This window comes from Mustelus asterias, chromosome 3 (assembly GCF_964213995.1).
Source record: "Mustelus asterias chromosome 3, sMusAst1.hap1.1, whole genome shotgun sequence".
In the NCBI taxonomy this organism is placed as follows: Eukaryota; Metazoa; Chordata; class Chondrichthyes; order Carcharhiniformes; family Triakidae; genus Mustelus; species Mustelus asterias.
In genome coordinates this window covers 28,788,950-28,861,038 of record NC_135803.1, presented here as the reverse complement: position 1 = coordinate 28,861,038, position 72,089 = coordinate 28,788,950, and the positions used below count along the sequence as shown (strand labels likewise).

General features: G+C 46.5%; 1 long non-coding RNA gene across 1 annotated transcript; it reads left to right on the top strand.

Annotated features, from left to right (window-relative positions):
• The first annotated feature begins 50,379 nt into the window (after positions 1-50,379).
• On the top strand, positions 50,380-55,344 carry LOC144483260 (uncharacterized). Its single transcript, XR_013495985.1, has 3 exons — positions 50,380-50,425; positions 53,977-54,072; positions 55,274-55,344. It is a non-coding gene; the product is annotated as an uncharacterized LOC144483260 (long non-coding RNA).
• Positions 55,345-72,089: the final 16,745 nt, after the last annotated feature.

Genomic DNA, 72,089 nt, shown 5'->3' with positions numbered 1-72,089 from the left:
AAATGGTGGTACCCTCCAACCTTGCCAAGTGACCATTCACAAGGCTTACTTATAGTGAGTTTTGACCATTTCGGCATCATGCGTATCAATTGCCAGTTCAATGGGGGTGGCATGGTGGCACAGTAGTTAGCACTGCTTTCTCAAAGCACCAGGAACTCAAGTTCAATTCCAACGTTGGGGGACTGTCTGTGTGGAGTTTGCATGTTCTCCCCGTGTCTGCGTGGATTTCCTCCAGGTGTTCTGATTTCCTCCCACAGTCCAAAGATGTGCAGGTTAGGTGGATTGGCCATGCTAAATTGCCCCTTCATGTCCAAAAGATTTGTAGATTACGGGGATTAGCAGGGTAAGTGCTTCGGGTTACAGGAGTTACCAGGAATGCTCTGTCGGAGAATCGGTGCAGACTCAATGGGCTGAATGGCCTCCTTCTGCATCGCTGGGATTCTATGATGCCCACATTTAGCATCCACCAACTTTCTAGCAAGGGTCATAGGATAAATATTAAGAGTTCAAATGCTGGCTGACTTCACCCTCTTTAATTTCGGAGAATAACGGAGGTCAATTGTTGCCCTGGTTGCCATCAGCTAAAACAATCAATGTGGGCATTCAAAACATGGATCTTCCATTTCTGTTGCATAGTAACCACACATTTACAAATAAACAGCAATATGACATCATTTACGGTACACCTAATCTACAAGTTCTATAATACGTCCGGGGTTAATTAAAAGAGAGTTTTGGATAACATTTATGGTTACGTTCATGAATGTTTCACATTCTATTTATCAGTCTGCATTTGTTATTGTATGTGACAATTACATTAGTTGTATGTCTTTTGGGTTTGAGCCAGTAACTCACCCAGTACATGTCTTCATTTTTTTCATGGTTGTGCAATACAATTTATCACTCAAATCTACATTTAAAGTAGCATTTAAAAAACATTTTATTGACCTTTAGGGAACGGTGGAGATCTATTTAGCTGGCTATTTCTAACCATTTGATCCAGTGGTTTACTGTGGAATTTTGAAAAGGAGAGGCGAGGAGATGGGGGTGGCATTTCCAGATGGAGAAGGAAGGAGCATGCAATAAACCATGTTGAGGTAAAAGTAGAAAAAAGTACTTTTTCCCCTATTGAGTATTGAGATGAATCCGGGAGTGAACTCTACTGCTGTGTAACATATTTGGCCCATCAAGTCTGCTTGGACTCTGACAGGCTCTCTCCCCCGCCCTATCCCTGTAACCCCACAAATGTTACCATTCTTCTAACCTATACATCTTGGAACAATAAGGGCAAAATTTTCGCATCCCGCCTGCCACGGGAATCATGGTGGGTGGGACACGGACCATGCAAAGGTCCGTTGATCTCGGGCAGGATTTTCTGGTCTTGGGGCCAGCATGTCTGGAAAATCCCACCCTAAGGATCAATTTATCATGGTCAATCCACTTAACCTGAACATCCTTGGACTGTGGGATGAAACCAGAGCACCTGGAGGAAACCCATCACTCAAGGCTGGAACTGAACCCAGGTTCACCTCAGGGACAGCAGTGGTTCAAGTGACAACTGACTATCACATTCTCGAGGACAATTAGGGATGGGCAATAAATTTTGGCGTGGCCAGCAATGCCTATAATCCCAGGAATTTATTAGAAAAAACACAGCATGAATATCCATAATGGCTCAAAATTATTTTTGCTGCTGGCTTGTTTGAGGTGTTTGTTGAACATCTCTTCAGCATTTCATAAGCTGGGTGGGCACCTTCTGGCTGTTTTCTAATTGCCTGTAGCCTCATTGACCCACTTGTCTGGGCCAGCTCCCTTGCATTGTGCACCCTCTTGTCCTGCAAATGCAACGTACAGAATTATGTTAACCCATTATATAGTACCACCAGGGAACAATCTTTTAAACTAGCAGTGTATCAGTGTGCACTCTTATTTCCCATATCTGCGTGGGTTTCCTCCGGGTGCTCTGCTTTCTTCCCATAGTACAAAGATGTGCAGGTTAGGTGGATTGACCGTGCTAAATTACATCTTACTGTGCCAAGATCTGTGGGTTAGGCCAGATTAGTGAGGTAATGAGGTAATCGGGTTACAGGAATAGGGTGGGGTGTGGACCTGGATAAGATGCTCTGTCAGAGAGTCAGTGCAGACTTGATGGGCCAAATTGTAGGGATTCTATGATATTTCATCTTTTGCTGCTTCTTGACTCTTGCTTCCTTGAGACACTCTGGCAAGACAAGTTTTTAAAAATCATGGACAAATGATGTTTCCAGCTTTAATTGGCCTGATATAGAACATATGTCAGCTGACATGTTCTCTAGCTCAGCAGCATCTGATGTTGGAAGGGGGGGGGGTGCGGAAAGTGGTGAATGAGGCTGTAGGGTAAACTGGCATCTGCTTCTGTCATCCGCAGAAGGCATGTTGTGCTCCTGAACAAAAGCTATCCTGCTGAACTGCTCCTGCTGAACTGCACTGTTCTGCAATGACAGAGTGCAGCTGTGCGGGTCCTGGGCAAGGTTCAATTGCAGGACCAAACTCTTGAGAGATGGATGAAAAGGGGGAGGTGAAAGGGCAAAGGTTCCTGGTAAATGTGACATCTATCCGTCACCACACGCAGAGGTCCAGATTCTCCCATCCAAGGAAACTGCAAGTGCAAAATTAAGATCCATTGTGATGTGAAAGATGACATTATAGAAGCTGCAAACCCGCTGTCTGAAAGTTGCAATGCCTCCAACCATTTCTGATGGGAATTGTATCGTGTCCAATGTTACGAAAGATGCTCCACTGGACATGTCAGTGTGAACTAAATGCCCCTTGCAACTTCTTGGGGGCAATTCTCCCAAAAAATTATGTGTCAAATTCGCAAATCCCACTGGTTTTTTGAGCGGGACTTTCAAAAAGGATCTCCCACACTCTATTCACTGCAGACAGCACTAGCATGGATCACTCCAAAAAGCTGTGGGTGGGGTCTATTCCTACTGGAGAATCTGGCAGCACTGCACTGAGTGGGATGCTGCACATGCACCAATCTATCAGCGCCGAGTTCACCACATGCGTAATGGCCCCGCACTGCCGGCCTCCCGATCACTTGGCAGCTCGATCGCTGGCCAGCTCCACAACCCTGGCTGCATCTCTGGACCCCAGAACATGTCCAGGCCAGCCTTGATGCCCCCCTGCGCCCATCTTGATGCCCCCTGCAGTCCAATCTCCCAATCACCCCCCCCCCAACCAGCAGCCCTGGCTCCCCCCAACAGTCCCGACTGCTCCCCCCCGGCAGCCCTGACCCTCCCAGCAGGCTGCCCCCCTTCACTCCAGCGAGGTCAGGCCACCAGCTTCCCGCAAGTGAGGAGCTATAGAAATCCCCGCCAGAATGAACCACTCCTGGCAGGAGGGAGATCTAGTGGGCCCGGAGTTTTCAGTGTCGGACCCGCTAATGATATTTAAAATATATTAAAATTACAATTTGTATAATTTATCAGCATGGAGCTGACAGAGACTCGCAGAGGCCATGCTGCCCAGTGGGGAGCCTATGAAATGGCCTGCTCAAAAGCAGCACAGCAGGATGGGAGAATCACCCCCCTTTGTATTGTATATTTAAGTGATTGTATGATTGCTTTAAGAGCCAGTCATATGATTTGATGGTGATGTCTTTGTGGTATTTCACAGGCCCCTACCTTAGTTTCATTTTCTACTCTGTACAGTCAACAGTTCCTACAATAAACCTGCTGATGTTATATTGAATCTACGTGTGCAAACCACATATTATTATTGTTTAAAACCCACAACCCCTAACATAGTTAGGACATTACAAAAAGAAAATTGGTGACAAGTCGGGATTTTGTTTCATCGAGGGCATCGTGAGGAGACCCTAAATTGAAAAAAATAACATTGTGGGTCCTCACACTTCAAATATTAAAAGGCTGGGGAAAATCAATAACAGGATTAAAGATTGGAGCGCCAGTAAATGAAGACCAAGTAAAAAAAAAAAATTGTGTTTCTTACCAGAAAATAATTGGATTGATGCCTCAAATCTACAGGGTCTGCACACGGTTTGCAATGTATAGCTGCAGAGCGGGAGATTCACTATGCAGTTGAAAAAGGGTGGAAGCTCTCTGTGTGCTTTTAAAAGAGGGGGGTTTTCCGATCAAAGAAGGGTGAATTCCAAGCTGTATCTGGCATATTTGAAAGAAGGGATGCTCTGCTGTATGGCTGGGGCCTTTTGAAAAAAAAATTAAGTCAATGGTCTCCAGGGTAAAAAGGGAGTACTGACATGACTATACAAATGCACTGAGTGGCTTCGAGTCACTAATGCCTGCATGAGAAATGGTGGGTCAACTAGGCACCATGGGTCCTTTCAATGAAGCAAATGCATCATGGAGTTCCTATGCAGAACATTTTCAGTACTTTGTACCAGCGAATAAAATTCCAAATGATTTGTTCGTACCAGCTATTCTCAGTACAATAGAATGTAAAACCTTCAAATTGTTCCCAAGGTTGGTTTATCTAGAAAAGTCAGGAACCAAAACTTATGATGACTTGACAAAGATCCTTAAGGGTATTACTCACCAAAGCCACTGATCATTGTCGAAAGATTCAGGTTCCATTGAAAGAATCAAGTGGAAGACAAAAGCATTGTACTGTTTGTGGCATCCTTAAAATGGCTGGCACAACATTGTGATGCTGGTAAGTCATAAGAAGATACTATTTGAGATCGTCTATCTTGTGGACTCCAAAATGATTCTATCCAAAGAAGATTGATTACTGAACATGTTTTGACTTTAAAGACTGCAGTAGAAATTACAGTGTTGTTGACATTGGCTGCTAAAGGAGCTTCACAAGTTGATGCAGGAATGAAAATTAACAAGTTGGTAACTGCCCATAAGATGTCAAAATGGCAACAAGCATGTCACAGATGTGCCAAAATGGGCCATTCAGCAAGTGAATGCAGGAGCAAGGATAGTCAATGCAAGGATTGTGGCAAAATCGGTCATATTGCAAAAGCTTGTTGGGCTAGACCATCTTCCCCTGAGGCAAATATTCAGAAGACAAATCAGGAAAAAAGCTGCATTCTACAAAAACAATTTACATCTTGGAAGAAAAGAATTATGACCGGGAAGAAGAGAATGTTCAGAAATATGATGAAGAGCTCCAACCGAATGTGATCCACCCTGTATGGATAAGACATAGATTCTGGGTGATTCCAAAGTTAAGTGGACAACATATTAGGATGGAGGTTGATACTATTGCTGAGAATATTAATCCCTGAAAATACGTACCAACAAAAGTTGAAGCATCTTCCTTTAAAACCAGCTGATGTGATTTTAAGGACATATATGGAAGAGATTGTGCTCCAGGAGGACGCAGACCAAGGGGGGCTGATGGAAATGTGGCCTGGGAGGAAGATGCCACCTCAGTCAGTGCCAGGGCACTGGCCCCTCGAACCAGGAAGCAGTGCTGGAAAAAGGTCAATGACCTCAGACATTCAGCAAGGGTGAGTGCTGAACCTTATCTTTCATCTTCCCCCAGATCCTCCCATCCCCAGCACCCTGCATGCTTCCAGCTCCTGACCCGCAAACACCTCCTTCCGTTCCCCCCAATGAGCCTCACTGTGCTTGCGCTCTAAGGGCAACCACCTGATACTCTGCAGGAGTCACGCTAGCATTTCTTTTGTGGCTCCTTCTGTCTCCACAGGAGAAGACGACCACAACACCCGTGAGAGGGCGAAGACAGGGGATGGTGAGCCAGACCTCCGGGTCCTCACCCCCTTTGAGGAGTGAGCGCTGGAGCTTTCAAGGGAAGGGGAGATGCGGGCTGTCAGCGACAGCATGGTCGGGCTGCCATCAAGACATGAGCATCTGTCATTCCTTCAATCACTTTGAGGCAACTTCTCGGGAGCAAGGGGCGAGGGGCAAGGTTTAAAGGAGATGTACGAGGCATGTTTATTTGCACAGAGAGGGTAATGGATGCCTGGAACTCGCTGCTGGGGGAGGTTGTGGATGCAGATACGATAGTGACCTTTAAGGGGCATCTCTACAACTATGTGAGTAGGATGGGAATAGAGGCACATGGTCCCCGGAAGGGTAGGGGGTTACAAATCAGATGGGCAGCCTGGTTGCTACAGACTTGGAGGTCCGAAGGGCCTGTTCCTATGATGTAATTTTGTTGGTTCTTTGTTCTATGTTCAATGGAGACATGTGAATCATGTGTTTGGCATCCCAGATTCCTGTCCCTCCCTCGCACTTAACCTTGTCTCCTGTGTTGCAGGGACAGATCCGGACGCCCCGGGGCCTTCTGGACTACAGGCTCCTGATGCAGCTCCCGTCCCTCCTGGTCAAGACAGCTCGGACGAGTCCTCGGAGGATATGGGTGAAAGGACCTCCGAGAGTGGCACCGTTTTGGCGGCAGCTGCCACCTCACAACTCACCATCCCAGATACTGACATGTCGATGGGTCCAGTTAGTGGTGAGGCTTCTGGGTCACTCTCTGGTGAGCATGACACATCTGCTGATGTACATCAGGTGGAGGAGGGAATGTCAGAGGCCTCAGGCACGTGGGGGCCTGCCAGAGGCGAGGACTCAGTTGGTCCCAGGCTGGTCCTCTGAGATTACTTCTCCCTCAGCTGTTGGAGATCCAGCAACAGAGCTAGGGAATGCAGGAGGGGCTGAAGGCCACACTGGACCAACTGCGAGGCTGTTGGGAGGAGCCCCAAAGCTTTCAGGTGGACCAGCTATTGCCTGTCTTGTGTGCTTCCCAGGCCAAGACTGCAAGGGTGGCGTCTGCAGTGGAAAGCCTGGGGCAGGGGATCCTCACCATGAGTGGCAGGCTCCAAGCAATGGCTGAGTCACAGCAGGCCACAGCTGAGGGACTGAACAGGTTTCTCGAGATTCTGCAGCCCATGGCTGAGAGGCTCGAGAGCTTGCAGGAGACTCAGCGGGATAGCGCTAACACATAGCGGGCTATGGCAGTAGCCCTTGAGAACGTGGCCCAGTCTCAGAGGGTCATGGCTGAGGGCTTGCAGAGCGCGGCCCAGTCTCAGAGGATCACGGCTGGGGAGTTGCAGAGTATGACCCAGTTTCAGAGGGCATTTGTTGCGGCCATTGAGAGGTGGTCCCTAACTCAAGTGGCCACTCAAGTGGCTCGACCACCATGGGTAGGACGCAGGTAGTCCTCCAGGACTAGCAGTGCCAGGTGACGCTGGAGCTTCTGGAGCTCACTGCAGAACCACTGTCCCATGGAGTGACCCAGGGGCCCACAGGAACCCCAAAGGAGGAGGGAGGGCTCGAGTCCATGCAGGGGCCTTCCAACCAGGAGACTGTGGCTGTGGCTACACCTTTTGACACTCTTCCTGACACCGGGGCATCGCAGGGGCAGCGGGATGAAGAGGGTGTCATGGAAACATGCCAGACACGTGGAAGCAGGCCAGGGCCCTCAAGGTCCAAGGCCTCCAGAGGACACCTGCCACCTGCGAAGTAGGCAGTTGGCTCCCTCTATTTCCAATGTACATTCTGGGGAGTCACTGAGGCGTCAGTGGTTGGCCACATAAGGTTAGGAAGTTGTAGTTGCACTGAGATGGCACGGTGAAGGGCTGCACTAGTTAGAAAGATATTTAAGCATGTTAACGTTTTCTGTTCACAGGTTTTTATGCTAGAACATCTTATTTAAACACCTTTATCGTAAATAAATGTTTTTTCACCACCCACTGATCTAATTTGTCTCAATTATGAATCCACTTCCATTGATGATTGCCGGAGGGATGTTTCATGTTGATGTCAGTTAGGGAGGCCCCTCAATGCTGTGTCACTGAGGAAAGGAAGGCATTGATTCCCCAGACCCCACAAGCGATTCCCTCCCATCCCCCACCCCACCCACCCCAGGGCCCCAGATCCCTTTACCCATTACACAGACATAGGCCCCGGTGCCAGCGTGCATGCGAAACTCAGGTAGGAGTCAACTAGTTTGCATCAGGGCATCATCATAATGATGCTTAGTGAGTCGTCATCACCCTCCTGCCTGCCAAAAAATTCGCTAACACAGAGTACCCAGGCCCATCACTCTGGTGTGACAATGTTGCAGGATTTAGAAGGAATTTGGGGGCGATGGAACCCACAGACACAAACCCCTAGCAAGTGAACTGCCTGGTGATCAGGACCTCCCTTGTTGCCCTCGCATGCCTCATTTGTGCTGCCAGCCCTTGAGCGCCTGGTTGGTGCTCCTCAGCATGCTCTTCCTCATCTTCCTCCTCCTCCTCTTCCTCCTGCTCCTGCTGGTCATCCTCCCCAGCGACACCTGGCCGATCAGCCTCCACATCCTCCTCCTCCTCCTCCAATAGGTCACCTCTCTGTACAGCCAGATTGGGCAAGGCACAGCAAACGACAACTATGCAGGAACAGATCACTGGGTTGTATTAAGGGGCCTGCCAGATCGGTGCAGGCACTGGAGTTGCATTTTGAGGAGCCCAATGCACTTTTCCACTATCGATCGGGTGGCTACATGGGCCTCATTATAATGGGTCTCTGCCTCAGACACAGGTCTCCGCACAGCGTCGTCTGCCATGTCCGAAGCGGGTAACCCATATCACCCACAAACCACCCCCACAGCCTGGGCTCCTCCTCAAATGCCTCCGGGATGTCCGAGCTCCTGACAATGAAACTGCCATGCACACTACCTGGATGTCTTGCGCAGACATGCATAATGTTCATGTTATGGTCGCACACGAGTTGAACATTCAGGGAGTGGAACCCCTTTCTGTTGAATCTCTGTGAATCCTGTAGGGGGCCTTGAGGGTGACGTGTGTGCAGTCGATGGCCCCCTGAATGTTAGGCATCCCCGCAATGACTGCGAACCCTGCAGCCCGGGCTTCCTGGTTCAGGTTAAATTTGATGTACTGCCCAGCCTGGGCATACAGGGCTTCTGTGACCTGCTTGACACAGGTGTGCACGGCTGATTGGGAGATGCCGCAGACATCTCTCGCAGGGGTCTGGAAGGAGCCAGTCGCATAAAAGTTCAGAGCGGCCATCAATTTGACAGCCACCGGAGTAGGTGCCCCCCACTTCCTCTAGGTGCCAGGTCCTACAACAGGTTGCACAGGTGTTGCACTGTCTCCTTTTGGAGGCGGAGGCGTCAGTGGCGCATAGTGTCCGACATCTGTTCAAATGACACTCATGCATGGAACTGCCGGGGTCTCTGCTCCCTCCTCCTCCTGCACAGCTCCCCCCCCCCCCCCCCCTTCCCGGGTGAATGGCGCCAACATCCTGCCTCTGGTGGTCGTCTTCCTCTGCTCCTGAAAGTGGTAAGGCCCGGGCCTCCAGTGCCCGCAATTCTTTCTCCAGCTCCTCCTCCTCAGCTCCAGCAGCAACCAAAAGAACAGCAAGATCGATTGGTTGCATCGCAAAAGCCATCTCGTCACTTTGAAGGGGGGGTGGGGGAGATTGAGAGGAACACATGTAGTGGTTAAGGAACGCTGCTTGCCCCTGGCACATCAACAGTCACAGCCCCACCCCCACTTCTCCCAGCCACATGCTCCCCACAATCACAGCCCCCCCAATTGCCCCAGCCACATGCTCCCCACAATCACAGCTCCTTGCAAAGTTGAGAGGCTGCAGCAGTGCAATTTGCAAGGGTTTTGAGCACATCTTTCAGCTGGAAATGAGCTGAGTGCACTGGGTCCCAGCAGCACCACAAGACCCGAGGTCAGTGCTGAGACCCGGGTCCGTGCTGCAAGTCGGACATCGGAGACCCTGCAGAGCAAAGCCCCCCACTCCCCCACACATTCGCAGAGCTGCCACCGACCCGAGACAGAAAATGGCTGCAACAACAGGACACCCATGAGTAGCAGAGCGCTGTCAGATGCTATGCACTTACCTCCTCACAACCCTCACTGATGGAGCACCCGAATCGGACTTTATTGAACATGTCTGATTTGCGTCGATTCCTGATTGGCGAACGCAGTGGTAAAGGGGAAAGTGCTGGTAAAGTTGAGCGTCCAGTCCATTAATTCAATTTAAATGCATTCAAATGCATTTAAATTGCCTTCGCACCTGTTTCAGATGTGGTCTCGATCGTGGCCATTTTCAGCCATTGGTAATGGGAGAACAGCCACGGAGGCAGTCACGGATCGCGCTACTCGCCTCACGCTCGACTTTAACAAGTTTTCGCGCCCAAAAATGCGCACAACTTGATGGTAAAATCGGGCCCATCGTTTCAGGTCAATAATTTTTCATCAGAATTGAAAATGTTTGAAATGGAATAATTGTTAAGCAAGTAGAGAGATTGGGCAATTGGAGAAGGCTGGGGAGGAAAGATGCGTAGTGATTGAAAGGCAAAGGGGACAAGACAAAAGGGGTGGTAATGGGACAAGTAAAGAAAGAAAATATGGGTCTAGAAGAGGTGTAAATAGCAACATAACCATGACCTGTCTGAAAATTTGGGAGAAGCAATTTTGATCTGAAATTGTTGAAGTTAGTGTTAAGTCTGGCTTTCTTTCACCAATGCCAATATGGAACTGATTGTGACTTATCCAAATTCAATAATACAGCAGTGATACAGGTGAAAAAGGAGTGATATTGTGCCATGATCACAATCGTAAGGGCAAGGTGGTTATTAGGCAGAGGCTAAAAGGACTCAGGGAGCAGTGGAGAAATGAATTTGAAGTTTTGTAATGCCATTCTGTATTAGGACATTTGAGCAAAAATGTTGATAAAAATGGCATTAATTAGCAGGGCATCATGATTGATTAATGGACAGGAAACAAAGAGTAGGTCATTTTCAAGTTGGCAAGCTTTGACCTGTGGCATGCCGCAGGGATCAGTGCTGGAACCTCAGCTCTTTATAATCTATATTAAACACTTGAATGAAGTGACTGAAAAATATATTTAGGTTTGCTAATGATACAGTGCAAGCTGCGAGGAGGAGACAAAGCGGCTGCAAAGAGATATGGACAGGTTAGGTGAGTGGGTAACTGTGGCAATGGAATAAAATTTGGGAAAATGTGAGGTTATTCAGTTTGGTCAAAAGAATGGAAAAGAAAACTTTTTAAAATGGTTATGGTTTCCTTCACTATGAAAGGTATGCTTTGTTTATATAGCATGCAGGAAACAATACTTTTCATGTATACTAATACATGTGACAATAATAATTCAAATCAAATCACAATGTTCAAAGGGACATAGATGTACTTACAGAAGGAACAGAAAAAGCTGTGTGTAGGTGTAGAAAGCAATTAGGAAGGAAAATGTCATGTTGACCTTTATTGCAACGAATTGGCATTCAAGAATAAATAGGTCTTGCTGTAATTGTACAAAGGTTTGGTGTGACCACACATGGATTACTGTGTGCAGTTTTGGTTTTGGTATTTAAAAATAGATATATTTGCATCTGAGGCAAAGTTCATTAGCTTGATTCATGAAATGAGAGGAATGTCTTACGATAATGAGCATAGAGAGCAGATCTCTGGGGGTGAGCCGAGTGAGAAAGCTCAGGTGGTTAGGGGCTGTAAAAGACTGGGCCTTGTGATTGGGGACTCCACAATTAAGGGGACAGATAGGAGGGTCGGAACTAAAGGTAGGGACTCAGGGTTGGTGTGTTGCCTACCAGGGGCTGGGGTCCGGGATGTGTCTGACAGGGTATTCAGGACTCTTAGGGGGGAGGGAGATAAACCACAAGTTATTGTACATGTGGGGACACACGACATAGGGAGGATAGGGGAAGGGGATATTAGGCAGGGATTTATGGAGTTGGGGTGGAAACTAAAGGCCAAGACTGACAGAGTGGTTATCTCTGGACTCTTGCCTGTACCACGGGATAGTTTAGAGAGGAATAGGGAGAGGGAAGGTTTGAATTCATGGCTGAGGGGATGGTGCAGGAGGGAGGGGTTCAGGTACTTAAGCAATTGGGGCTCGTACTGGGGAAGGTGTGACCTCTATGAGAAGGATGGTCTACACCTTAATCAGAAGGGGACCAATATCCTGGGGGGTAAATTTGCTAAGGCCATGCAGGGAGGTTTAAACTGATTCGGGGGGGGGGAGGGATCCTGAGTAGTGGGGCTGAAAGTGAGGGATGCATGGATGGGGACTGCAATGCACGGCATTGCAGAGGTGGGGTGGAGCAGGGTTTGAAATGTGTATACTTCAATGCCAGGAGTATTCGCAATAAAGTGGGTGAACTTGCAGCGTGGATCAGTACCTGGGACTTCGATGTTGTGGCTATTTCAGAGACATGGATAGAGCAGGGGCAGGAATGGATGCTGCAGGTCCCGGGGTTCAAATGTTTTAGTCGAAGTAGGGAAGGAGGTAGAAGAGGGGGAGGGGTAGCATTATTGGTCAGAGATTGTATCACAGTGTCAGAGAGGAGGTTTGATGAGGACTTATCTGTTGAGGTAGTATGGGCGGAGATTAGAAATAGGAGAGGAGAGGTCACCCTGTTGGGAGTCTTTTATAGACCTCCTAAAAGTTCTAGAGAGGTTGAGGAAAGGATTGCGGAGTCAATCCTGCTTAGGAGTGATAGTAATAGGGCAATTGTTATGGGGGATTTTAACTTGACTAATATTGACTGGAATTGTTATAGCTCTAGCTCGTTAGAGGGGTCAGTTTTTGTTCAAAGCGTGCAGGAAGGTTTTTTGACTCAGTATGTAGACAGGCCAACTAGAGGTGAGGCTATATTGGATCTGGTGCTGGGAAATGAGCCAGACCAGGTGCTAGACTTGGAAGTTGGTGTGCATTTTGGTGATAGTGACCACAATTCGGTTACGTTCACCTTAGTGATGGAAAGGGATAGGCATGAACCTCGGGCCAGTGGTTTTAGCTGGGGGAAGGGTAATTATGAGGCTATTAGGAGAGAATTAGGAAACATAGGTTGGACTAGGAGATTACAGGGACTGGGAACGTCCGACATGTGGAGTTTTTTCAAGGAGCAGCTACTGCGAGTCTGTGATAGGTATGTCCCTGTCAGGCAAGGAGGAATTGGTAGGGCTAGGGAACCGTGGTGCACCAAAAAAGTTTCTTTGTTGGTTAAAAAGAAAAAGGAGGCTTATGTTCGGATGAGACGTGAGCACTCGGGTAGTGCACTAGAAAGCTTTAGATTGGCTAAGAGGGAGTTGAAGAGCGAGCTTAGAAGGGCTAAAAGGGGACATGAGAAGACTTTGGCGGATAGGGTTAAAGAGAATCCTAAGGCGTTCTATAGGTATGTCAAGAACAGAAGGTTGGTTAGGGCAAGTTTAGGGCCAGTTATAGATGGCAGAGGGAAGTTATGTGTGGAACCGGAGGAGATTGGTGAAGCATTGAACCAATATTTCTCTTCGGTGTTCACGCAAGGGGACATGAATATAGCTGAGGAGGACACTGGGTTGCAAGGGAGTAGAATAGACAGTATTACAGTTGATAAGGAGGATGTGCAGGATATTCTGGAGGGTCTGAAAATAGATAAATCCCCTGGTCCGGATGGGATTTATCCAAGGATTCTCTGGGAGGCAAGAGAAGTGATTGCAGAGCCTCTGGCTCTGATCTTCAGGTCGTCGTTGGCCTCTGGTATAGTACCAGAAGATTGGAGGTTAGCGAATGTTGTCCCATTGTTTAAGAAGGGGAACAGAGACTTCCCCGGGAATTATAGACCGGTGAGTCTCACTTCTGTTGTCGGCAAGATGTTGGAAAAAATTATAAGGGATAGGATTTATAGTTATTTGGAGAGTAATGAATTGATAGGTGATAGTCAGCATGGTTTTGTGGCAGGTAGGTCGTGCCTTACTAACCTTATTGAGTTTTTTGAGAAAGTGACCAAGGAGGTGGATGGGGGCAGGGCAGTGGACGTGGTATATATGGATTTTAGTAAGGCATTTGATAAGGTTCACCATGGTAGGCTTCTGCAGAAAATGCAGATGTATGGGATTGGGGGTGATCTAGGAAATTGGATCAGGAATTGGCTAGCGGATAGGAAACAGAGGGTGGTGGTTGATAGTAAATATTCATCATGGAGTGCGGTTACAAGTGGTGTACCTCAGGGATCTGTTTTGGGGCCACTGCTGTTTGTAATATTTATTAATGATCTGGATGAGGGTATAGTTGGGTGGATTAGCAAATTTGCTGATGACACCAAAGTCGGTGGTGTGGTAGACAGTGAGGAAGGGTGTCGTAGTTTGCAGGAAGACTTAGACAGGTTGCAAAGTTGGGCCGAGAGGTGGCGGATGGAGTTTAATGCGGAGAAGTGTGAGGTAATTCACTTTGGTAGGAATAACAGATGTGTTGAGTATAGGGCTAACGGGAGGACTTTGAATAGTGTGGAGGAGCAGAGGGATCTAGGTATATGTGTGCATAGATCCCTGAAAGTTGGGAATCAAGTAGATAAGGTTGTTAAGAAGGCATATGGTGTCTTGGCGTTTATTGGTAGGGGGATTGAATTTAGGAGTCGTAGCGTTATGTTGCAACTGTACACAACTCTGGTGCGGCCGCACTTGGAGTACTGTGTGCAGTTCTGGTCCCCACATTACAGGAAGGATGTGGAGGCTTTGGAGAGGGTGCAGAGGAGGTTTACCAGGATGTTGCCTGGTATGGAGGGGAGATCCTATGAGGAGAGGCTGAGGGATTTGGGATTGTTTTCGCTGGAAAGGCGGCGGCTAAGAGGGGATCTTATTGAAACATATAAGATGATTAGAGGTTTAGATAGGGTGGATAGTGATAGCCTTTTTCCTCTGATGGAGAAATCCAGCACGAGGGGGCATGGCTTTAAATTGAGGGGGGGTAGTTATAGAACCGATGTCAGGGGTAGGTTCTTTACCCAGAGGGTGGTGAGGGATTGGAATGCCCTGCCAGCATCAGTAGTAAATGCGCCTAGTTTGGGGGCGTTTAAGAGATCCGTAGATAGGTTCATGGACGAAAAGAAATTGGTTTAGGTTGGAGGGTCACAGTTTTTTTTAACTGGTCGGTGCAACATCGTGGGCCGAAGGGCCTGTTCTGCGCTGTAATGTTCTATGTTCTATGTTCTATAAGAGGCTGAGTAAATTGTGTTCATCTTCCCTGGGCTTTAGAAGGATGGGAGATGATTTAACTGAAGCATACAAGATTCTGAAGCATACAAGACACTGGTTAAGTTATTTCCCTTGGTCGGGGAATCAAGAACACATGGGCACAATCTGAGGATAAGGGCACAATCATTTAGGAATGAGATGAAGAGAAATTTCTTTACTCAATGTGTTGTGAACTTTGGGCATTCTTCATCCCAGAGTGGGTTTTCTAATGTTGATTTTATTTCAGGCTGAGACAGACAGATTTTTCATCTCTCAGGGAGTTAAGGGATATGGGGAGCAGGAAAGTAGGATCTGAAAGCCGAAGGTCAGCCAAAATTGTATTGAATGGCAGAGAAGACTTCATGGTCTATATTGTCTTCTCTTGCTCCTATTCCTTATGTGTCCACGTACCAGGCAGCATTATTTAAAGGGCCTATTCACTCTATGCACACTAGTTGCTTAATTGTTCTTTTAGGTTACTGTTTAACTACTGGTTTTGGCACTATATCGCCATTCTTTCACAGTCGTCAGATCAAAAATAGCGTTTTGGGTGTACCTACACCACATTGACTTCACCTACAAGAAGACAGATCAGCACCACATTTTCAAGGGTAATTATGAATAAGGAACATATGTTGGCCTAGCTTGCAATGTCCACATCTCATGGAATAATAAATAGAGAACTTCATTGCATGCATGTGTGTTTTTTTTGTCTGTTTCTGCCTAACTGAGTTGTGACTTCTACTAGCAAGCTTTTGGTGCTGCTGTGCTGCTTCTGTGCCTTAAAAAAGGAGTTTACTGCCATAGTGTACGATCTGAAAAACTGCCTTTTGGGCTGCAGGGTGAACAGAAACAGTAAAGAAGGAGAGGAAAGAAATGGGGTGGAGCTTTCTCATATTTTTGCAGCATGTGGCAGCAGGTGGAGAAAACAACATGAGAGTTGTTGGTTCCAACAGCACCTTCATCAGCCATGCTGTTACGCACTTTGCATAAAAAATTCCAAGGAGCAGGTCCTACAATGTCATGCTGCGGTCCACCTCAGCAGCAGCTTCGGTTCTAAAAGAACATTTTTGAAGGCGCTGCTACAAAAATTAATAGAATTCTGCTCCCTCCCCCTCAAACACCACCCCCTATGGAATCCTGCATCATGGAACACACCCTCACAACAAATGCCAAATGGCAGTGCACAGGCAGTCAGTCGGCAGTGCCAGGGGAGTGCCTGGGCATGACCCTCTCCCCCAAGCGATGCACTCACCTGAACTCTGTCAGGTTCTACTTGCCAGGTGCACACCATTGTCATGATTCACATTTACAGGTCCTCATGCCAAAGTGAATGGACAATATAACAGGAGGATGGAAATTATCAGGTGTAAAGGCCTGATAATAACATTTCAATCTATTCAAATGAAGATCACGATATTCAATATTGAGATTCCCATTACGTTATTGGCGAAAGGGAAGGACAATCGTTATGAGAAATCCTGCTGGTCCAAACTGCGTTTTGGCACTTCTGCGGGATTTCCCACTCTCGCCACTGATCTCATCCCCCAAAAACAGAAGCGAAAAATTCCCCCAAGGAGTTAGGTAAAGTGGGGAGAAGGAAACAATGCAAGAGGGCCATACACTTACTTGGTATTCAAGGAACATTTCAGCAAGCAACAATATGTGTGATATCTTACTTCACTGAGAAACAAGCACCAAGATCTACCTTGATGGTGAGAAGGGGACTCCCTGTTAGATCCTTCATACACACTCAAAGTCTAAGCGCCACCGCAAGTTGCCCTCAAAGCGGCTGCGGGGCGATGAGATGGTCACACACCTCCTTGTGGAATGTGCCTTTGCAAAGAAGATCTGGAGAGAGATGCAGTGGTATTTGTTGAGGTTCATCCCAAGCAGCTCTGTGGCGCAGGACTCTGTTCCCAGGGAAAAACACAGACGCAAACATCAACTGCTGCTGGAAGGTCATCAACTTGATGAAAGAAGCTCTTTGGTCTGCCCGAAACCTGTTGATCTTCCAGTACAAAGAATTGTCCTCCACCAAGTGTTGCGGATTGGCAGATTCCAAGGCCCAGGGCTACATGCTGAGGGTTGCACTCAGGCTTTGGGCAGCCACTGTCAAGGCACAATAGGGAGGCCTTTCAGCCAATGTCGACTGGGCGGCACGGTAGCCCAGTGGTTAGCATTGCTGCTTTACAGCGCCAGGGACCTGGGTTCAATTCCTGGCTTGGGTCACTGTCTGTGCGGAGTCTGCACATTCTCCCCATGTCTGCATGGGTTTCCTCCAGGTGTGCCGGTTTCCTCCCACATTCTGAAAGACGTGCTGGTTAGGTGCATTGACCCGGACAGGCGCCGTACTGTGGTGACAAGGGGAATTTCATAGTAACTTCATTGCAGTGTTAATGTAAGCCTTACTTGCGACTCATAAATAAACTTTAGTTTTTTTTCGTTTCGACTGAGGGGCTAGTAACTGGAAAAAGCCCTCGGACTATGTGTAACTCTATTAAAGGCCACAAAGTGCAATTTGACCAATGTACATAGTTTCATAAAAAACTTATATTGAAATGTACATAATGTTCTTCGACCAAACACAAAGTAAATTTTGATCTCAAGGAAAATGTAAATATGATTGCATTTTACTGCTGTAAGGATCGGAAATGTTTCTGTAATTTTTTTCAGGTTATATATGAATAAAGTATATTTTTTAAATAAAAAGATCTTACTTCACTGAGATATGTACTATAGCCATAAGCCAAGTCTGAAGCTAAAGCACAGCCTGCTCTAATATATTTACTGCAGGGTACTTGCTGCATATAATTAACGTGGATTTTTCAGGAAAATAACTGAGTATGTAGGCCATAATTTTATGTTGATAGGGTGGGCACATGCCTGATCCGAAAGTGCACGAAACACACGTCCCAACATCATGCAATCATGCAATATTTTGGTCATCAGGTGCGTATGAAAGTCAGAAACACATCCGCTGATAATCAAGCAGGCAATTTATCCCATTAGTGGGCCAATTGAATGCAATTTTATATGGCCCATCTGGTTTTATGGTTGGCGACAGGCTAATTGACCAGGATGCTATTATGTTTTAGCTTCAGACGATGTGTGGGTTAGGTGGATTGGCCATGCTAAATTGCCCCTTAGTGTCCAAAGGCATGTAGGTTAAGTGGATTAGTGAGATAAATGCACGGGGTTGTGGGGCCAGGAAAGATGCTCTTTCGGAAAGTCATTGCAGACTCAATGGGCCAAATGGCCTCCTTCTGCACTGTAGGGATTCTATGATTCACCCATACCTGGGACGAAATAAACTGTCAACACTGAAATAAAATTTTAAAATGTCTCTGGATACTGAGATTTGTCCTTGATCATGCTGCACAGATGCTCATGGCATGTTCTGACACTGATATTTATTTTCGGGGGTCAGCAAAACACCATCCTTTTGCACATGGATTTGCTTTCTATCACTTTAACCATGCAGCAATGGCTAGGTAAGAAAGGGGGACAAGGCAGCTGGACTATCTTCAAGTGCCCCTCTTCCTCACAGCGTTGAGCCAGGGGAGTGCAAGGCAGAGTGGCCTGGGAGGCAGTGGTAATGGCAGTGTATGGTCACCGGCACAGAGGCAGCAAGGGTGAGTGCAGATCCTTTTCTGGTATTGTCTTCTTATGTGACCCCTGCTGTGTGCATCCCCCCACCCCTGACATCCTGCATGCTTCCAGCTCCTGACTTCCTAGCCCCTGCCTCCACCTCGCCCCCCCCTCACCCCCCCCCTCCCCCACCCCTGAGTTGCCACACAACCCATGCCCTCTGAAATCCAACCCCCTGACACCCTGCATGCTTCTAGCCATCAGCCTTTACATTTGTCTCCACAGGAGAAGAATGCCCATAATGATCGGGAGCAGCAGAAGACAGGAACTGGTGTACCTAAGCTCAGAGTTCTATCTGATTTCAATGAGAGGGCACTGGATCTGGTGGAGGAGGATGTTGACCACACCATCAATGACAGCCAGGTCGGGCTGCAACACAGATGTGAGCACCTGCCAATCCTCCAAATGTTTGAGATATCTCAAGTAAGTTACATGCAGTCCAGAGTTCTGCCCCTCCCTTGCACTCAACCTTCTGTTCTGTGTTGCAGGTAACAACTCAGATGCACAGGACAGCTTGGAAGACTCCTCGGACAAAGGGAAGGAGGAAACCACTGAGGTTGGCACCAATCTTGTGTCAGCTTCCACATCACAGTTTGCCATTCCAGATACTATCACTTCGGTGGGTCAAGTTAGTGGTGAGGCTTCTGGGTCACTCTGTGATGCGCACGACACATCTGTTGATGTACATCGGGTAGAGGCAAGAACATCTGAGGCCTCTGACAGGCAGAGGCCTGCCAGAGACAGAGGACTTAGCTAGCCCTATGCCAGATGTTGCGCCTCTGTGATTAGTTCTCCCTCGACTGCTGAAGATGCAGCAACAGAGCTGAGCAATGCAGGAGAGAATGTTGGGCACACTGCAGCAACTGCGAGGCTGTTGGGAGGAGTCCCAGAACTTTCAGGCGGGGCAGCTATTGCCGGTCTTGCATGGTACCCAGGCCAACACTGCAAGGGGGTGTCTGTGGTGGAAGGCTTGGGACAGGAAATCATCGCCCTGAGTGGCAGAGTCTAAGCCATGGCCGACTCACATCAGGCCACAGCGGAGTTCCAGAGGGCCATGGCTGAGGCACTCGGCAGCCTAAGTGAGATTCTGTGGCCCATGGCGTGACAGGTTTCAGGAGACCCAGCGGGACAGCGCCGAGACACAGTGGACTATGGCAGCAACCCTTCAGAGCATGGCCCACTAATGGCGGCAAATGGCTGAGGGGCTGTAGAGCATGGCCCAGTCTCACAGGGCACTTGCTGCAGCCATTGACAGGTGGCCCCCAGACTAATAGGGCCATCGGCGAGGGTTCGCCCACCATGGCATGAACACAAGTGGGCATCCAGAACTGGTAGGGCCCGGTGATGCCAGAGCTTCTGGAGCTCAGTGCAGAAGCTCCGCTGTCCCATGGAGTGATCCAGCGGGCCTATTGGCACCCCAAGGGAGGAGGAAGGATTCCAGCCTGTGCCAGGGCCTTCCACCCGTGACACTGCAGCTGTCGCTGCGCCTTCACCCTCACCCAGATGTGGGCCCAGGTGCCAGCATGCATGCAGAGCTTAGGTAGGAGTCAGACTTGTTTGTAGCAGGGCACCATCACATTGTGCTGCATTGTGAGTCGTCATCACCCTCCTGCCTGCAACAATAACTTGCTAACATGCCCTACCCGAGCCCGTCACTCTGGTGTCACCATGGCACCGGAGATTTTTCTAGGGTTATGGTGGGAGGGGGAGGGGCAGCTGGTTTCCACCCGCTGCAACACATGGCCCTGATGTGCATACCTGGTTGTGATTAAAGTCTCCCTTGATGCCCTGGCATGCCGGACCCTTGCCGCCACCCGTCTTGGATCATCATCGTTGTCCTTCTCCTCCTCCACCACATCCTCCTGGGCCGCCTTCTCCCCAGCGATGCCTGGCTAGTCATCCTCCATCTCTTCCTCCTCCAGAAGGTCTCTGCACTGATATGCAAGGTTGTGTAGCGCACAGCAGGCCACCACTATAAGGGACACTTTGACAGGGTCATACTGCAGGGCCCCACCAGAGCGGTCCAGGCACCAGAACCGCATGTTGAGCAGCCCGATGCACCACTCCACGATTGGTCGGGTGGCAGCATCAGCCTCATGATATCGGGTCTCCTCCTCAGTAATTGGCCTCCGCACTAGCATCATCAGCCAAGTTCTCAACGGGAATCCCATGTCCCCTCACGAGCCATCCCTGCACCCTGGGCTGTTCCTCAAAGACCTCGGAGATGTCGGAGCTTCTCAAGGTGAAGCTGTCATGCTGGGTGTCGGGCACAGATGTGCATGATGAATCAGGCCGATTGGCGGCCGGTTCCTGCCTCCGGCGGTCATCTCCCTCTTCTCCTGCTTCAGCCTGTTGTCTGGGCTGCCCTCCTCCTACTCCTCAGCAGCACCGGCAGCCACAAGCATCACAGCAATATCTATTGGCTCCATATGGTATGCGATTCTCAAATCTGGAAAGGGGGGATGTTTGGAGAAAGGAGGAAGACATTGAAAGGGCCATTAGAGTCTCCAACCTGCTCCCTCCATCTGCCCACACCACCCCATCCCCCACACACCCCCATTCCCCCATTCAGCCCCCCATCACCCACCCCACCCCTTACCCAGCCTCAGCATTACTGGCCCTAGCACTATCCCACTGGACTCAGGGGAAGAACGCTGCCACAATGCTGCTGCTTCCCCAAACTCACCCCCCCCCCCCCCCCCCCCAAGCATGGACATGAACTCAGCCCCACCATTGCTAGAACCCAAGGTTCGAAGACCCAAGTTCTGACACCAGCGGCAGTTTTCCCCCCAGCCTCCAGCACACACACAGGCCACCCCCCAACCCAGAATGCAACATAGCCGCTTCCGTTTTCCATCCCCCTCCCACCCTGCCTTCAGCATGGTGCCCTGTGGACATACCCACCGACCTCCTCACTCACTTTCAATGCTGTTGCACCCGCAGCAGACTTTTATAGAGCAGGTGTTTTACTCGCTGGTTGCAGCTGATATGAACGAGGTGATTAAGGTAAGTGAGGTGGGACGATTGCAAGTGAACTGTGCTGAATATATTGAGATGCATACAAAAGCATGCTATTTGATGTTTTGCCCCTTTTGGGCGAGATCCAGATCGCACCTGTGTTTTTGGCAAGATGGGAATGTCTGAGAAATATTGCAACTTTACAAGGCATTGGTGAGGCCGCACCTGGAGTATTGTGCACAGTTTTGGTCCCTTTATTTGAGGAAAGATATGGTGGGATTGGAGGTAGTTAAGAGAAGGTTCATTAGATTGATTCCAGAGATGAGGGGTTTGTCGTATGAAGAAAGATTGAACAGTTTAGGCCCATACTCTCTGGAATTTAGAAGAATGAGGGGAGATCAAATTGAGGTATACAAGATGATAAAAGGTATGGATAAAGTAGATGTGGAGCGGATGGTTCCTCTTGTGGGACATTCTAGGACGAGAGGTCATAGTCTCAGGATAAGGGGTAGCAAATTTAAAATAGAGTTGAGGAGAAACTACTTCTCCCAAAGGGTTGTGAATCTGTGGAATTCGCTACCCCAAAGTGCGGTGGATGCTGGGACAGTGAGTAAATTTAAGGAGGAGTTAGACTGGGTTGAAGGGCTACGGGGAGAAGGCTGGAAAATGGAGATGAGGAGCATATCAGCCATGATCAAATGGCGGAGCAGACTCGATGGGCCGGATGGCCTAATTCTGCTCCTATATCTTATGAACTTATGAATGGGCGTCATTCCTGTTTGTCCACTCACTCCCGATTTTACGACCTCACCTCAAAATCGGACATGATGAAGTCAGAAAATCATCTCCCTTAAGTCTGAAGTGGACAGTGGGAATTGGAAACATAAACACAAAATGCTGGATAAACTCAGCAGGTCTGGCAGCATCTGTGGAGAGAACCAGAGTTAACCTTTTGGATCTAACTGACCCTCTATATCTATGGAAGTTAAAAGGATCAGTTACATCTGAAAAGTTTATCACAATTTTCTATCTTTGATTCAGATTTCCAGCATCGGCAATACTTTGGCTTTTATTTGAGTCGAAATTGGGTTTGGTAAAGTAAGATGCTACTGAATGAAACTGCTTTCCTAAGCATGGTTGGAAACAATCACAGATCGAAAATCTAAATGTTAGACTTAAAATGAATAAAAGTTATCAGTGAGGAAGGCTGATAGGTACTGACACAAGGAAAGTGAAACGAATAGGCTAAATAAAACCGGTTTAACGCTGAAACGCACAGAAATGACAGAGATAAAGTGTGAACAATAGGGGAGTTATATAACATTATAACTCCACCTCAAATCAAGGAATATAAATGACAACCCGGAAAAAAAATTCAACTCTGGCATAATTCTGGCACCTGTTAAGTTCCAAACGATACTGTTTAGTATTTCTATAGAAAGAACGTTTGAGAAGAGAGAAGTGTTCGTACGGAGGCTGGGTGCAAGATGTGGCTTTACTGCATTCTGTTATTTGCGATGGCTCAGAGGCCATGTAGCGGAGGCTGCAACTCTGGTAAGAATTACCTGTTGGAAACTGTGTAAAAGGTCGTTACGTAGTCAATCTTTGGCTTTAGGAACAGCGCACCTTATAAGCGTGCCGAAAATGTCAATGAAATGTTTAACCAGCCAGATCGTTTTTCATTTGTGATCCTTCATTGAACAGTCTCAGCTCCTCATTTTGACATTTCTCAACAGTCTGCACTAGTTTGAGATTTTTTTGTATATCTCGAAAAATTCTGAAAAGTCTCTAATAATGTTTTAAACAAACGGAGGAACAAATTGAAACCAAATGTTTCAGTGAGAATGAGTGAACGTTAGGCGGTTAAGTCAAGACTAGATGCTCTAAAGTTGTTAATGTCCAGTTATTTACTACCACAATTTTAGCGATTGGTATCCGATGGGTTCTCCTTTAAATTGTTCCAATTTTCATTATCCCTCCATCCCATCGCACCCGAGAGTGTGAAGGATCAATTCTGAGTCAGACTACCCAATCACATTCAAAGTCGAGCGCTGTTCGGATGCAATAATGATCCCGATACTGAAGGAAACGGCACCAGAAAATGCTGGAAATTCACAGCAAGTCCGGCAGCATCCATCAGGTCCACAATACTTTCATTTTTAAGTTGTAACAGGTTTTTAAGCAGAGGGGCAGAAAAAAAGTGTGTACATCTTGATGTGAAAGTAATAGGGTGGAGGGCAGGGGTAATACATTAGCGAGCGACGGTGGTGCAAGGCAAAAGGGGGGTGGTAAGGGGACAATATGAAAAAAGTAAATTGATCCAGAGGAGGTGTGAATAAGAAAAAGTTGAATGGCACCAACAGCTGCTGTCCAAAAATAAAAGCAAAAGAATAAGGGTCATGATCTGAAACTGTTGAATGCAGTGTTGAGTCCGGAAGGCTGTAAAGTGCCTATTGAAAAATGTGATGCTATTCCTCAAGCTTGCATCTGGAACAAGTGTAGGTGGCTGATGACAGAAAGGTCAGATTGGAAGTGGGTTGGAGAATTCAAATGGCCGGCAATCGGAAACTCAGGGTCAGATTTTACCATTAATTTGCGCCCATTTTTGGGCGCGAAATCACGGTAAAATCAGGCGTGAGGCCTTTATCGCGATCTGCACCCACGTCCGAGCAAATCGTGACTTTACCGACACCCGATTCAGGCGCGGATCCGTTCCGTACCCGAATCGGGCGGCCCGACGATGTAAATGCATTAGCATGCATTTAAATCGATTGAATGAACTGCCCGCCCAACTCTACCATCAAATCCCATTTTACCTTTTTCTGTTCCGTTCCGGATCCGTGCTTTTAGGGACCTGCAAAATAAAAATCCGAAGCCGATTTTTATTTTGCAGGGGAACCGCCGAAGCGGGTTCAGAGCCTGCAGTGGCTCTCTGACCCAGCTCATCCTCTGGGCGGGGGGGGGGGGGGGGGGGGGAGGAGGGGGGCGGCTCAGATGTATCTCTGGTTGGGGGAGGGAGGAGAAGGGAGCGGGTCGGATCATCCTCTGGGGGGGGAGGAGGGAGGCGGGTCGGATGGATCTCTGGGGGGGGGCAGGGGGTCCGCTGCCACTCTGTGGGTGGTCGGTGGGGAGGGAGGGGGCAGGGGTATCCGCTGCCACTCTGCGGGTGATCCCTCCTCCCCACCGGAGGAACGAATCCCTCCTCCCAGAGTGGACGTGAGGCCACTCCGGGAGGAGGGATTCATTCCTCTGGTGGGGAGGAGGGATTGCCCGCAGAGTGGAAGCTGACACCCCTGCCCCCCTCCCTTCCCACTGATCGCCTGCAGAGTGGCAGCGGACCCCCCTGCCCCACCCAGAGATCCATCCAACCCGCCTCCCTCCTCCCCCCCCAGAGGATGATCTGACCCACCCCCCTCCTCCTTCCCCCCCAACCAGAGAAACATCTGAGCTGCCCCCTTCTCCTCCCTCCCCCACCAGAGATACATCTGAGCCGCCCCCCTCCTTCTTCCCCCCCCAGAGGATGATCTGTGTCAGAGAGCCGCTCTCTCCGCTTTCTGCTTTTTTCCCCCTGCAACTGGTTTTAATGATACATCACACAAACAACTAAATATATGCATGTCAATCCACACAAATGTAGTCAGGAACAGGAGGCACATAATTAATGTGAATGGGTAATGTATAATTAACATTCAAAGCATTTTCTCCTTGCATTTAAGCCATGTAATAGTCAAAATAAAAACAGGAATCTATTTTTTCATTCCCTCAATCCTTCCTGTAGAAACACATTTTAATAAAATAAATGGATTCGATCATAAATAAAAAACACAACTTATTAATGACATCACAATAATATGTGCATTTGTCAAAGTTCCACTGATGTCAACACCAGTCAAGCAGTCCAGTGATGGTTATTTCTAAAATCCAAAATTTTGAAGACTATTTTTTCTTCCAGAATTTGCTATAATTGTCAACTTTAAATTCATCTTCAAATTGCTCCTCTTTCATTCCATCTCTTTTGGGAACAGGTTTGCGCATTCTTGCTTTCATAAGAACATAAGAACATAAGAAATAGGAGCAGGAGTAGGCCATCTAGCCCCTCGAGCCTGCCCCGCCATTCAATAAGATCATGGCTGATCTGACGTGGATCAGTACCACTTACCCGCCTGATCCCCATAACCCTTAATTCCCTTACCGCTCAGGAATCCATCCATCCGCGCTTTAAACATATTCAGCGAGGTAGCCTCCACCACCTCAGTGGGCAGAGAATTCCAGAGATTCACCACCCTCTGGGAGAAGAAGTTCCTCCTCAACTCTGTCTTAAACCGACCCCCCTTTATTTTGAGGCTGTGTCCTCTAGTTTTAACTTCCTTACTAAGTGGAAAGAATCTCTCCGCCTCCACCCTATCCAGCCCCCGCATTATCTTATAAGTCTCCATAAGATCCCCCCTCATCCTTCTAAACTCCAACGAGTACAAACCCAATCTCCTCAGCCTCTCCTCATAATCCAAACCCCTCATCTCCGGTATCAACCTGGTGAACCTTCTCTGCACTCCCTCCAATGCCAATATATCCTTCCTCATATAAGGGGACCAATACTGCACACAGTATTCCAGCTGCGGCCTCACCAATGCCCTGTACAGGTGCATCAAGACATCCCTGCTTTTATATTCTATCCCCCTCGCAATATAGGCCAACATCCCATTTGCCTTCTTGATCACCTGTTGTACCTGCAGACTGGGCTTTTGCGTCTCATGCACAAGGACCCCCAGGTCCCTTTGCACGGTAGCATGTTTTAATTTGTTTCCATTGAGATAGTAATCCCGTTTGTTATTATTTCCTCCAAAGTGTATAACCTCGCATTTCTCAACGTTATACTCCATTTGCCATATCCTCGCCCACTCACTCAACCTGTCCAAATCTCTCTGCAGATCTTCTCCGTCCTCCACACGATTCACTTTTCCACTTATCTTTGTGTCGTCTGCAAACTTCGTTACCCTACACTCCGTCCCCTCCTCCAGATCATCTATATAAATGGTAAACAGTTGCGGCCCGAGTACCGATCCCTGCGGCACGCCACTAGTTACCTTCCTCCAACCGGAAAAACACCCATTTATTCCGACTCTTTGCTTCCTGTCGGATAGCCAGTCCCCAATCCACTTTAACACACTACCCCCAACTCCGTGTGCCCTAATCTTCTTCAGCAGCCTTTTATGGGGCACCTTATCAAACGCCTTTTGGAAATCCAAAAACACCGCATCCACCGGTTCTCCTCCATCAACCGCCCTAGTCACATCTTCATAAAAATCCAACATGTTCGTCAAGCACGACTTTCCCCTCATGAATCCATGCTGCGTCTGATTGATCGAACCATTTCTATCCAGATGCCCTGCTATCTCCTCTTTAATAATGGATTCCAGCATTTTCCCTACTACAGACGTTAAGCTGACCGGCCTATAGTTACCCGCCTTTTGTCTCCTTCCTTTTTTAAACAGCGGCGTAACATTAGCCGTTTTCCAATCAACCGGCACTACCCCAGAATGCAACGAGTTTTGATAAATAATCACTAACGCATCCACTATTACCTCTGACATTTCTTTCAATACCCTGGGATGCATTCCATCCGGACCCGGGGACTTGTCCACCTTCAGTCCCATTAGTCTACCCAGCACTGCCTCTCTGGTAACATTAATCGTATTAAGTATTTCTCCTGCTGCCAACCCTCTATCGTTAATATTTGGCATACTATTTGTGTCCTCCACCGTGAAGACCGACACAAAAAACTTATTTAAAGACTCAGCCATATCCTCATTTCCCACTATTAACTCCCCCCTCTCGTCCTCCAAGGGTCCAACATTCACTCTAGCCACTCTATTCCTTTTTATATATTTATAAAAACTTTTACTATCATTTTTTATATTAATTGCTAGCCTAGCTTCATAGTCTATCCTTCCTTTCTTTATCGCTTTCTTAGTCTCTCTTTGTTGTTTCTTAAATTTTTCCCAATCACTTGTTTCTCCACTATTTTTGGCCACTCTGTACGCAGCTGTTTTTATTTTAATACTCTCCTTTATTTCCTTCGTTATCCACGGCTGGTTCTCCCTTTTCTTACAATCCTTGTTTTTTGCTGGAATATATTTTTGCTGAGAACTGAAAAGGATCTCCTTAAAAATCCTCCACTGTTCCTCAGCTATCCTACCTGTCAGCCTGCTCTCCCAGTCTACCTTAGCCAATTCATCCCTCATCCTATCATATTTCCCTCTGTTCAAACAGAGGACACTGGTTTGAGACCAAACTTTCTCCTCTTCCATCTGAATCAGAAATTCGACCATATTGTGGTCACTAGACCCAAGAGGGTCCTTCACAATAAGATCCTTAATTCTACCTACTTCGTTACACAATACCAGATCCAAAATAGCTCGTTCCCTCGTCGGTTCCGTAACATGCTGTTCAAGGAAACTATCCCGACAGCATTCTAAGAACTCTTCCTCCATTCCACCCTTACCGACTTGAGTCTGCCAGTCAATGTGCATGTTGAAGTCCCCCATGATTATTGCCGTTCCGTTTTTACACGCATCCCTTATCTGCTTGTTTATAGCCCTCCCCACCTCAACATTATTATTTGGGGGCCTATATACCACACCTACTAGTGTCTTTCTCCCTCTACTATTCCTCATCTCTACCCATAACGATTCCACGTTTTGTTCCTCAGAGCCTATGTCATCCCTCAGTACTACCCTGATATTATCTCTTATTAATAGCGCGACCCCCCCACCTTTTCCTTCCTGTCTATTCTTCCTAAATGCCTGATACCCCTGGATATTCATCTCCCAGTCCTGGTCACCTTTCAGCCACGTTTCTGTAATGGCCACTAGATCGTACCCACTTGTGCTGATTTGCACCATCAACTCATTCACCTTGTTCCGAATGCTTCGTGCATTCAGGCAAAGTGTCCTTATTCCAGCTTTTATCTGGACCCGCTTTGATGAGTCGCGAACACCCTCTCCCTCTACTCCCTTATCTAAATTACCGCCTTCATTCACTTGCACCCTCTCCTCTACCATTAATTTTGTAATTCCCCTTACCCCTGCATCCTCCCCCCCATCAATTAATTCCTTGATCCTAGTCAACTCTTCTAGCTCCCCTCCCCCCAACCTATCTAGTTTAAATTCTCCCCAGTAGCCTTAGCCAACCTACCGGCCAGGATATTGGTCCCCGTGTGGTTCAAGTTCCACCCGTTTTTTGTATACAGATCACCCCTGCCCCTAAAGAGGTCCCAATGGTCCAGGAACCTGAATCCCTGCCCCCTGCACCAGTCCCTCAGCCACACATTCATCCTCCACCTCACTCCATTCCTGCCCTCACCTTCCCGTGGCACAGGCAGTAATCCTGAGATTACTACCTTTGCTTTCCTCTTTCTCAGCTGTCTCCCTAATTCCCTGTACTCCCTTTTCACGACCCCTTCTCCCTTCCTACCCACATCAGCGGTACCAATATGTACCGCTACCTCAGGCTCCTCTCCCTCCCACCTCAGGATTTCCGGGACGCGACTAGCGACATCCTGGATCCCGGCCCCAGGGAGGCAGACCACCATGCGAGAATCCCGCCTACCTCCGCAGAAACGCCTGTCTGTCCCCTTCACCATCGAGTCCCCGATTAATACCGCCTTCCTCCTCTTTTCCTTAGCCCTCTGAGTTACAGGGCTGGACTCCACTGCAGAGACACGGCCACTGCTGCTTCCCCCAGGCGGGCTGTCCCCCCCAGCAGTACTCAAGCAGGAGTACTTGTTGTGCAGGGGCAAATCCACCGGGGTGCTCTCAACCACCCTAGCCTTACCCTTCCTGGCCGTCACCCACTTGGCCTCCTCCCGTGGCCCTGGTGTGACCACCTGATGATAGCTCTTGTCTATCACCTCCTCATTCTCCCTCATCAGCCTAAGATCCTCGAGCTGTAGTTCCAGCTCCCTAACACGGTCCCTCAGGAACCGCAGCTCGACACACCCCTCACAGATGTGGATGTCCGGGAGGCAAGATGCCTCCAGGACCTCCCACATCCTACACTGGGAACAACACACTGGTTTCACACTCATACTGGACACTTTATGTCAAGTAAGACAGTGAAAAGTTAATAAGAGTGTAAGGAAACAGAAACTCACCCCTGCTCGTCCAAGCCCTGTGAGCCAAAGCCCTGACAGCTCACTCAACTTCCCACTCACTCTGCTGCCCGCTACGATGCTGCCCGCTGTATACTTTGGTGCACTTTTAAACCCTCCAAAAACTTCCCCTGGCCTCTCCTGGCCTGACTTCCGGTTTTGAAAAAAACCTCCGATTTTAAACCCAAAATTAACTGAAAAAATAAATAATTAATTACAGTCAGAAAACCCACTCTCTTACCCTCAGCCTGCTCCTGGGAACAATGAAGCTGAACCTCCAAGGTAAGCCCTTTTTAAACCCTCCAAAAACTTCCCCTGGCCTCTCCTGGCCTGACTTCCGGTTTTGAAAAAAACCTCCGATTTTAAACCCAAAATTAACTGAAAAAATAAATAATTAATTACAGTCAGAAAACCCACTCTCTTACCCTCAGCCTGCTCCTGGGAACAATGAAGCTGAACCTCCAAGGTAAGCCCTTTTTAAACCCTCCAAAAACTTCCCCTGGCCACTCCTGGCCTGACTTCCGGTTTTGAAAAAAACCTCCGATTTTAAACCCAAACTTAACTGAAAAAATAAATAATTAATTACAGTCAGAAAACCCACTCTCTTACCCTCAGCCTGCTCCTGGGAACAATGTTTCCCTTCAGCTTCTGGCAGAAGGGAAACATCGACTGGCATCATAATAATTTTTTTAGGCTCCTTGTATCAGATATTGATAGTGGACCCATCAGGTCGATACAGCCTGACATAGACCTGCCTTCCAAAGCGAACTACTGATGTTCTCTTTGAATTGTTCCGCCTGGGTACACTGGACACGGGATACACAGCAGGAAGCAATCTTTCAGAAACATTTAGCTGTAAAGAAGGCACAAACCGCCACAGCCGCGCGCTCCAGCCCAGCGCCCGGGCGCACTTTTTCAAATTTTTTTCGAACTGCGCATGCACAGTTCAGAGCTCCGATCATTCTGGCAGCGCTAAGCCCCGTCCACAGCGCGGATCAGACTGGAGCCGGCTGAAAGCGTATGGGCGCGCTGGAAAGCGGATTTCGAGATCGGATCTGTACTACGCCCAGATTCGGCACTTACAATCAAAATGGTAAAATCGGGCCCTCAGAATCACATCTGCAGATTGAATGGCAATTTTTCATCAAATGGTCACCCAATCTGCGTTGGTCTTCCTAATTTGGAGCAGACTGCACTGTGAGTATTGAATATTGTGCACTAAATTGAAAGACGTACTAGTAATATTATATCAAACAAAAAATACCAAGACAGGATGTTTCAGGTTTTAGAAGGAGAGCTAATTTCCTTTGTCTTCTTCATCTGCACCACTAACAAATAAATGCAAGGCGCTCATGAATTTCGTTGTCATCCAGACTTAAACTATCCAATCAGTTGCCATTTTCACTTTTCCCCTGCTCCACACGAGCACTTCCTCCATGACCACTTGCGCGAGGCCTGAAGTTATTTCCTTCTATCGTTTCTCTTTTATTTTCCATCTTGTCCTCGCTGAGATCATTGTTCTCAAAAGCTAACCCTTGACTCCACCATCCTTGCAAACAACCTCCCCATCTCCATCCTCCCTTTTCTCATCAAAGTTTTTGAACATCTTCATAAAGGCAAAATACTGCAGGTGCTGGAAACTGAAACAAAAACAGAAAATGCTGGTGAAACTCAGCAGGTCTGATAGCATCTGTGGAGAGAGAATAAAGACGCTTTATTCTCTCCACAGATGCTATCAGACCTGCTGAGTTTCACCAGCATTTTCTGTTTTTGTTTCAGTTTCCGGCACTTGCAGTGAAGACGCTTTATTCTCTCTCCAAATATGCTGTCAGACCTGCTGAGCTTCTCCAGTATTTTCTGTTTTTGTTTTTGAACATCTTGTCCTCCCAAATTCGTGCTGATAATTGTCGATTTTCCAAGTTTGAATCCCTCCATTCAGGTTTCCACCCCTGCTACAGTTCTTCTCAAAGTCACAAATAATATTCTATGTGCCTGCGACAAAGGAAAACTCTCCTTTGTCATCCTTCTCTACCTATCTGCAGCCCGGAGGCAGTCCAGAGAAGGTTCACTAGGTTGATCCCGGTTACAGAGGGATTTTCTTATGAGGAGAGGTTGGACCAGGTATTCATTGAAGTTTAGAAGAGTGAGAAGTGACCTTATTGAGACATATAGGGGTGGAATTTTCCCGTCCCACCCGCCACAGGAATCATAGCGGGTGGGGAGGGGACCATGCAAATGTCCGTTGACCTCCAGCGGGAATTTCCAGCCTTGGGGTGAGCGCGGCCAGAAAATCCTGCCCATAGGATTCTCAGAAGGCTTGACGGAGTAGATGCTGAGAGGTTAAATTTCTTCTCTCAGAGGCAAGTGAATCTGTGGAATTCTTTATCATGGAGGGCTGTAGTGGCTGTATCATTAAGTATGCTTAAGGCTGAGGCAGTCAGATTTTTAATTGGTGAGGGAATCAAGGGTTATGAGGATAAGATGGGAAAGTGCAGTTGAGGATTATATCAGATCAGTCAAGATCTCATTGAATAGCGGAGCAGAATCAATGGGCTGAATGGCCTACTTCTGCTCCAATATCTTATGGCCAGAACCATCTTCTCCCAACATCTCACTACTGTCATTCACTTGGGTGGGATTGCAGTAGTCAGACTATTGTCATCAATGGATTCTCTTCCCATTCCTGCATAGTTATCTGTGTCTCCCAAGGATTTAGCCTTGCCCTCCTCCTATTTCTTAACTACGTGCTGCTGTCAGCAAATCATCCAAAAACACAATGGGCAGAATTCTCTGGTCTTGTCCATGGTGGGAGCTCCTGCGAGTGAGAATGGAAAATTTGACATTTAAGCCAAAACTCTATTCACTTTCAACAGCATCAGAAAATCCCAGCTACGAATGAGGATTGAAAATTTTAGCCAATATCAGTTTCCACATGTATAATGGCAGCACCCAGGTCAAACCCATCACCACCTCTCTCGATCCTTCCATTATCTTTAAATTGTCATACTGCTTATCTATCATCCAGTATTAGATGAACAGAAATTTCCTCCAACTAAATTTTGTGAAGACAGAAGCTGTTGTTTTCAGTCACTGTCATAAATTCTACTCCCTCTCCATCAATTCTGTCACAACTGTTTGAAGCTGGATTAGACTGTTCACAAATGCAGTTCATATTTCACCCCAAGATATCTTCCAACCACAGAGCCACACCATAAGACTCTCTGTAACATCATCCAACTACACCCCTGCCTCAGCTCATCGTGGCTGAAATCTTCATCCATGCTTTTTTTTGTAGAAATTTGACTATTCTAGTAGGCTTAAGATCAGCCGTCCAAATTTTACCCCTTGAAGGCATGCAAAAGTCTGCTGCACATATTCTCACTCGGGGGTGATTTTATCATTTTCATTCTAAGTGCTGGGCGGACTTGAAATTGGGAGAGTTTCAGATCTGACTTTTAGACCCGTTTTTAGTCCCCCAAACCCCACCCCCATACGCACTCTGCCTGCAAAATTTTGAGCGTGTCAGATTCGTGCTGCAGAAGCCGGTGGGCAGGGCTTAACATGCCCGAAAGACTGCAGAGGGAGGTAGTGCGCATGTGCAAGCCTCTGATGCTGCACATGTGCATTAGCAGTAGCAGGGGTCTGACAGACAAGAGAGAGTTGCCAGGCCCCTGCTACTGCAGGCTGCCTGAAGCAGTTCCCCCACCCGCAATTGCGGGGGTTCGCGGCCCGAGATGCAGCCCCCACCAATCCTCCCCCCCCCCCGCCTTGTTGCCCAGACCAATTGCAGACCACCCTTCCACCCCCAATCGCGGATCCACCATCCTCCCCCCACCGATTGCAGAGCAGCTGCCCTCCCCCCACCGATCATTGCAGAGTGGCAGCGGGCCCCCTCTCCCTTCCACCCCCTACAAATCTCTGCAGAGTGGCAGTGGGTTCTCGATCCCTCCCTCCCCCCCCCCACAGTGATCCCTGCAGAGTAGCAGCGGGCCCCCCCCTCCCTGCCTTCCCCCGACCGATCCCTGCAGACTGGCAGCAAGCCCCCTCCCCATTAGCCCCTCCCCTTTAGCCCCTACCCCACTGACCCCTCCCCCAATTGCCCACCTACATCGGTCCCTCCCTCATTAGTCCCTTTCCCAGTAGCCCCACCCCCTGGCACTGCCCGGTGGGCATTGCCCAGGTGTCAGATTGGCATTGCCCAGGTGCCAGGGTGGCACTGCCCAAGGGGCACCCCTTTTGCCCTCGGCCTCCCCGGGGGGCCTCATTGTCCTTCAGTTCCAATCAATGAGGCCAAATCAACTGCTTCCCGTTCATGGGGAGCATTTCTATTCCTTGCTGGCACGAACACTTCTCGGAGAGGTCATAAAGGGGGGCATGCCAGGACGACTGAGCGCTGGGCTCGGTAAGCAGATGCAAATGTTCATTTTAATAGATTTAAATTTATTAACCTGCTTCTCGCCCATTTCCAGCGAGAGACTGACCGTGCCGGATATCTGGCGCTCATAAAATGGCGTCAACCATGGAAACTGCTACCGATCGTGCTCAGCGCTTTACCGCCCACTTTACCACAGTGTCGCAGCTGAAAACAGATGCAATGCAATGATAAATTCGCCCCCTGCATGCTGTTCAGGGGTGACCTACATTTACTCCGGTTAAACAACATCTCAATTTTAAAATTTCCATCCATAGTGTTGCGAAGTTGGGTAGAGTAATTGTAGATTGGGACTTAGGAAGTTAGAAATTGGTGTTTGTAAAATTGAAAAATTGTAAAATGCTAGGGGTGGAAAGCATTTGCATGGTCCCGTTAAAAACTGGTGCTTTTTCTTTGTTTAGAAATTTTTTAAAAATGCAAGTACATAGAGAGCCCAAACTGAAACATTTGAATCAAAAGGCTATGCAGAAATTTTTACCAAGACTTTGAATTAAGCCAATCAATTTGAATCAGGCATTTAGATACCAAAAGCCTATTAAATTTAAATCTGATGGTTTTACCAACCTAGGATCAATCCTATTGTGGGAAATATTGATATGGCATCATGGGTATAAAAGAAGGGGGCAGGGGACAAAAAAAGGAGCGCAACTGCCATCTGCCATGAGAGCAGCTGTCTCACCCTCTCTCGAGAGAGAGAGAATTGCTGGCTCACATAGCTTCATCTATATTTTAAGAGAAAGCACTATCTAGATAGCAAAGGTACCAAAGAAGAAAGAAGTTCCAGACAGAAGAATCAACAGAGAGGGCCCAGAATATTTTGGGATCCACAAAACCTGGTTGTAATTTTGAGAGTGACTAAATTCTATTTGTTAATAAGTGGGAATTGTATTTATTTGAACAGCATACCATTAGAATATTGTTTTATTTGGGAATAGTTAATAGTTAAAGGGATTTATTCAGTTTGTTAATAGTTTAGTTAATTTGTTCACTGTTAGATAAATAAATTGTTATGTGTTGATTTTAGAGTGAGTGTCAGGGATTTATTTTGTATTTAACCACTAAGAGTTGCTGAAGAGCAGGTCACACCACTTCACACACACTTTTCACAGATTATAAGGCGAGGTACTCCTCTTTGGGTATTTCAGTGTTAGTTCTCAGAGGGGAGATCAACCTCTGCTTTATAACAATAGTTTCAATTTCCTCCAAGGCCTTTTCCATCCTATTTCTAATCTCCTCAAGAACTATAATCCTGAGATTTACTTAACGTTCCTCTAATTTTAGCCTCTTGAACATTTTAATCAATCCACTATTGGTGACTATGCCTTCAGCTGCCTCGGCTCTAAGTTTTGGAAATTCCCTCCCTCAGGGAGGGAATTCACTTCTTAAATCGACCTCTTTGGCCAAGCTTTTGATTATCTTCTTATGTAGTCCCTCCTATTTTGTTTAATATTGTCTTTGTGAAGCATCTTGGGATGTTTATAAAGTTAGAGGCACCATATAAATACAAGCTATATTGTTGGTACATTCATCAGTGTACCAGAAAAACGGATGAGGGAGGGGATCTGAATTTGTTTGTCATCTTCACATCTTTATTTTCCTTCGGGGAATGGTGGGAAGTGTTGGAAGAATGAGTATGCTGATCAACCTGTTGTACATAGTATAAATAATTTTCTTGTTGATAGATGCTGAATAATGTGTACTAATTATCAGAATATGCAAATTTTCATTGTTACAAATAGACTAATTAGATAGTTAGAGCACTATATATATAATTAAATGGAGAAAATGTTATCACTGAGGTTCTTGATCTTGATAAAACAATGAAAGACTATGGGTGGGATTTTCCGCCCATGTTCGCCCCAAAACCCGAAAATCCCGCCGAGGTCAATGGACCTTTGCATGGTCTGGCAGGGCCAGCAAGCCATTGAGATCTCCATTTACATTGGAGGAAGCGGAAGATTCCGTCATTATTAGTCATGCATCATTTTGGATAAAGAAAGTCATAACTATCCAGGATCTCCATGCATTATAATTTTTCTGTTTTGCTTAATTTCTAATAATATACTTTGACGAACTGTAAGAAAAACATGGGGCAAAATTTCCCAGCCTATCCCTCCGGCAGGTTCTTTCAGTCCCACCAATGATAATACCCCAGCGGTAGAGAGCCTTAGGAGCATGCAAAACCCCACAGACATCAGTGGGACTGGAAGATCCCGCTACCAGCCAACATGGACTGCCGCCAGAAAATATGCCACAGGGATGACCGGAAAATCCCACCCACGGTAAAACATAAAACCTAGATATGTACAACAGATAAGCAAAATGAGAATCAATAAAATGAAGAGGAAAGGAATCTTTATTAGAGTTCACTCAAAGAAAATCAAGTGATGTTTTCTCAAGTTTTCCAGTGCTGGAATTCTTACCCACATTCTTTACAACCACTGAATTGAACAATGGATCTGGTCAGGTAAATTGCTCATCTATTTAACTTATTTGATTAACCCCTCTGGTTCACTGCACTTCTTGTATAATCTTCTATGGCTCATTGGTGGACAGGTATGAAATACATGTTGCGTAATGTGTTTTTTACCTGAACATGATTGTTTTTAATGTAAGCTGAATGAAAGAGGAAAGTGAAAATCATCCTGATTGAGTCCAGATAGAACTTTTCATTTAGTAGAATGATCAAATTACTCCTAATAATGCTGATAGACAAAATTATTATTAGCTATTTCTTTGCACAGGAATACTCCCAGAATTACCTGCTCAAAATACTTTTGCTTCTCATCTTTTTTTAATTTTCCACTGCTTACTTCTCTCAATCTGGGAGGTGAGACAGTCAAAGGTGTGAAATGTGGTAGACGTAGCCAGTGTGATTCATATGAAATGCACTTGCCTTATGCATAGAGAATAAAGGGTGGAAAAATTGCCCTGCAACATTTTCTTCATTTCTAATTTTGCAAAGTTTCGCTTAGTTCTTTTTGCCTGCATATGTTTTTGTACTCCTTTCTAGATTAAACTTAATGAGAGAAAGTCATTGATTGCTAATTGATACAGAAAATGAAAGCCCAAAACTGAAAGGACAGAGTTCCTGACTACAGGACAGACTTCAAAGAAACCACAGGACTGACTTATAAAAAGTGCACCAAGCACAGGAGATGATAAAGAAGTACAATTTGCCACAGAAAATTAGAAACAACAAAGTAAAGGGAGCCCTAGGAGATGATAGGAAAGAATTACCTTGAGCTACAGAAAATTACGGCCCTATAACCTCTGTTGGGGAACTTCACAGTTATTCAAGTGCCATGTATTTCGCTCCCCTTGAGAGACCAGACAAAACTTTTGGAGTTTTGAATAGGTCTTTATTGAAGCTATAGCAGGGAAGTCTGCCTCATACAGACTTACTGGGCAGGATTTTCCAGCCGCGCTCGCCCAAAAACCAGAAAACTCCACCCAAGGTCAATGGACCTACGCATGGTGCAATTCTGGTTGCCACACTATCAGAAGGAAATGGATGCTTTGGAGAGGGTGCAAAAGTTTACCAGGATGTTGCCTGGTCTGAAAACAGAAACACCCAACACCTCATCCCCTGCCCATGACACCTTCCCATGCAATCATAGAAGGTGCAACACCTGCCCCTTTACCACCTTCCTGCTCATCATCCCAGGTCCTATATACCCCTTTCAGGTGAAGCAGCGCTTCACATGCATCTCCTTCAATCTGCTCCATTGCATTTGCTACTTCCAATGCGGTTAACTCTACATTGGAGAGACCAAACATAGACTGGGTGACTGCTTTGCTGAGCACCTTCGGTCCGTCCGCAAGTAGGATCCAGACCTTCTTGTCGCTTGCCACTTCAACACACCATCTTGCTCTCCTGTCTACATGTCCATCCTTGGCCTTTTGCAATGTTCTAGTGAACTCCAACGCAAACTGGAGGAACAGCACCTCATCTTACAATTGGGCAGTTTACAACCTTCCAGACTGGACATTGAGTTCAACAACTTCAGAGCATGAACTCTTCCTCCACCTTCACCCCACTTCCATTCATTTTATTTCATTCTGTTTCTTCTTTTCATCTTATTCATCCATTTTTATCATCCTTCTTTCTCATTTCCATTTTTCCAGTTCTCCATTCCCACTCTCCTTCATGCTTTGATGTTGCCTGGTCTGGAGGGTTTTAGGTATGAAGAGAGGTTGGATAAACTCAGATTGTTTTCACTGGAAAGACGGAGACTGAGGGACGACCTGATAGAAGTCTACAAAAGTATGAGAGGCATATATAGGCTGGATAGTCAGAGGCTTTTTCCCAGGGTGGAAGGGTCAACTACAAGAGAGCACAGGTTTAAGGTGAGAGATGGCAAGTTTAGGGGAGATGTATGGGGAACGTTTTTCATGATGTGGAGATGCCGGCATTGGACTGGGGTAAACACAGTAAGAAGTTTAACAACACCAGGTTAAAGTCCAACAGGTTTATTTGGTAGCAAAAGCCACACAAGCTTTCGGAGCTCCAAGCCCCTTCTTCAGGTGAGTGGGAATTCTGTTCACAAACAGGGCATATAAAGACACAGACTCAATTTACATGAATAATGGTTGGAATGCGAATACTTACAGCTAATCAAGTCTTTAAGATACAAACAACGTGAGTGGAGAGAGCATCAAGACAGGCTAAAAAGATGTGTATTGTCTCCAGACAAGACAGCCAGTGAAACTCTGCAGATCCAGGTAGGCTGTGGGGGTTACAAATAGTGTGAGATGAACCCAATATCCCGGTTGAGGCCGTCCTCGTGCGTGCGGAACTTGGCTATCAGTTTCTGCTCAGCGAAAAAGGCAGCAGTGGGGATCACTGCAGGAGATGGACGCAGATAGGAGAGCTTAGAGATCATGTGAACTATAGACAGAGAAATGGAGGGAATCACAATCAAGGAGAAAGAAACACAGGGCTAGTGTAACAGAGAAGTCCTTCTCTGTTACACTAGCCCTGTGTTTCTTTCTCCTTGATTGTGATTCCCTCCATTTCTCTGTCTAGTTCACATGATCTCTAAGCTCTCCTATCTGCGTCCATCTCCTGCAGTGATCCCCACTGCTGCCTTTTTCGCTGAGCAGAAACTGATAGCCAAGTTCCGCACGCACGAGGACGGCCTCAACCGGGATATTGGGTTCATCTCACACTATTTGTAACCCCCACAGCCTACCTGGACCTGCTGAGTTTCACTGGCTGTCTTGTCTGGAGACAATACACATCTTTTTAGCCTGTCTTGATGCTCTCTCCACTCACGTTGTTTGTATCTTAAAGACTTGATTATCTGTAAGTATTCGCATTCCAACCATTGTTCATGTAAATTGAGTCTGTGTCTTTATATGCCCTGTTTGTGAACAGAATTCCCACTCACCTGAAGAAGGGGCTTGGAGCTCCGAAAGCTTGTGTGGCTTTTGCTACCAAATAAACCTGTTGGACTTTAACCTGGTGTTGTTAAACTTCTTACTGTGAAAGTTTTTCACACAGAGGGTGGTGGGTTCCTGGAACACATTGCCAGTGGAGGTGGTAGAAGCACGCATGTTAGCAACGTTCAAAGTGTATCTTGATAGACACATGAACGGGGGGCGAACAGAGGGATAGAAACTACATATTGGTGCAGGCTTGATGGGCCAAAGGACCTGTTCCTGTAATGTATTGTTCTTTGTAACCCCACGTGCTTACCCTGCTAATCCCCCTGACACCAAGTGACAATTTAGCATGGCCAATCAGCCTAACCCTCATATCTTTGGAGTGTGGAAGGAAACTGGAGCACCTGGAGGAAACCCACGCAGACATGGGGAGAAAGTGCAGACTCCACACAGTCAGTGACCTGAGGCTGGAATCGGACCCGGGTCATCGTGCTGCTCTGTGTCACAATGCCAAAGTTCCCATGTAAGGATTGAATGGGAATTGCCTGGGAAGTTCAAACATTCGATGAGTAATTATTCTGCAATGGGAACCATCCAAAATTTTGATTTGAATTGCAAACTTCAGATGTTCTGTCTGTCTCTCAGCAATAGTTACCCAGAAAAAGTTAGAAGAATTAAATCACTTCTAACCCCCTTGTAGGTAATGGTAGTGCTGACCTACCCCAAACTGCAACATGGCACTTTCCACCCCTTAACTCTATATAGGTACCTCTCCAATTATCCACTACCTGCCAAATCTTTATGGGAACCCCCAACTACCCAACCCTTCTCACAAACCCCCAACTCCTCTCACCTTCCCACCACACCCCATGAGACCACATGACTACCCTCCCCCGTCTAACCTCTCATCCCCCAAGTGCCCACCCCAGCTCTGACTTCTTCCTGGCTTCTCAAAATGGTTGGACCTTTAAGCCTACATGTTTTAAGGTAGCTAAAAAAGGGTGCATGCCTTCCTTGTGTCGAACTCAACGGCCCTCAGCAGAAGGCCTCAGGAACTCACTGCAGCACTTTTCACTCAGAGGGTAGTGAATCTTGGGAATTCACTGCCTCAAAGTGTTGTGGAGATTCAGTCAATGAGTATTTTCAAGACTGAGATTGATAGAATTCTACATATTAAAAACATCAAGAAATATGAGGATACTGCAGGAAAATGGTCTTATAAGTAAAAGATCTGTTATGATCTCATTGAAAGGCAGAGTGCTCTCAAAGAACTGAATGGCCTACCTCTACTCCTATTTCTTATGTTCTCATAATAGTGCAGTGTGCCATTGAGGGTGATAAGAGCAGTGAGCTGCATGCATGATTAAACAAGTGCAGTGAGTCTCAGAGAATGACAGAGAGAAACTGCAGCAAAACCTCCAAATATTCTACAACACAGTGGAAAGTTAGGCCATCAATGTAAAGCTGTAACTGAGACAGTGAGGATAGCACTTAGGTACAAGGCGAGATTCTTTGGCCTCCTCTGAACATTTTTCTTGGCAATGGGAGGCAACATGCCATTTGTTGAAGCCACTCCACATACTGGGAAACCCATGGCAAGGGGTGCGGCACTGGCGGAATCAAAGAATCCCGCTGGTCTGAATGGCTGGGGAATTCCTTGATAACGAACTCTAGCAACTTCCCCAGTACCGGCTTAGGCTCACAGGTCTATAGTTCCCTGTTTTCTCTCTACCTCCTTTTTTCAATAGTGGGCTTACATTACCTACAGTTTTTGACTGTAAGGGGCCTACATTCGTTTTCATTAATGTTTTTCCCTTTACATCCCTATAGAAACTTTTACAGTCAGTTTTTATGTTGCCCGCCTGCTTACTTTCATACTTAATTTTTCCCTTCTTAATCAATCCCTTGGTCCTCTTTTGCTGAATTTTAAACTGCTGCCAATCCTCAGGCCTATTGCTTTTTCTTGCCAATTTGTATGCTTCTTCCTTGAATCTGATACTATCTCTAATTTCCCTTATAAGCCATGGTTTGGCCACAATTTCCTTACCACTCTTGCACCAAACAGGAATAAACAACTTCTGGAGTTCACCTATTCATTCTTTAAATGCCTGCCATTGTCTGTCCATGGTCTTTCCTTTCAGTAATGTTTCCCAGTACATCAAGGCCAATTCATGCCTCACACCATCATATTTACCTTTATTGAGATTCAGGACCCTGGTCTCAGAATCAACTAATCACTATCCACCTTGACAAAATATTGTATCATATTATGGTCACTCGTCCCCAAGGGTTCTCTCACCACTAGGTTGCCACTAATCCTTTCTCATTGCACAACACCCAGTCCAAGATGGCCTGTTCCCTTGTTGGCTCCTCAATGTATTGCTCCAGAAAACCATGCCCGAGACACTCCAGAAATTTCTCCTCTATTGTACTTTGACTAATTTGTCTCTCCCAATCTATATGAAAGTTAAAGTTGCCCATAATCACAGATGTTTCTTTAACATGCATCTCTGATTTCCTGTCTAATGCTTTTCCCAACATTACCATTACAGTTTGGTGGTCTGTATACCACCCCCACAAATATTTTTTTGCCCCTTGTTGTTTCTCAACTCGACCCATACAGATTCCACATCATCTATGCTAATATCCTTCCTTAATGTCGTATCAATATCATCTTTAATCAACAATGCAACTTCACCACCTTTTCCTTTCTGTCTGTCCTTCATAAACACTGAATAGTCCTCAATGTTTAGTTCCCATCCTTGGTCACCTTGGAGCCACGTCTCCGTAATGTCAACTATATCATACCCCTTTACATCTATCTGTGCAATTAACTCATCCATTTTGTTTCGAATGTTCTGAGCATTCAGGTACAAAACCTTAAGATGAGCACTTTTAACATTTCTTTTCCCTTTCCTATTATTTTTTACTCGGTCCTTATCTGACTCTGGCCCTTGATTTCTCTGCCTATCACTTTCCTTATTTCCCTTACTGTCTTTTCCTCTTCTTAATTCCCCCTGCTCTGAATCTTTGCAAAGGTTCCCACCTCCCTGCCATATTAGTTTAAGCCCTTCTCAACCACTCCCACAAGTACCCCCCCCCCCCCCCCCCCCCCCCCATTTTAACAAGATGATAACAGTTTACTTAGCTGAAATTTTATGCCATAAATCACAGAGGAACCCTCAGTGGGAAAATATAAGCAAATTGGACTTCTGTATAATCATTGTTCCAGTGAAGACAACTGTAATTCAATTGTGTGAGTTCAGCTCAGTAAACGTGCCAACAACATTGGACACTTTTTGATCTCATTTATAAAAATGTTCCCTTGTCTCACTGATATTTTCATATATATTAAAAGATGAATCTTCCGTGATCACTACAACAACTTCAGCACAAGTAAATACAACTGTGAGCCCTTCTTCAACAACATCATCAACATCATCAGCAGGTAAAGCAAATTACAATTATCTTCTACATCATAGAAGAAATGACCGATATTGCTAATATATAGCATTCTAAGATAGTACAGTACAGTACAGAATAGGAGGTAACCATCTGGCCCATTGAGTCTGTGCCAGGTCTTTCAAAGATTAATTCAGTTAGCCCCACTTTCCTATTTTAATACCACAATCTCTGCAATTTATTTTTCTAAATTTCTCTATTCAAGGTTACTATCAAATTTTCAAACATCACCCAATCAAGCAGCACATTTCAAAACCTAACCATTTATTGCATGAAAAAGGTTTTTCCCATGTCACTTCTGGTTCTTTTGCTCAGCACCTTATACCTACACCTTTTAGTTCATTCAGCCATTGGAAACAGTTTATCTTTTATTTTACCGAGAACTTTCATGATTTAAAGATCTTCATCAAATCTGCTCCCAGCATTCATTCTTTTAAGGAGAACAACATAAGCTTCTCCACTCTACCCACATAATTTTAATCCCATATCCATTGAACTATTTTATACAATCTCTTCTCTAGATTCCACAAAATCTCATCTCCTTCCTTGTCACTGATGCCACACATAACTGCTACCTTAAAAGTTCAGCAATGGCAGAAATATTGATGCTCTCAATAATAGTAACACTTCTATTTAAATAAAAACTCAAAGGGTACAATTTTATGACCTCGTTCCACCTGTAGATCGGCGTGGTGCAATCATAAGATTGCTTGAGAAGTCAAAAATGGGAATCACGCCAATTTTCCTGCTGGTTCCCATCATATGAAAGTTTTTTCCAGGCGTGGTGAGGAGCACACCTAAAATAGGCGATACATTAATTTACATGTATATGCATGCATCTCAATATAATTAGCGCGGTACTCAGAATCGTACCCCCTCACTTACCTTAATGACCTTGTTGGCGAGACGTCACGCCAGTGAGGAAAACACCTGCTCCATAATGGCCTGCTGTAGGCACAGCAGTAGCGAAGGGGAGTGAGGAGGTAAGTCATTCTGATCACCGGCCACTGTGGAAGTGGGGGTGGGATTCACAGACGTGGCCATAATGCATGTTGGGATTGGGGGGCTTGTGTGGGTGTTTGGCAGGGGGGGGATGATGCCAGTCATGGGGTTGCCAAGCTTGGGGTGCGGCGGTGGCTGGGGCCTCCTGGGAGGGGGAAGGGGAGTGTGAAGGACGCTGCTGCCACTAAAGGGGGTGCAGACCTTGGGGCTCATCTCACTGATATTTTCACATATATTAAAAGATGTATCTTCCATGATCGCTACGACAACTTCAGCACAAGTAAACGCGTAGGTGATTGGGTAGGAGGTCTCGTGCCAGTCTGGGGGTCCAGAGCTCAGGGGTCGGCGCTGGTTGGGGCCTGGTTTTGAGTGCATCTCCCCTGGCTGCTGAGCAGACCCCTGAGGGGTCACTAATGGGTGTGGCCACCAACCCCACTGCTGTCACCATGGCACCTTCCATCTAGCTATACAGGCTCTGACTGACTGCTGATATTCCATCCCAATAACCCCACTAACACAAACAAGTAACAGATCTCTCAGCTGCTGCTCCAGGCAAGGGAGCTGTACAGGTGTTAAACGGCTCCTCACACGGCATGAACGTTGCAGTGCTGGGACTCTGGTAGGAAGAATAGAGGGGTAGACTATTTTCTAAATGGGGAGAGAATTCAGAAATCAGAAAAGCAAAGGGACTTGGGAGTCCGAGTTCAGGATTCTTTTGAGGTTAACTTACAGGTTGAGTTGGTAGTTGGGAGAGCAATGCAATGTTAACATTCATTTCGAGAGGACTAGAATACAAAAGCAGGGATGTACTGCCAAGACTTTATAAGGCCCTGGTCAGCCCACATTTGGAATATTGTGAGCAATTTTGGACTCAGTATCTCAGGAAAGATGTGCTGGCCTTGGAGAGGGTCCAGAGGAGGTTCACCAGAATGATCCCAGGAATGAAAGGCTTGATGTATGAGGAGCATTTGAAGACTCTGGGTCTATACTCAATGGAGTTTAGAATGATGAGGGGGGATCTCATTGAAACTTACAGAATACTGAAAGGCCTGGATACAGTGAACGTGGAGATGATGTTTTCATCAGTAGGAGAGACTAGGATCCGAGGGCAAAGCCTCAGAATAAAAGGATGACCCTTTAGAACCAAGATGAGGAGGACTTTCTTCAGTCAGTGGGTGGGGAATCTGTGGACTTCATTCCCACAGAAGGCTGTGGAGCCAAGTCATTGAGGGTATTTAAGACAGAGATTGATAGGTTCTAGATTCATAAGGGGATCAAGGGTTAAAGGGAAAAGGTGGGAGAATGGGATTGAGAAACATATCAGCCATGATCGAATGGCGGAGCAGACTCGATGGGCCAAATGGCTTAGTTCTGCTTCTATATCTCAAGATCTTAAGGAAGGCCTTGCGACAGCCAGAACCTCCAGAGTGGAAGGCCACAGCCTGGGCTCCAGCCCTTCCTCCTTCTTCTGTGTGCCAATGGGGCCCTGGGTCACTCCACGAGATGGCAGAGCTGCTGGATTGGGCTTCAGAAGCTCGATTGTCACCTGGCCCTACTAGGCCTGGAGGCCCAATTGCGTTTGTCCCACGCTGTGTGAGCCCTTGGCGATGGCCCTCTAAGTCTGGGCCAGCAAGGGGGAAAGTCTGCAGGGGTGGTGATGGGGGAAAGGGCGGGGGGAACTGTCTGAAATGCTGCAATCACGAAAACCATTGCATTCTATCAAAATGATCTTCAACCACAGAATAAAGCACACCAACAGAACGATATAGAACTGTGACCATAGGTGGAATTTTCCCCCAAAATGACTAAGGGTACAATCTTAGAAATCTTGTCCTGCCTGTCGGTGGGTGAGGCGGATTGGTAAGATTGGGTGAGAGGCAGAAAATCAGATTTGCGCCTGGTTTCTCGTCTCACCTGATCTTACTGGCCCTGTTTTGAAGCCGATTTAAATAATAATAACATGCTTAGCGCCCTGATCTCCCAGTGTATATGAGGCTGGCACTGCTCCATGGGCACCACCCGGCCTTGCGCCCGTAGGGATCAGAGGCTTCAGCAGCCTCTGATCCCTACAGCAAGGCCATCAAGTCTTGTCCCCGTTGGTGGGAACCATACATGATTCTTGTCGGGGAGAACCTCAGCTGGTGAGGTGGTGCAGGTAAGTGAGCCCAGACAGTAGCATCTGGGACTCGTTAATGACATTCAAATAATCAGCAAAATAGTGCCGGTAAGATTGTGCAAAGCAAAAAACCGGGTTTGAACCTGATTTTTCGCCTCCCTTCCAATCTTGCCACCTCACCTCACTGAAAGTTGGGCGGGACGAGGTTGTAAGATTGTGGCCTTAGAATTAATCATGCCCCAAGTGTCATAACGGTAAGAAAACCAGAGCACTCCGCACCAGTCTGTCCAGCACGGACTGGACTGCAATTATCCCACACTGAGTCATTTTTTAGGAGAGTGGTAACTTTCTCGCCGGTTCTGGGTGGGGCGAGCCTAAACACAGTGAGCCCAGCTGCAAAGCGATCAGGCTCTGTTTTGAAAGGGCGCCCTGATCTCACAGTGCAGAGCAATCCACCCCCATCCTCGACACGGATCACTGGCATTGTGGACCTCCCAATGAGTCCCTTATTCATGTCCCCCAACATGCACCGCCTTCATGCCCCACCTCTCCATGCCGCCCCTTCACATCCCCCACCTTCATGTTCCCTGGCCCACCACACTCAGGCTGCACCCCCTTTTCAGGCCCCACCTCCTTGAAACTGCCCTGGCACTCTGGCAGTGTACCAGGTGAGCACTGCTAGATGGGCACTGCCAGATGGGTATGGCCCAGCCATGACGCTGACCACCCGGGAGCTTCAATGACCTCTGAGCCCCCAGGCATGGCCATTATGCCTGGACTCCACTAGTGGAGACCAATCGTGATTCTCGCTGGGTTCCCGTTGCGCAAAGGGTCAGAAGATCCCGGGAGCTGGTGGAAATCTGACGCCGATCGGGCTAAGCATATTAAATGCTCCTTTAAATATGCTAATCAGCTTCACGCCCTTTCTGGGTGAGATCCGGTTTGCATCATTAGCAAGGGACTGTGCCAATTGCAAACCGTTTGGTGCCAGGCACAAAACCAGCTTTTAGGGCCACACAAATTTTCTGGGAATGGCGCAATCTGTGCCAGGCATGGCAAGATGGGGAAATCGCAGCCCATGCCTTCAAACACTTCACTCCCAACAAGCGTGCACCCGCAAGAGTTTGGCCTTGTGGGTGTGAGAGTTGCCCAATGTTGAAAGGCGATTGTTGATGGAGACACCTCTTTTCCACCTGAGAACTGAGCAGAGCCACCTTTTGGCCATTTTCCTGTTCCTTACTCCTTCCACCTGCTTGAAACTTGAGGCTGGGTAGGCAACAGCCCTTAAGTAGTCATTAATTGGCCACACAAGGACCTTAAGTGGGTCGAGGGTGTGTAGGCTGGCAGAGGCCTCACTCGTTCCACTGTAAAGTTGCTGAGAGGTTGCGGCAAGCAGGACACTGGTGGGAAGGCCATCGAAGGAATTTCACAACTGCCCTCAAATGAAAACCCGCTGAAGAACATAGAACATAGAAAGCCACAGCACAAACAGGCCCTTCGGCCCACAAGTTGCGCCGATCACATCCCCACCTCTAGGCCTATCTATAGCCCTCAATCCCATTAAATCCCATGTACTCATCCAGAAGTCTCTTAAAAGACCCCAACGAGTTTGCCTCCACCACCACCGACGTCAGCCAATTCCACTCACCCACCACCCTCTGAGTGAAAAACTTACCCCTGACATCTCCTCTGTACCTACCCCCCAGCACCTTAAACCTGTGTCCTCTCGTAGCAACCATTTCAGCCCTTGGAAATAGCCTCTGAGAGTCTACCCTATCCAGACCTCTCAACATCTTGTAAACCTCTATCAGGTCACCTCTCATCCTTCGTCTCTCCAGGGAGAAGAGACCAAGCTCCCTCAACCTATCCTCATAAGGCATGCCCCCCAATCCAGGCAACATCCTTGTAAATCTCCTCTGCACCCTTTCAATGGCTTCAACATCTTTCCTGTAATGAGGTGACCAGAACTGCGCGCAGTACTCCAAGTGGGGTCTAACCAGGGTCCTATAAAGCTGCAGCATTATCTCCCGACTCCTAAACTCAATCCCTCGATTAATGAAGGCCAGTACGCCGTACGCCTTCTTGACCGCATCCTCCACCTGCGAGGCCGATTTAAGAGTCCTATGGACCCGGACCCCAAGGTCCTTCTGATCCTCTACACTGCTAAGAATGGTACCCTTCATATTATACTGTTGCTTCATCCCATTGGATCTGCCAAAATGGATCACCACACACTTATCCGGGTTGAAGTCCATCTGCCACTTCTCCGCCCAGTCTTGCATTCTATCTATGTCTCGCTGCAACTTCTGACATCCCTCCAAACTATCCACAACACCACCTACCTTGGTGTCGTCAGCAAACTTACCAACCCATCCCTCCACTTCCTCATCCAGGTCATTTATGAAAATGACAAACAGCAAGGGTCCCAGAACAGATCCCTGGGGCACTCCACTGGTCACTGACCTCCATGCAGAGAAAGACCCCTCCACAGCCACTCTCTGCCTTCTGCAGGCAAGCCAGTTCTGGATCCACAAGGCAACAGCCCCTTGGATCCCATGCCCTCTCACTTTCTCAAGAAGTCTTGCATGGGGGACCTTATCGAACGCCTTGCTGAAGTCCATATAGACCACATCCACCGCTCTTCCTTCGTCAATGTGTTTGGTCACATTTTCAAAGAACTCAACCAGGCTCGTAAGGCACGACCTGCCCTTGACAAAGCCGTGCTGACTACTTTTGATCATACTAAACTTCTCTAGATGATCATAAATCCTGTCTCTCAGGATCCTCTCCATCAACTTACCAACCACTGAGGTTAGACTCACCGGTCGGTAATTTCCCGGGCTGTCCCTGTTCCCTTTCTTGAATATAGGGACCACATCTGCAATCCTCCAATCCTCCGGAACCTCTCCCGTCTCCATCGACGATGCAAAGATCATCGCCAAAGGCTCCGCAATCTCCTCCCTCGCCTCCCACAGTAACCTGGGGTACATCCCATCCGGTCCCGGCGACTTACCAACCTTGATGCCATTCAATAGTTCCAACACATCCTCTTTCTTTATGTCCACATGCTCGATCCTTTCTGTCCACCGCAAACCAGCAGTACAACCACCCAGATCCCTTTCCACCGTGAATACCGAGGTAAAGTATTCATTAAGCAGCTCCGCCATTTCTAACGGTTCCGCACAAACTTTTCCCCCTTCACCTTTTAAGGGTCCTATGCCTTCACATCTCATCCTTTTACTCTTGACATGTTTGTAGAAAGCCTTGGGATTCTCCTTAATCTTACCCGCCAAGGCCTTCTCATGACCCCTTCTCGCTCTCCTAATTTCCTTCTTAAGCTCCTTCCTACATCCCGTATACTCCTCTAAATCCTTAACACCTCCTAGCTCTCTGAACCTTCTGTACGCCTCTCTTTTCTTATTCACCAGGTTCATCACAACCTTCGTGCACCACGGTTCCCGTACCCTACCAACACCCCCCTGTCTCAAGAGGGCCATAGAATTTTGTGCATTGCTCTTTAAAAGAATTAAGGCCTTTGTGTTTTCATGATTCCCTTATTGAGTACATCTCATTAGCCCTCATTATTAAGAACATAAACAGAATCATGAGATCTCTGCTCTTAGAGATCTCATGATCTCATCCTGGAAGAGCTTTTCATCGTTTGACATTTCTGTGATCAGGATATGGAACACCGTCTGGAATCTCAAAGGGAAAGACGACAGCAGAGGCGGTCACAACTGTGATCACTTCCCCAGCAATTACAACACCAGAATCAACAGGTACAATCTATTGCAATCTCACAATCCAATATGTTTGACAGGATAAATTAAAAATGTTGATGTTCCCAGCTTGCATGAAACAAATTGCAAGCAATGATGTTCGCTGGTATTTTGTAAACTCAATAATGACAATAAACCAGCCACGTTTATACGCTCTGTAATGGTAAACTTTATATCAAATAGAAAAATGCTTGTAGCAACCTTTTTAAAATGTAACCTGTTGTGCGCAGCTTTGAAGTCAGGTTCAGACTAACAATAAAAATCAAAGGAACACATTACTTTCATGTCAATTGTGTTTTGAAGGCATGTCATTGAAATAATCTTCCTCATTTGGTGAGTCTTCTGCAATCAACAAGTACATTGCATTCTTTTCTGACAATCCTTTTAATATCTATAGCTACATCATCATCACCTTCAACATCAGAAGAAACCACGGCAACTGAACCATCTCCAGCTGTAACTACCTCTTCAACCACTTTGGCTTCAAGTAATGAAATAACAGGTATTCACATTGCAATACACTTGTTGACATTTAATCTTCATATTGATAAATCATATTGTAATGAAATAAACAGTCTTACGTTGACCACTGTAGTCAGTATTTATAAAAGGCAAAGGTTATTTGTACTCTCACTATTCCATAATTTTGAAGAATGTTATGATTCTATTGCCATAATAACAGTAAAGACGCCATTATTAGAACATAGACAGAACTCACATACTTTATGATTCCTTGCACAAATTTAAAGGAAAAGACCTAGCAAAATTGATGTCAATGAAAAGCAGGAGGTAAACTCTTCACTGTTAGCATTCATCCCTATCACAAAGAAAGGTTGTGGTTGTTGAAAGCTAACTCAGATCCAGGACAATGGTGCAGGAGTTATTCAAGGTATTGACCTGGGTCCAGCCATCTTCAGCTGCTTAATTAATCACCTTCATGAAAGTCAGATGTGAGAATGTTTGCTGATGATTGCATAATATTTAGTACCATTGGCAACTCTTCAGACAGTGAAGTATCCCACACCAATGTGCAGTAAGACATGGGCAAGATTCAGGCTTGGGCTACTAAGTGGCAAGAATATGCCACAGAAGTGCCAAGCAATGACCGTCTCCAACAAGAAAGAATCTTACAATCACCCTATTCAGTGGAACCCACTGAATACCCCGCTAGCAACATCCTGTGGGCTACCATTGACCAGATATTAAACTGGACCAGCCAAATGAATTTGGTGACTCCCATAGCAGGTCAGAGGTCTGAGGTGAAAAACAGCTTTTCATTCCCCGTGCACTGTGCACCATATTCAGGACAAGAGCCAGTGTGTAATGGAATACTCTTCAGTTGCCTGGATAAGCGATACTCCAACAACACTAAATACTTGACATCATCCCAGTCAAAGCAGCCCGCTTGAGCAGCATGCCATCCACAAACATGAGCATTCACTCTCTCCACTAATGACGCACATCGGCTACACAATATATGACATATGAAATGCACTGCATTAACTCACCAAGTGTTGACAGTGACTTCCAAACACACAACGATATCACCTTTAAGCACAAGAGGAGCATATGCCTGGGAACATCACAACCTGCACCTTTCCCTCCCAGCCACACATGATCCTGACTTGGAACTGTATCACTGTTCTTTCACTGCCTTGGAATCAAAATTCTCAACTTCCCTTCCCAGCTACATACTTTGTATCCAGGAGTGTTTGACACAGTCCTGCCATTGCTTGCGCCAGGTTTCTGTAATCATCACAACATCATAGGTGGGATTTTCTGGCCTCGCTCGCTACAAAACTGGAAAACCTGCCCAAGGTCAACAGACCTTTCCATGATCCTCCCCTCACCCGCTCCGATTCCCGTGACAGGCAGGGTAGTAAAATTCACCTACATATTTCCACAACTCAGTCTGCATCTTTAACTCTCCAATCTTATTAACTATACTGTATGCATTCACATACATGCATAGTAACCTTGATTTAGACGTCATTACTTTCTCCCTTACTCTCACTTCACTGATTAACTTATCATTAGCTACACTCGTGCTTGTTGTCCCTCCCAATATGATGTGCTTCCTGGTATTCCTCTGAATATTTCCTCTTGTTCCCCACAATGCTGCCAAGGTACTGGAAAACTCTGCTGATAGCACTAGCAAAGCACAAGGAATTCAGTCGCAATTCTGTTCAGGTGCCATCTCCCCACAATTAGTCCCAGTGTCCCAGGAATCTGGAGCCCTCCCTGCTGCACCATCTTTCCAGCTACACATTTAACTGCATTATCCTTCTATTTCTTTCCTCACTTGAAGGTGGCAACTGGGAGTAATCCAGAGATTACTATATTTGCACAGTAAGAAGTCTCACAACACCAGGTTAAAGTCCAACAGGTCTATTTGGAATCACAAATTTTCGGAGTGCTGCTCCTTCATCAGGTGAGTGGAGAGGTAGGTTCCACAAACATGGCATATATGGACAAAGACACAACTGCCGTGTTTGTGAAACCTACCTCTTCACTCACTTGATGAAGGAGCAGTGCTCTGAAAGCTCATGATTCCAAATAAACCTGTTGGACTTTCACCTGGTGTCGTGAGACTTCTTATTGTGCCAACCCCAATCCAATGCCGGCATCTCCACATCATACTATATTTGCGGTCCTGCTTGCTAATTTTCTAAGCAGCTCCCTAAATTCTGATTGCAGGACACCTTCCCCTTCCTACCCAAGTAATTAGTACCAATGTGGACCTCTGGCTGTTCTCCCTCCCCCAGAACAATGACCAGCAACTGATCTGTGACATCCTTGACCTCAACAACAGGGAGGCAACATATCATCCTGTAGTCACGTCTGCAGCCACTGAAACTCTTGTCTCTTCTCCTGCCTAACAAACCCCCTATCAATATTGCTCTTCCATTCTTCTTCCTCCTGTCCTTTTGTCACAAACCTGGTTCTGACTGCACTCCTCTGATGAATCAGCTCGTACACCAGCTTTCAAAATGAAATAGTGATTTCTGAACAGACCCCAGGAGACTTTGCCTGACGTGCCTTGTTCTCCTGGACTGCCTCGTGCTCATGTATTCCCTCTCTGCCCCCAGGCCCATTAGCCATGGTGTGACCACCTCTTTGAATGTGTTATTTACATTTCTCCCAGCCTCATGGATGCACTATAGACTCTAGCAACTGCTGAAACTCAAAGTGAGACCTCACCTGTCTGCAGCTGGCAGCATTTCCTGCACATATGGTCATTTAGGACACTGGTAGTATCCATGACTTTGCACACATTACAGGACACACATTCCACTTGAATGAGTTGCCCTGCCATGTCTTAACTTTACATCTCTTTCTTTAACTCCATTCTATTTTTGATTACTTGTATTATATTATCATATTGGCCCTAACTTTCCTTTGTTCCACATGCTACTTTTTCACACACCGCTCCTTAAACTAACCACCAAATAAATAGCCTCTTCTCCTGCAGCAGGGCAAGACCACACTTTAAGAGATGAAAAGTTAAGAAAGCAAGAGACAAAAAAGTCCCCTTTCCCAATGTAACAAATTCCCACCTTGATCCAAATTCCCAAATATACTCACCAGTCAGTGCCTCATTCAGAATGAAGCATCTCTCAATGAATGTGTGCAACACTTGTAGTGCAATGAATTGGAACATTGCTCTCTTTCAGTGACATCTCTTTTAACATCATCAGTTCCATCATCATCACCTTCAATATCAGAACAAAACACCTTGGTAGCAATGCTACCAAGTTACCAATGTGATAAAAAAAACTTATGAACTGTATGTTAATGGTTGTAGAGACAATAATCTTAAATGCACCATTGTAAAGAATATTTTCCACAGTAAAGGATATTTGTGCTCCCATGATGCCATTTCTGAGAAGTGTCATATTTCCATTGCCATAATACTATTCAAAACATCAATATTGAGAATGGATGACCAATTATCATGCTCATTGATTCTTTGCATGGAGATCAAAATTTCCCAATTCATTCCTCAATCTCACAGAATGACATATTGATATTGCTATGATTTTGTCTCAAAAGATATGACATCTTCTGGAACCTCAGAAGGAAGCACTTCAACAGAGGCAATTACAACTGTGATCACTTCCCCAGCAACTGCAACACCTGCATTAACAGGTATAATCTATTGCAATGTAGCAATCGAATATTAGGAAGAAATAAATGATGCATTGATGATGCGTTTCAGAAATAAGAACGCAATCAATGATCATCGAAGATGCTACTTTTAAAGGTTAAAATTGATTCCACAGTGGATTCGCATGAAAACCGGCTACAAGATCAGTACAAGTCCAAGAGGAGACACTGGAGACACTGGAGAAGGACCAAGCTGGGCCTGTAAAGGGATACACCATCACTGGTACACTACCAGCCACAGATTACTCTTCCCTGCAGGGGCAAGAGAGTGGGAGAGATGGCTGTGGCTGGTAGTGTACCAGTGATGGCATATCCCTTTACAGGCCCAGCTTGGTCCTTCTCCAGTGTCTCCTCTTGGACTTGTACTGATCTTGTAGCCGGTTTTCATGCGGATCCACTGTGGAATCGGCCGGTTCTGCTTCATCTTCTTAGCGAGGAATCGCTTCATCCTGAAGGTTTTGTGGGATGGCATGGCCGCACATCCACTCTGGGAGGAGGTATTGGCCGCAGACTGGCAGCAGACACCCCCCCCCGACCAGCGGATGCTCTAGGTCCCGCCCCCCTCCTCCTCCCACCACCCACTACCACGCCCCCCCCCCCCCCCCGCCGCCGCCCCCCCCCCCCCCCCCCCCCGCCGCCGCCCCCCCCCCCCCCCCCCCCCAATCAGAGGATGACCTGGGTCAGAGAGCCGTTGGAAGCTCTGACCCCGCTCTTCGGAAGCTGCAGCGACTACTTCAGACTTTTATTTTGCAGGTCGCTTACAGTGCGGATGCGGAACGGACCAGAAGACGGTAAAGTGGGATTTGGCGGTAGAGTTGGGTGCGCGGTTCATTAAGTCGATTTAAATGCATGCAAATGCATTTAAATCATTGAGCCGCCTGGTGCAGATCGCGGTATAGGCCTGACGCCCAACTTTACCACGATTTCGCGCCCGAAAACGGGTGCGAAGTTTTGGTAAAATCGGGCCCAATGTCTTGGTTTCAACTACTCCCTGTGGTAGTGAATTCCACAAATTCAGCACTGTCTGGGTAAGGAAATGTGTCCTCACCTCAGGACTAAAAGGTTTACCCCTGATCCTCAAACTATAACCCCTAGCTCAAGAGCCCATGACATTGATTAGCCACATACTGCAATCAGCAGGAACATTGCTTTCTTTCACTGACAACTCTTTTAATTTTGACAGCTACATCATCACTTTCAACGTCTGAAGTAACCACATCAACAGAACAACCTACAGCGGTAAACACATCTTCCACCACTTCAGTTTCAACAAGTGAAATAGCAGGTATTTACAATGCTACCCAATTGTCAATGTTCAACTTTTACTCTGATAAATCATATTTTAAACAGACAGAAGATGTGTCTTGCCTTGAACATTGACTCTGTTTTTGCATTCGCATGTCTGTAAATACCCTGACATTTGTCTTGCCATAACATCAGTTCAGCCATCAATATTAAGGACATCTAAACAACCATCAACATGATTGAATTCTTGAACTGATTTCAATTATTCAAGTTTTATTTTCATATCTCAGAATGAAATGAAATTTGAAAACAACAAATGTGATTGCTATTCTTGTCACAGTGCCTACAGACAATTCTTCAATCAATTTTTGATTCCTAAACCAAATCCACAAACCTATATATGTAATAATTTTCTTATTTTTCATAAGAATGGATATAATTGACTGATAACAGACAACTGCAACCAAATGATTCAAGGTTATTGAAACCTGACATCGCATCATGAAAATTACTCCAGTAAGAAAATATAAGCACTCCACTCGACCCACATGCAAACTATATGATTGCATTACCATTGTTCTAGTGAATAATGTATTGATGAATCAGGTTTAGTTCAATTCAGTGACATTGTTGTTTATTTTGTACATTTAATGATATTACCTAGAAGAGCTTTTCACTGTTTATTGACATTTCTACGATTAGGACATGGGACAGGTTCTGGAACCTCAGAAGGAAACACTTCAACAGAGACAGGCACAACTGTGATCACTTCCCAAGCAACTATAACACCAGAATCAACAGGTATAATCTATTGCAATCTCGCAATCCAATATTTTTGACAGGATAAATTAAAAATGTTGATGGTGCCTTCTTGCGTGAAACAAAATGCAAACAGTGATGTTCGCTGGTATTCTGTAAGCTAAATGATGACAATAAACCTGCCAAGTTCATACACTTTGTAATGGTAAACTATATATCAAATAGAAAAATGCTTGTAGCAACCTTTTTAAAATGCAACCTGTTGTGCGCAGTTGAGATCAGATTCAGACTAATAATAAGCAACAAAGAAACACATTATGCCAATCGTATTTTGAAGTCATGTCATTAAATTATTTTCCTCATTTGATGAGTCTTCCACAATCAACAAGAGCATTGCATTCTTTTCTGACAACTCTTTTAATATCTACAGCTACATCATCATTACATAGAAATCATAGAAACCCTACAGTACAGAAAGAGGCCATTCGGCCCATCGAGTCTGCACCGACCACAATCCCACCCAGGCCCTACCCCCATATCCCTACATATTTTACCCGTTAATCCCTCTAATCTACGCATCCCAGGACACTAAGGGGCAATTTTAGCATGGCCAATCAACCTAACCCGCACATCTTTGGACTGTGGGAGGAATCCGGAGCACCCGGAGGAAACCCACGCAGACACAAGGAGAATGTGCAAACTCCACACAGACAGTGACCCAAGCCGGGAATCGAACCCAGGTCCCTGGAGCTGTGAAGCAGCAGTGCTAACCACTGTGCTACCGTGCCGCCCCAATAAATAAACTTCAAATTCAATCATAGAATCATAGAATCCTACAGTGCAGTTACCTTCAACATCAAAAGAAAGCACATCAACTGAACCATCTCCAACTGTAACCACCTCTTCAACCACTTCAGCTTCAAGTAATGAAACAACAGGTATTCACATTGCAATACACTTTTTGATGTTCAATCTTTACGTTGACAAATCATGTTGTAATGAATAAATAGTCTTATGTTCACCACTGTGAAAAAATTTTATAATGGGCAAAGGGTATTTGTACATGTATGATTCCATGATTTTGAAGAATTTTACGTTTCTATTGCAATAATAACATTTTAGATGCCATTATTAGGACACAGGCAGAACTAGCATGCTTTATGATTTCTTGCACAAATATAAAAGAAAACACCAAAGACAGGAACAAGAGAGAATATATCACATGACAGGTGTACTCCAACATTCGGTGCAAACTAACCTTTATCTTGGGGTTCAACTCCAGTTTCCTACACACTCCCCATATCTCTTGATTCATTGAGAGACCAAAGATTTACCCTTCTCCATCTTAAACATAGTCAAAGATGGAACATTCTGACCTCATTACAGTCTGGGTGTAATGACAGAAAAAAGATTTGAACTCAAAAGGGAACGTGAGAATGAATGCGCTTGACTTCATGGCAACATTTGACTGAATGTGGCATCAAGAAGCTCCAGCAAAATTGACATCAATGAAAAGCAGATGGTAAACACTTCACTGTTAGGATTCATACCTAGTACAGAGGAAGATGGTTGTGGTTGTTGGAGGCTATCTCAGATTGAGGACAATGATGCAGGAGTTACTCAAGGTATTGACCTAGGTCCAGCCATCTTCAGCTGCTTCATTAATCACCTTTGTGAAGGTCAGAGTGGGAATGTTTTCTGATGATTGCATAATATTGAGTACCATTGGCAACTCCTCAGACAGTGAAGCACTCCATGCCAATATGCAGCAAGACATGGGCAAGATTCAGGCTTGGGCTGCTAAGTGGCAATAATGTGCCACACAAGTGGCATGCAACAACCATCTCCAACAAGAAAAAATCTAACAATCACCCCATGCAGTGGAACTCACTGAATCCCCTGCTAGCAACATTCTGTGGGTTACCATTGACCAGATACTAAACTGGACCAGTCATATGAATTTAGTGACTCCAACAGCAGTTGAGAGGCTGGAATTCTGAGGTATTGCATCTCATTCCCCAAACACTGTGCACCATATTAAGGACAAGAGCCAGAGTGTAATGGAATACTCTCCAGTTGCCTAGATAAGCATGACTCCAACAAAATTCTAAATGCCTGACACCACCCCAGTCAAAGCAGCCCGCTTGCACAGCATGCCATCAACAAACATAAGTATTCACTCTCTCCACTACTGACACACATTGGCTACACAATGTATCTCATATGAAATGCACTGCATTAACTCACCAAGTTTTCCTTGACAGTGACTTCCAAACACACGATGATACTACCTTTAAGCACAAGAGAAGCCTACGCCTGGGAACACCACCATCTCCACATTCCCCTCCAAGCCACCAATGTTCCTGACTTGGAACTATATCACTGTTCTTTCACTGCCTTAGAATCAAAATTCTGGACTTCCCTTCCCAGCTTCATACTTTTTACCCAGGAATATTTAACATTCAGTCCTGCCGTTGCTTGTGGTGCAGAATATAGTCTTACAGTCATTGCTAAGGTGTAATGAAAGATCAACTTAATATAAGCTAGGTCCATTCGAAAGTCTGATGGCAGCAGGGAAGAAGCTGCTCTTGAGTCCGTTGGTATGTGATTTCAGACTTTTGTATCTTTTTCCTGATGGAAGAAGATGGAAGAGAGAATGTCTGAGATGCGTGGGGAGCTTGATTATGCTAGCTGCTTTTCCGAGGCAGTGGGAAGTGTAGATGGAGTCAATAGGTGGGAGACTGGTTTGCATGATGGACTGGGCTACGTTCACTGCGTGTTGATGTTGCCTTCTTGCGTGAAACAATATTTTTGATTCCTTGCACAAATGTTTAAAAAAACACAAAAGACAGGCACAAGCAAGGACCATATGGCCTACCAGGTCTACTCCAACATTCTGTGTGAACTTTGGCTTTATCTTGGGATTGAACTCCTGTTTCCCATCCACTCTCAATATCCCCCAATTCAGTGAGAGACCAAAGACTAGTTTATTTCCATCTTAAATATAGTCAACGATGAAACATTCTGACTTCATTAAAGTCTTGTACAATGTATGTATAATGATGGACTAAAAATCTGAACTTAAGAGGGGACATGAGAATGATTACCCTTGACATCATGGCAGCATTTGACTGAATGTGACATCAAGAAGTCCTAGCAAAATTGATGTCAATGAAAAGCAGAAGGTAAACTCTACACTGTTAGGATTCATACCTAGCACAAAGAAAGTATTTCCTCTTGTTCCCCATACTGCTGCCAAGTTATTTGAAAGCCCTCCCGACAGCACTAGCAAAACACAAGGAATTCAGTCCCAATTCTGTTCAGGTGCCATCACCCTAGAGTCAATCCCAGTATCCCAGGAATCCGGAGCCCTCCCTCCTGCACTATCTTTCCAGCCACACATTCATCTGCCTTATCTTCCTAGTTCTGTCCTCATTTGCGGGTGGCAACTGGGAATGATCCTGAGATTACTACATTTGTGGTCCTGCTTGCTAATTTTCTAACTAGCTCCCTAAATTCTGATTGCAGGATCCCTTCCCACCCAAGTAATAGGTACCAATATGGATCAAAACATCTGGCTGTTCTCCCTCACCCAAAATAACACCCTGCAGCCAATCTGTGACATTCTTGACCCTGACACCAGGAGGCAAAATTCCAACGTGGAACCACATCTACAGCCACAGAAACACCTGTCTGTTCCCTTACCTAACAAACCGCCCATCACTATTGCTCTTTCATTCTTCTTTCCTAGTTCTCCTCGACTACCTGATGGTCACCCATTTCTCTCTGCCCCCACATCCTTAAGCTGTGGTGTGACTACCTATCTGAACATACTATTCACATGGTTCTCAGCCTCATGGATGCACCACAGTGACTCCAGCCGCCACTCAAACTCTGAAACTGAGACCTCAAATTTCTGCAGCTGGCAGCATTTTCTGCACATATGGTCATCTAGGACACTGGTAGCATCCATGACTTTGTACATATTACAGGACATGCATCCCACTTGAATGAGCTGCCCTGCCGTGTCTTAACCTTACGTCTGTTTCGTTAACTCTATTTTCGATTACTTGTATTACCTTGCCATATTGGCCCTAACTTTCCTTTGTTCCACATGCTAGGTTTTCACACACTGTCTCTTAAACTAACCATCAAATAAATCGCCTATTTTCCTGTGGCAGGGGAAGACCACTCTCTGAAAGGTAAAATGTTTAGAAAGCAAAAAACAAAAAATAACTCTGTCCCTGAGGCACCAAATTCCCACTTTAATCCAAATTCCCAAATATACTCACCCAGTCTGTGTTTCATTCAGGATGAAGCCTCTCAATGAACATGTGCCACTTATTGCTGCGCCACTTATATCGCAATGAACTGGAACATTACTTTCTTTTAGTGACAACTCTTTTAACATCAACAGCTACAACATCATCACCTTCAACGTCAGAACAAAATACCTCATCAGAACCTTCAACAACTCAACCCCTGAATGCTCGCCCCCAACCCGGCACCCGATCAGTGGCCCCGACCCCAACACCTGATCAGCGGTCCTGACCCCCGATCACTGACTCTGAGCTCTGATCAGTGGTTCTGACCTCCAACCGCAACTCCCAATTGCTGGCCCCACCACCAGCCCCCACCTTCCCAATGCAGATATCCCTTTCTTCCCCTCCTTCTCACCACCCCCTCCCCAGTCTGGCTCCACCCCCAACAAACCTCTCAGGCCCTGCCACCTTGGCATTGCCCTATGCAGGGTGGACAGTGCCAGGGTGCCTTCTGGGCACTGGCAGTGGGATAATATAAACATCTCATCCACTACTGATGCAAACTACATGATTGCAACTCATTTTTCTAATGAACAATGCAGTAATCAAATTACTTGAATTCAACTTAGTGACATTGCTGTTCATTTTACACAATTTATGTTGATACCTGTAATAGCTACTCACTGTTAATTTACATTTCTACAATTAGAATATGTGACATCTTCGGGAACCTCAGAAGGAAGTACTTCAACAGAAGCAGCCACAACTCTGATCACTACTCCAGCAAATACAACACCAGCATTAACAGGTATAATCTACTGCAATTTAACAATCCAATATTTTTGACAGAATAAATTACAAATGTTGATGATACCTTCTCAAGTGAAACAAATGCAATAAATAATCTTTGCTGACATTATGTAAACTCAATACATAAAAACAACCAGTCAAGTTTGTACCACTGTAGTAGTAAACTTTATACTAAATAGCAAAACATCATGAAACAACCAACATAAAAATACAACGTGTACTGCTTAACTTTGTGATCTGGAATAGTCTCTCAATAAGTATCATAGCAATCATTATTTTAAAGGCAACCATGATTTCCATTCACGTTGCTGAACTTGTCTTAATCAATTTACAAGCCTTTTGCTGCAATGAAGTGGAGCATTGCTTTCTTTCACTGAGAACTCTTTTATATCATCAATAGCTACATCAACAAAACCATCTACAACTACATCTTTTACCATTTCAGAATCAACAGATGAAACAACAGGTATTTTTAATGCTATCCAATTTTTAATGTTCAGTTTCTAATCTGATGAGTCATATTTTAAACATGCAGCAATCAAGTTTTATCTTCATTTAGTCATCAAAAGTTTTGAAATTGTAAATGTCTCCTCTGGTTTCATGATTTCATGCCTACGAATATCCTCACATTTCCATTACTGTAATATCAATTTAGCCATCAAAATTCAGGACAACTCCAGAACCCTCAACAATTTTGAATTCTTGGACTGATTTCAAATTTTCAAGTCTCATTTTCTTATCTCTCAGAATTAATTCAAACTCAAAAGTCACGGGCGTGATTTTCGCGGCACGCTGCACTACTTGAGCAGTGCAGCAGGCTGGGAAATGTAAGCGGGAGGGCTACAACAGGGAAGCCATTGGGAGGCCGGCGAAGGGGAGAGGGTAGTGCGCATGCACTGATCTCCCTACTGGGACACCGGCACATGTGCAGTGCACTGCTCAGCATGCTGATGCTGGTCTCTTGGGCGGGATTAGATCCCCCCCCCCCCCCCCCCACTACCGGCAGGAATCCCCTGGTGGGCTCTCTGAAGCACAGAGTGTTGGAAATTCAACCAACTAAGTGCGCCCAAAAAAACGGGCAGGAAAGTCTCCAGCTTTCCTGCCCATTGGGCACTTAGGGTTTTTTTTGGAAAAATTGCCCCCCACATGGTTGTGCTTCTTGTCATAACACCAACAATCACTTAACATTCACTTAATCAATCAAGATTTGACGTCAAAACAAAATCAATAAACATACACATGCAGTGATATTCTTATTTTTCTTCAAAATGGATATGACTTGTCCCATGACAGAAAACTTTACTTCAAGTTTCTTGATCTTCAGTATCAGTTATCATTGTAGCTTCTTCAGTGGGATCATTTAGGCATCTCATTCACTTTTGAGCAAACCATAAATGAACAATGTAGTAAATTAACTTCTTGAATTCAACTTGGTGATACTGCTGTTTATTCTTCATAATTTATAATGGTATCTGCATGGGTTTTTCACTGTTTCTTGACATTTCTATTATTAGAATTTGTGACATCTTTTGGAACCTCAGAAGAAAGCACTTCAAAGGAGGCAGTCACAATTGTGATTACTTCCCCAGCAACCACAACACCAGCATCAACAGGTACAATCTAATGCAATCTAGCTATCCAATATTTTTGACAGGATAAATTATAAATGTTGATATTGCTTTTTTGTGCAAAACAGAATGCAACCAATGATGTTTGTTGAGCTTTGTAAGTGCAATGAATAAAATCAGTTAGTCACATTTAAACTCCCTGTAGTGGTCATCTTTATATTAAATAGCAAAACATCTTTGAACAACCTACTCACAATGGGAGCAATTGTCCCAGCTCGCTGCGCTGCTCCAGCCGGGAGACATCAGCAGAGGCTGTGTAGCGGGCTTCCCGCTGAGCGCCACGGCCTCCGCGTGTCTCTGGCCACTGGATTTCCGGTGGCGTCAGCTCCACGCTAAACTTCGGCATGCAGCTGATTAAAATATTTAAATGAGTATTTGAATCCCATTAGCAGGCCAGGGACAGAAGACTCTGGGCCCGCTAGCGTCTCACCCGCCCCGCCAGGAGTGTTTTACTCCAGCGGGTTTACAACTGCTCCCCACTAGCAGGGAGCTGGGGTCCAGCCCTGCTGGACTGAAGGGGGGCCATGAAGACCCCCCAGGAGGTTGGGGGTAAGGGGGGGTGCCCCCTGGGCATTGCCAACCTGGAAGTGCCAGCTCATGGAACTGGCACTGCACAAGAGTAAAAGTGGCATTGCCCAGGGGGCACCTTGGCACTGCCCACCAGGCATCAAGCAGTGCCAATGGGGCTGGGCCAGAAGGAGGCAAGTTCTTTGGGGGCGATCGGTGGGGGTGGGGGTTCCCACTGCCACTCTGCTCTTGAGATCAGTGACAGAGGGAGGGAAGACAGTGATTTGGGCTGGCCATTGGGGTGGGGTGGTGGGGTCGAACTGCTGGGGGGATCAGGGATGCAGGGGGCGGGGGGATGGCATGGGACTGGGGAGGGGAGGTGAGGGGGGCCGGGACTGCCAGTGGGAATCGGGAGCGCCTCTGGGACGGGGGGAGATCGAGGCGGGCTGGGGGCGGAGTCGGGCTGGCCAGCAATCGGGAGGCCGGCAGTGCTGGGCGACTGCACATGCACCGATCTCGGCGCTGACAGATCAGCGCATGCGCAGTGGCCCGCTCCAGTGGGAATAGGCCCCACCCCCAGGCCTCTCCAGTAGGAATAGGCCCCACCCCCAGCTTTTCAGCGTAATTCACGCGAGGGCTCTCTGTGATGCACAGTATGGGAGATTAATTTTGAAAATCTCACTGAAAAAAGCAATGGGATTTACTCCAGTTTTTATGCAAATTTGGCACTTTGAATTTTTTTGGGAGAATTCCACACAATGTGTTGTGTTTAACTGTAAGATATGGAGCAGTCTCATAATAAATATCAGACCCAGACATTATTATTAACATCAATCATGTTTATTCATTCATGTCAATGAACTGATCTTCAGCATTTGATGAGCCTTATAATGCAATCAACTGGAGCCTATTGCTCCTTTAGCCTGACAATTCTTTTCACATCTGCAGCTACATCATCATCATCACTTTAACATCAGAAGAAAGCACTTCAACAGAACCATCTACAACTGTCACTATATCTTCAACCACTCTGAACACCAATGCATTTCTATTGCATTATTATCTTTTGGCCAAACAATATTCTGGATCTCTGCTGCAGATCTATCAACATGATTGATTTCTTTTCAAATCTTCAAATACAATTTCCCTACTGCATAGAAATAATTGAAATTCCTAAATCACAGATGTGATTGTGGTCCTGGTCATCACACCTACAATCATTTCTTATATTTGATGCCTTCACAAAATCAGAGATATTATATTTCCTAATAATGGATATAAATAGTCTCGTGATGGACAGCTTCCGTGAAGTTTTCAAAGTTTATTGAAACTTCTTATCACAGATCACAGATCATGGAAACCCGTTCAGCGGGAGAGTCTAAGCATCTCATTTATTTCAGATGAAAACTATATTGTATATTCATAGTTCTGGTGAATAAAGCATTGATCAAATTGTTTCAGTTCAATTCAGAGAAGTTCATGTGACAATTCATGATGATACACAATTTATTGACATTTCTATGTTTAGCATCCGTGACATCTTCTGGAACCTTAGAAGTAAGCACTTTAACAGAGGCAGTGACAACTGTGATCACTTCCCCAGCAACTACAACACCAGGTACAATCTATTAAAAGTTAGCAATTCAATATTATTTATGGAATAAATTACAAATGTTGCTACCTCTTGCATGAATCCAAATTAAAACCAATTTGTTTAAAGGAGATGTACGAGGCAAGTTTTTTTACACAGAGGGTGATGGGTGCCTGGAATTCGCTGCCGGGGAAGGTAGTGGAAGCAGATACGATAGTGACATTTAAGGGGCGTCTTGACAAATACATGAATAGGATGGGAATAGAGGGATATGGTCCCCAGAAGGGTAGGGGGTTTTAGTTCAGTCGGGCAGCATGGTCGGTGCAGATTTGGAGGGGCAAAGGGCCTGTTCCTATGCTGTAATTTTCTTTGTTCTTTGTTCTTGATTCAATGTCCTTCACTGGTATCTTATAAACTGATTAGTGATAATAAACCAGCCAAATCCATATTCTCTATAATGGTAAACTTATATCAAGTAGAAACATTTTTGTAACAGCCTTTTTAAACTGCAACAAGTTGTACTTAACTTTAAGATCAGATACAGTCTATAATAAGTACATCTCACGGAACGACATATTGACATTATTATGATTTTGTCTCCGAATATGTGACATCTCCTCAAACTTCAACAGAGGCAATTACAACTGTGATCACTATTCCAGCAACTACAACACCAGCAACAACAGATATAATCAATTATAATCTAACAATCTTGTTATGGAAGGAATAAATTACACAAGTTGATGATGCATTTTTCATTAAACAAATGTAATCCATCATCATCAGTGATGCTAATTTGAAAAGCTAAAATTGATATTAAGCCAGCCACATTTATACTCTCTGTAATGATAGATTTTACATTCAAACAGCCTATCTAAAATACATCACGTAGAGTTTAACTTTTAAGATCAGGAGCAGTCTCACAATAAGTACCAAACCAAAACACTATTTACATTTTACTATTTACAAAACACTATTCAGCATGTTTTGAGCCCATCTCATTGATAAGTCGCACACTGCAATCAGCAGGAACATTGCTTTCTTTCATTGACAACTCATAAACAGCTAAATCATCACTTCCAACATCAGAAGATACCACATCAACAGAACCACCTTCGGCGGTAACCACACTTCAGTCTCAACAAGTGAACTAATAGGCATTCACAATGCTAATATCATACAAACTATGCGACTGGGAAAATATAAGCATTTTACTCATATTAGGTGCAAATTATAGGATTAGATTATCATTCTTCAAGTGAACAATGCACTGATCAAACAGTTTCAGTTAAATTGAATGACATTGGGCCAAAACGGGCGTGAAATCGTGGTAAAGTTGGGCGTCGGGCCTATACCGCGATCTGCACCTGATTCCGAGCAGATCGCGGCTTTACCCACTCCCGATTCGGGCACGGGTCCGGCCCGTGCCCGAATCGGGCGGCCCGACAATTTAAATGCATTTGCATGCAGTTAAATCGACTTAATGAACTGCGTGCCCAACCCTACCGCCAAATCCCACTTTACTGTCTTCCAGCCCGTTCCACATCCGCGTTGTAAGCGACCTGCAAAATAAAAGTCTGAAGTCGTCGCTGCAGCGTCCGAAGAGCGGGGTCAAAGCCTGTGATGCGCGATATAACACACGAGAGGCTGGATGTACTCGGGCAATAAAGGCTTTTGTTGCCAACACTAACAGAGCTACTATATACAGTATAAGATCCCAGACTAAAGGGTCACCAGGCAGAGCAGTGACCTTTATACCTCTCCCAGTAGGCGGAGCCAACTGGGGTGTACCATAGGACTATATTAACAGGTAGAACAGCCCAACCCTAACCCCAACAGTAACATATCTACAGACTCATAGTACTGGCCAGACCATGGCTCAGCACTACCTGGTGGGAACCAACAATGGTTCACCACATTCACCCCTCCTTTGAAAACAAAGGCCGGCGGGGTACAAAACACAGAACAATTGTTCATCTGTCTATAAGTTCAAACGGTCTGGGGGACCGCATCGTCGCTGTGACCTCCTCAACACCGGCGATGACACCGGTTCAGGCAATCGCGGTGACGTTCTCTCCAAGGCGGTGTCCAGCGACTCCTCCAGTGCCTCACGAGGTAGACCACGAGGTGGTGACAATCCGCTGAACTCGGGCACGCCTTGAAGTGGCGACCATCTCCTGGACTCAGGCAAGCTGTACACGGGAGTAAGAGGGTTAAGTGGTGGTCCCGATACTGCCCGCGCCGTGTCAGGAGGGGAAATAATGGTTGGGGGGTCCCTAACAGGAGGTGTGGGAGCGACAGGGGTTTCCAAGCCCCCTGCTGGCGCCAGATCTCGAATTGAGACCGTGTCCTCTTGCCCGTCAGGATATGCCACGTAGGCATACTGAGGGTTGGCGTGGAGGAGATGGACCTGTTCAACCAAAGGGTCGGACTTGCGGCTCCTAACATGCCGCCGCAGGAAGACAGGTCCTGAGTACGTCAACCAAGACGGTAATGAGGTCCCAGAGGAAGACTTCCTAGGGAATGAAAACATTCTCTCATGAGGAGTAGCATTGGTTGCCGTACACAGGAGTGAGCGTATGGAGTGGAGCGCATCAGGGAGTACCTCTTGCCAACGGGAGACTGGAAGACCTTTAGACCTCAACGCCAGTAAGACAGCCTTCCAGACTGTAGCATTCTCTCGTTCGACCTGTCCGTTATCCCTTGGGTTGTAGCTCGTGGTTCTACTAGAGGCAATCCCATATGAGAGCAGGTATTGCCTCAAGTCATCGCTCATGAACGACGAGCCCCTATCGCTGTGGATATAACAGGGGGAACCGAACAGGGTGAAAAGATCACGAAATGCCTTGATAACCGTGGCAGCGGTCATATCAGAACAGGGAATGACAAAAGAGAATCGTGAGTACTCATCAACCACATTGAGGAAGTACACGTTCCAATCTGTCGAGGGAAGGGGGCCCTTAAAGTCCACACTCAGTCTTTCGAAGGGACGAGTGGCCTTAACGAGGTGTGCCCTGTCAGGTCGGTAGAAGTGTGGTTTGCATTCCGCGCATACCCGGCAGCTTCTGGTTATGGACCTGACATCCTCCACCGAGTAGGGTAGATTCCGGGCTTTTATGAAGTGGAAGAGCCAAGTGACCCCCGGATGGCAGAGGTCATTGTGGAGAGCCTGCAATCGATTCTCCTGCATACTAGCGCATGTTCCACGCGACAGGGCATCCGAGGGCTCGTTGAGCTTCCCTGGACGGTACATGATATCATAATTGTAGGTGGAGAGTTCGATTCTCCACCTCAAAATTTTATCATTCTTGATCTTACCCCGTAACGTGTTGTTGAACATGAACGCCACGGACCGCTGGTCCGTGAGTAGAGTGAACTGTTTTCCCGCCAAGTAATGGCGCCAATGCCGAACGGCCTCCACAATGGCCTGGACCTCCTTTTCCACCGCCGAATGTCGAATTTCAGGGCCTTGGAGGGTGCGGGAGAAAAAGGCGACGGGCCTGCCCGCCTGGTTAAGTGTGGCGGCCAGGGCGAAATCAGATGCATCACTCTCCACCTGGAAGGGGATGGACTCATCGATAGCGTGCATCGTGGCTTTCGCGATGTCGGCTTTTATTCTTGCAAAGGCTAAGCGAGCCTCTGTTGCTAGGGGAAAAGAGGTAGACTTGATGAGCGGACGGGCTTTGTCCGCGTAATTGGGAACCCACTGTGCATAGTATGAGAAGAAGCCTAAACATCTTCTCAGTGCTTTGATGCTAGTGGGCAGGGGAAGTTCGAGGAGAGGACGCATACGGTCTGGATCAGGGCCAAGGACCCCGTTTTCCACCACGTATCCGAGGATAGCTAGGCGACACGTGCGAAATACACACTTCTCCCTGTTGTAGGTCAGATTCAGGCGAGATGCAGTGCGTAAGTATCTAAGAAGGTTGGCATCGTGGTCCTGCTGGTCATGGCCGCAGATGGTGACGTTATCCAGGTACGGGAAGGTAGCCCGCAGCCCGTTCTGGTCCACCATTCGGTCCATAGCACGCTGGAAGACCGAGACCCCATTCGTGACACCAAAAGGAACCCTTAAAAAATGGTACAGGTGACCATCCGCCTCAAAGGCCGTGTATTGTCGGTCCTCTGGGCGAATGGGGAGCTGGTGGTAAGCAGATTTTAAGTCGATGGTGGAGAACACCCGGTACTGCGCAATCTGGTTGACCATGTCAGATATGCGCGGGAGGGGATACGCATCCAGCTGCGTGTATCTGTTAATGGTCTGACTATAGTCTATGACCATCCGGGGTTTGTTCCCACTCTTAACCACCACGACTTGCACTCTCCAAGGACTAGCGCTAGGTTGGATGATCCCTTCCTTGAGGAGCCGCTGAACTTCAGATCGAATGAAGATCCGATCCTCAGCGCTGTAATGCCTGCTCTTTGTTGCGATGGGCTTGCAGCCTGGCACGAGATTCTGGAATAGGGAGGGTGTGGTATTCCTAAGCGTTGAGAGACTACATGTGGAGCGCGTTGGGCAATTTAGAGGCTGCGGGTCTCCCACTGAAAGCGGAGGGAGTGGCCCATCGTACTGCAGGGTTACACTCTTCAAGTGGACCATAAAATCTAGTCCTAGGAGTATTGGCGGGCAAAGGTGCGGTAACAGAAGGAGCCTGAAGTTCTCGTAAACCGTGCCCTGCACCGTCAGATTGACCACGCAGCTCCCTAGCACGGTGACAGACCGGGACCTTGACGCCATCGAAATTGTCTGCTTGACAGTCCGAATCTGGAGACCACACCGCTTCACGGTGTCCGGGTGAATGAAGCTCTCTGTGCTCCCGCTGTCAAACAAACAATAAATCGGGCGTTTGTTTACCTGTATGTCCATCATGGACTTGTCGAGTCTGTGAGGCTTGGCCTGGTCCAGGATGATCGACGCCACCGTTGGTTCGTGGGTGCAACTGCAGGCAGCTGAGATGGTTGATGACGACCCCTGCTGGTCATTCGCGGTCGGTGCTGACCAAAATGGCTGCCCCCATAGGTCGCACGTGGACGATGGCGCCAAAACCTGCGGCCCCTGCAGGTCGCACGTGTCTTGCGATTCCGTCATTCGGAATGGCGACGTCCTGGAATCGCACGTGGTAGAAGACCTTGAAGACGCAGAAGACAAGGAGGCCGGCTCCGGGGAGTCACATGCCGCACTGCTGTTCTTGGATGGAGGTTTGGACCGGCATACTTTGGAATAATGCCCCTTCTTGCCGCAGGCGGAGCACAGCACCACTTTAGCTAGACATCGCTGTCGAGGGTGTTTCACCCCCCCACAGAAGTAACACCGCGGGCCACCTGGAGCTGCTGCTGTCGTCAGGTCCGAGGCTGGGAACGCAATCGCGCAGTTTTTCGGTCCCGCTGAATGAAGTGGAGTCTGCGACTGCCCCTGCCACACTGTCTCCACGTGGTCGTCGGGGTACATCGCCAGACTTTTGGAGGCCGTTTCTAGAGCATCAGCTAACTCTATGGTTTTAGTGAGATCGAGGTTACCTTGCTCCAACAGCCGAAGGCGGATGTACGACGAGCCGATTCCCGCCACGAACGCATCTCGAGCTAGGTCGTTCATGTACTGGTCTGCCGACACTGACTTGCAGTTGCAGGCTCTGGCTAGCTGCTGAAGCTCGCACGCGTACTGTTCCGTCGTTTCGCCAGGCTGCCGCCGTCGAGTGGCTAGAAGGTATCGAGCATGGATCTCATTCGGCAGTTTGTTGTATCGCTTCTTGAGAAGCTCGAGGGCCCCTTTGTAGTCGGCGGCCCCACGGATCGCTAAGTATACAGCGTCGCTTATCCTCGCGTGGAGGACCCGGAGTCAGTCGGCGTCGTCGGTGACCGCTGTGGAGGCGTCGAGGTAATCTTGGAAACACTTAAACCAGTGGTCGAAAGTGTTCGATGCTCCCGCCACACGTGGGTCCAACGTAAGCCGTTCAGGTTTAAGCATTTGCTCCATGTTTTCTCTTGTCGTTTTTTTTCCAAAAAAAAGAATTTACTTGTTGGCAATAAAATTGATGCGCGATATAACACACGAGAGGCTGGATGTACTCGGGAAATAAAGGCTTTTATTGCCAACAATAACAGAGCTACTATATACAGTATACGATCCCAGACTAAAGGGTCACCAGGCAGAGCAGTGATCTTTATACCTCTCCCAGGAGGTGGAGCCAACTGGGGTGTACCATAGGACTATATTAACAGGTAGAACAGCCCAACCCTAACCCCAACAGTAACATATCTACAGACTCATAGTACTGGCCAGACCATGGCTCAGCACGACCTGGTGGGAACCAACAATGGTTCACCACAGCCTGCAACAGCTCTCTGACCCAACTCCTCCTCTGGGGGGGTGCGGTGGGAGGAGGAGGGGGGGCGGGACCCAGATCATCCTCTGGTCGGGGGGGGTCCACTGCCAGTCTGCGGCCGATCGGTGGCACTCTCTTGCCCCTGCAGGGAAGTGTAATCTATGGCTGGTAGTGTACCAATGATGGTGTATCCCTTTACAGCTTGGTCCTTCTCCAATGTCTCCTCTTGGACTTGTACTGATCTTGTAGCCGGTTTTCACGTGGATCCACTGTGGAATCGGCCGGTTCTGCTTCATCTTCTTAGCGAGGAATCGCTTCATCCTGAAGGTTTTGTGGGATGGCATGGCCGCACGCCCACTCCGGCAGGAGGGATTCGTTCCTCCGGTGGGGAGGAGGTATCACCCGCAGAGTGGCGGTGGACCCCCCTGCCCCCTCCCTCCCCACCGATCGGCTGCAGACTGGCAGCGGACCCCCACTCCCCGACCAGAGGATGATCTGGGTCCCACCGACCTCCAACCCCAACCCCCGACCAGAGGATGATCTGGGTCCCGCCCCCCCCTCCTCCTCCCACACCCCCGAGAGGATGATCATCAGAGAGCCGCTCTCTCCGCTTTCTGCTTCTTTTTTCTTTCACGCCCGGGCGCACTCTGTCAGATTTTTTTCGAACTGCGCATGCACAGTTCAGAGCTGCGATCGGTCTGCCAGCGCGAAGCCACGTCCACAGCACGAATCGGACCGGAGCCAGCAAAACACGTATGGGCGCGCTGGAAAGAGGATTCCAGGCGCGGATCTATTTGACGCCCGGATTTGGCACTTAGACTCAAAATAGTAAAATCAGGCCCATTGTTGTTTATTTTACACATTTTATGATAAT